This window comes from Pagrus major, chromosome 13, assembly GCF_040436345.1.
Source record: "Pagrus major chromosome 13, Pma_NU_1.0".
NCBI classification, from domain to species: domain Eukaryota; kingdom Metazoa; phylum Chordata; class Actinopteri; order Spariformes; family Sparidae; genus Pagrus; species Pagrus major.
In genome coordinates, this window is record NC_133227.1 from 18,973,072 (window position 1) to 19,034,019 (window position 60,948).

The 60,948-nt window shown below is 40.5% G+C and overlaps 1 protein-coding gene and 2 long non-coding RNA genes across 4 annotated transcripts; all 3 read right to left on the reverse strand.

Annotated features, from left to right (window-relative positions):
* Window positions 1-33,010: 33,010 nt before the first annotated feature.
* On the reverse strand, window positions 33,011-34,318 carry LOC141006650 (general transcription factor II-I repeat domain-containing protein 2-like). Its single transcript, XM_073478877.1, has one exon. The coding sequence runs from the start codon at window positions 34,316-34,318 to the stop codon at window positions 33,011-33,013; it is 1,308 nt and encodes a 435-aa protein (XP_073334978.1).
* Window positions 34,319-47,497: 13,179 nt separating this feature from the next.
* On the reverse strand, window positions 47,498-54,650 carry LOC141006765 (uncharacterized). Its single transcript, XR_012179944.1, has 3 exons — window positions 53,334-54,650; window positions 53,072-53,238; window positions 47,498-50,844 (listed from the first exon to the last, which is right to left on the reverse strand). It is a non-coding gene; the product is annotated as an uncharacterized lncRNA (long non-coding RNA).
* A 1,116-nt stretch (window positions 54,651-55,766) lies between these two features.
* On the reverse strand, window positions 55,767-58,712 carry LOC141006764 (uncharacterized). Of its 2 annotated transcripts, XR_012179943.1 has the most exons (4): window positions 58,664-58,712; window positions 58,513-58,583; window positions 58,361-58,433; window positions 55,767-55,945 (listed from the first exon to the last, which is right to left on the reverse strand). It is a non-coding gene; the product is annotated as an uncharacterized lncRNA (long non-coding RNA). The 2 variants fall into 2 exon arrangements; XR_012179942.1 differs by lacking the exon at window positions 55,767-55,945 and having other exon boundaries at window positions 58,328-58,433.
* Between the last annotated feature and the right edge of the window lie 2,236 nt (window positions 58,713-60,948).

Here is a 60,948-nt window from a genome sequence, read left to right on the forward strand (position 1 = left end):
CACAGTAGAAATACACAGTAGAAATAAACATCACACAGTCAAAATACACAGTAGAAATACACAGTAGAAATAAACATCACACAGTCGAAATACACAGTAGAAATTCACAGCACACAGTCGAAATAAACAGTAGAAATACAGAGCAGACAATAGAAATACACAGTAGAAATACACAGCACACAGTACAAATACACTAGAAATACATAGCACACAGTCGAAATACACAGTAGAAATACTAAGCATACAATAGAAATACACAGTAGAAATAGTAAGCATACAATAGAAACACACTGTAGAAATACACATCACAGTAGAAATACACATCACAATAGAGATACACAGTAGAAATTCACAGTAGAAATAAACATCGCACAGTAGAAAACACATCACAATAGAAATACACAGTAGAAATACACAGCACACTACAAATACACTAGAAATACATAGCACAGTCGAAATACACAGTAGAAATACTAAGCATACAATAGAAATACACTGTAGAAATACACATCACAGTAGAAATACACATCACAATAGAAATACACAGTAGAAATACACAGCACACAGTATAAATACACTAGAAATACATAGCACACAGTCGAAATACACAGTAGAAATACAGAGCAGACAATAGAAATACACAGTACAAATACACATCACAGTAGAAATACACATCACAATAGAGATACACAGTAGAAATACACAGTAGAAATAAACATCGCACAGTAGAAATACACATCACAGTAGAAATACACATCACAATAGAGATACACAGTAGAAATACACAGTAGAAATAAACATCACACAGTAGAAATACACAGTAGAAATAAACATCACACAGTCGAAATACACAGTAGAAATACACAGCACAGAGTCGAAATGTCACAGTAGAAATACACATCACAATAGAAATACACAGTAGAAATACAGAGAAGACAATAGAAATACACAGTAGAAATACACATCACAGTAGAAATACACATCACAATAGAAATACACAGTAGAAATACACATCAAAGTAGAAATACACATCACAATAGAAATACACAGTAGAAATACACAGCACACAGTACACATACACTAGAAATACATAGCACACAGTAGAAATACATTGTAGAAATACACATCACACAGTCCAAATACACTGTAGAAATACACAGTAGCAATACACATCACATTACAAATACACAGTAGAAATACTGCACAGTGCAAAAAGAAGCTTCTATCCCTCTGAAACGCTCAAAATTGACAGTGAGCTTTCACCATAAATGAATTAAAGAGCAAGGGAAACCATGTTTGCCATGATATTTATCCAAATTCAAATATTCCTGGCAAGGCAGCTTCCTTGTAAAAACCTTTTTTCAATGAAGTACCTCATACTGCACAGTGCAAAAAGTGAATTAAAGACCAATGGAAACCATGTTTGCAACAATATTAATCCAACTTCGGCCATCCACAACAAAATAGAACACAACAGAACAGAAGAAATATCCATATTTTATCGTTCATTTCTAGCAGAAGACCAGAAGGTCCTGCAGCATGTGACCTGGTGCTCTCTACAAATGCACCTGTTACACTTGGTGCAGGTGGTAGAAGACCTCTATTTTAGCCTTGTGCACAACCAGCATTCAGCTCTCCTTCTGGTCGAGCTGGTGGCAGCAGTGGCAATGGCGGTGTCGGTGGTTTCTGCTAGGGCAGCAACAGTGGTCTGTAACTTCACCACCATGGCAGCAGCATGTCGGTCATCGAATCGGAGGCTGGCGCTTATCATTTGAAATCGTTTGTGGGACATGGTGGCCCTGACGACTGGTCTCCCACTCTGGTCATCCCACAGACTGCGGGTAGAGTCCCCTTTGGACCGGTACACACCTGCCAGGATGAGAAGTCCCAAGTACGCTCGAATCTTATGGGCATCCACATCACTCCATCCTGACACTGCACGCCTCCGTGTAAGGTTTGTCATTTGCAAAATCAGCTGGATCATGTCAGGAGTGAAAAAAGGGTCAAAAGGGGATGACACATCATGGATTCTTGATATGGCATATCTCGTGGGCCCTGGCATCATGCCGGTTGATGCCTGAATGTAGCGCAGTGTCTCGGCATGAGATGGAGACTAGACTTGCCTGTTATTCGCTGTCCACTCACTGTAAGGATCGGCAGGATCCCCAGTGTCCTCTCCACTTTCAGAGGACGGGTCAGAGGCACTCACAGAAGTGGGCTCCAGTGAGCATTCTGTGTCAGACTCCCCCTCGAGATTGTGTCTTCTTCAGATGAGTCCTGCAGCTCGCTGTCGAAATACACAGTAGAAATGCAGAGCACACAATAGTAATACAAAGTAGAAATACACATCACACAGTAGAAATACATAGCACACAATAGAAATACAAAGTAGAAATACATAGCATACAATAGAAATACAAAGTAGAAATACAAATCACTCTGTAGAAATACACATCACACAGTCGAAATACACAAGACACAGTAGAAATACACAGTAGAAATACACATCATACAGTAGAAAGAGAGAGTAGAAATGCAAAGCACACAATAGAAATATAAAGTAGAAATACACAGAACACAGTAAATACACATTGCACAGGAATAATACACAGCACACAGTAGAAATACACTATAGAAATACACAGCACTCAGAAGAAATACACAGCAGAAATACACAGTAGAAATATACAGCACTGAGTATTAATACACCGCAGAAATACACATCACACATTAGAAATAGACAGTAGAAACACACAGCACACATTAGAAATACACAGTAGTAACACACAGCACACAGTAGAAATACACAGTAGAAATACACAGGACACAGTAGAAATACACAGCACACAGTCGAAATACACAGTAGAAATACAGAGCACACAATAGAAATACACATCACACAGTAGAAATACACTGTAGACATACAGAGCACACAGTAGAAATACACATCACACAGTAGAAATACACTGTAGAAATACAGAGCACACAGTTGAAATACACAGTAGAAATACAGAGCACACAATAGAAATACACATCACACAGTAGAAATACACTGTAGAAATACAGAGCACACAGTAGAAATACACATCACACAGTCGAAATACACAGTAGAAATACACATCACACAGTTGAAATAAACAGTAGAAATACAGAGCACACAATAGAAATACACAGTAGAAATACACAACACAGTAAAAATACACAGCACACAGTAGAAATACATAGGACACAGTAGACATACACATCAGAGAGTAGAAATACACAGGACACAGTAGAAATACACATCAGAGAGTAGAATTACACAGTACATAGAAATACACAGTAGCAATTCACAGCACAGAGTCGAAATACACAGAAGAAATACAGAGCACACAACAGATAGACACAGTAGAAATACAGAGCACACAACAGATAGACACAGTAGAAATACACATCACTGTAGAGATACAGAGCACACAGTAGAAATACACTGTAGAAATACAGAGCACACAGTAGAAATACACATCACACAGCAGAAATACACTGTAGAAATACAGAGCACACATCACACAGTAGGAATACACATCACAAAGTCGAAATACACAGAAGAAATACACATCACACAGAAATACACAGTAGAAATACAGAGCACATAATAGAAATACACATCACACAGTAGAAATACACAGTCGAAATGAACATCACACAGTAGAAATACACAGCAGAAATACATCTCACACAGTAGAAATACACATCACACAGTAGAAATACACAGCAGAAATACATCTCACACAGTAGAAATACACATCACACAGTAGAAATACACAGTTGAAATGCACAGCACACAGTAAAAATACACAGTAGAAATACACAGCAGAAATACACAGCACACAGTAGAAATACACAGTCGAAGAAAACATCACAGTAGAAATGTACAGTAGAAATACACAGCACATAGTAGAAATACATAGCAGAAATACACGTCACACAGTAGAAATACACATCACACAGTTGGAATACACAGTCGAAATACACATCACACGGTAGAATACACAGTTGAAAAACACATCACACAGTCAAAATACACAGCACACATATACATACACAGTACACAGTATAAATACACAAGAAACAGTATAAATAAACTGTACAAAGTATAAATACACACTTTAAATTCACATTGCACAGTATAAATACAGAGTACACAGTATAAATACACAGTACGCAGTATGAATACACATTACAAGGTATACATACACAGTACACAGTATGAATACCCAGTACACAGTACAGAGTATAAATATACATCACACAGTAGAAATACACAGTAGAAATACACTTCACACAGTAGAAATACACTGTAGAAATACACAGTACATAGTAGAAATACACTGTAGAAATACACATCACACAGTAGAAATACACTGTAGAAATACAGAGCACACAGTAGTAATACACTATAGAAATACACATCACACAGTAGAAATACACTAGAAATACAGAGCATACAGTAGAAGTACACAGTAGAAATACACTGTAGAAATACACGTCACACAGTAGAAATACACTGTAGAAATACATGTCACACAGTGGAAATACACAGTAGAAATACACAGCACACAGTAGAAATAGACAACAGAAACAGGATTTGCTTAATTTCTGGACGTATCCTACCTGCACTCCAAGACAAAATAATGAAACGCAATCTGAGGGCATCTTTAAAAGGCTTGTTTTGGGGTGCAAGTGTGGCTCACGCCCATGCCAATTTGAACACGCCGAATCTCGGAAGCTAAGAAGTGTTGGTCCTGGTGAGAGTTTGGATGGGAGATCGCTTGGGAATGCCAGGTGCTAAGCTTTTTGACTTTGCTCTACAGACACCAGAGGGCGCTGCAGCTTCTTCAGTGGAGACAGGGTTGAAAAAAAACAGCAGCCTGTTTCTTGTTTTCCGGTTATGCAGGCTGTCTGTTTAGGTGGAGAAATGTAAATGACTAGTCCTTCACTTCCTATTTCCACTTTATGCTGTTTTATACTACTACTTCATTCCATTTCAGAGGGAAATATGGTACATTTCCCTCCTCTAAACATGTAATTATTTGATCAAATTGAATACATCAATGGAAATGCTGCTGAGACAATAATGTGTCAGTGCTTACCAATCCACTGATAGCTGTTTTTCATACAGCGAAAGCCTTAGAAATGTAAAAACAGGTGACAGCAGAGCTTGTTATGAAGGCTCATTTTTCATCCTGGTAACAGGATTTGCCTTATTTCTGGACGTATCCTACCTGCACTACCGGCCTTTTTTGGGGTGTAAGTGTGGCTTACGGCCATACCACTCTGAACACGCCCCCTTTGGTGAAGTAGTAAGTGTGTGTATTGGTGAGAAGAAAAAAAATCAAAAAAATCATGGACGGACTAAAAATCAAAAACAATATAATCATGGCGAGGGAATTGGGCATAGACAAAATGGTGGTCTCTTTTATTAATTTGCCCACTTATATTGAGGACATGGCAATACTGGAGAAATTAAGAGACTGGGGAGTCAAGCCTGGTTCCGGAATCAGGAGACGGATGTGGCCAGGGACGGAGATCACGGACGGAACTTTGCATTCGGCCTGGACATATTGTTAGACACATGTTTTAAATGTGGAAAACAGGGCCATTATGCCCTGGAGTGCACGGAGCAGCAGACGGGAGGAGGAGGCTGGAGTAAGGAGAGGTCTAAAGACAAGTGAGAGTACCGGGGGTGAGAATGACTGGGTTAGAGTGGACGGTGTCTGATGTTACGGGCAGTGAGGGAGGTACCATGGAGAAGGTGGGAGAAGTGAGGAAAAGACCCATGACAAGACGGCAAGTGAAAAGAACTCATGGAGACACTCTTTTCAATTTTGCTTATCATGCTCCATATTTCCTCCTTCGATGGGAATGGGCTCCGAGACAGAGACAGAAGACAGCAAACCTTGCTGGTGTGTGAGGCTGACATCATTTGCCTACAAGAGACTCACTGGGATGATGAGTGTGTGAGAGAGACTGAGAGAGAATGGATGGGTGAGATGTATGTTAACAATGGGGGAACTAAATCAAGAGGGGTGGCAATTTTGGTGAAGAGGGGAGTGATTGAGGATGTAAGAAAGAGTGTGGATGATGAGTGATTGGGATAACATTTGAACACATGGAGGAAAAGTTTTAACTAATGAATGTATATGCACCGAATGAGGAAAGAGAGAGAAGGTGGGAGTGGGAGGAATGTGTGGTGACAACTGTATGATTGTGGGTGATTTTAATGTGTGGTGGGATGGTTGGATGCTTCATCAATTGTGTGTTTCAGGAGTGATTCATCCAGAGGTGTGCTGAGACAGGTGATGAAAGAGAAGAGACTGATTGATATGTGGAGAGATAGAAATCCAGAGGGGAGGGTTTTTTCTAGACAGACAAGAGGTGGGGGGTGTTAAAACAGAGTATAAAAAACAGGATAGATTTAGTTTTGGGAGCAAAGGGCATAGCAGACAGGATAGGTAGGGCAGAATATAAAGCCACAGCGCCCAGACAAATTGAAAGGAGGGGAGTGGTGTGTGGTGTTTGAATGGTGGTTTAGCAAAGGATGAAAGGTATAAAAAGAAAGTGAGAGAATGTATAAACAGGAGAATGAATGAGAGTATGAAAATAAAACACAACTACGTCAGTTCAGGGTCCAATATAAAAATATATATTTGCAAAATAATAGCCCATTAAATGATTGATCAATGAATGATTTCTTTCACCTGGTTAATGTGATTTCTGCTCCCGAACTTCACTGCACAGCTTATCAATATCAGGGCTGTAAGACGTCACTTTGATCTTCACACAGGATTGCAAGCTGTCATCTGTGAGGCGGGAGCTATGTTTGCTATTTATGTAGTTCATGCTGGGTAAAACCTGCTCACATAAGTATGTGGATCCAAAGATTGACAGGACTCCAAATGCATATTTTTTCATGTTCATATAAGTGTCAGGAATGGCATTCCATGTTTCGAACACAAGTTTGTCTGGTTTGGGGAGGTTTTCAATATCATTCCATTTGTTCTTCTGAGCAAGAGTGGCCTTCTGATGAGCAACATCCTCAAGATCAGCTGTCAAGCTTCTTAACTTAGACACCCTTACGTCTTTGTCAGCTATGACGGCCAGTTCGATCTCAAGATCGGGTTGACTTACAACTGTAAATGCAGTCATATTCAACGGGGATGGATCGGTGTTCAGGGGGGTGACGGGAAAGGATAATGTGTTTTTTTCCTGTCTGAAATCTCAGAATCTTTTTCCAAACGCAGTTTGCATTGCGATGATTGCATGCTGCAAATGGTCATAATTTATCTCATTGTGTGCTTCTTTGAACTTGAAAGAGGAAAAGTGAGACAGCGTACCTAGCATATTGCTTATTTGGAATACCAATCCTAATCGGTAATTGTAATAGAGCTAATTTTCATATTCCCCTTTTGGAATTACATCAGTATGAAAGATCACTTATGTGATCCAATAGTCATTTGCAGATTGTGTTCTTGGAATTAGGTATCATGCAAAATATCACCCATTAGGATTTTTTTACTCATTACTTTAATTATGAATTAATGCTCATTGCATATTGCATATTATATTGCATATTGCATATTGGATTGTTGGACTTACAGATAGTGTAAAATATAACTCGATTGGAATGAGACTGTTACTTGCAGAAAACATATTACATCAGAATCAGAATCAGAATCAGAATACTTTATTAATCCCGGGGGGAAATTGTTTTTGTTCTGGATGCTCCGTGCAAAGTAGAAATAGAAATATAGCATGAATGGAAACAAGAGATAAAGATAAAGATATAAATAAAATAGTAAAGTAGACAATAAAATAAAATATAATAAAATAAAATAATAAAGTAGACAATCTCAAGTGTTCAATGACCACTCCAAGTATTTACATATATACAGTGCAAAATATATATATGGTATGGGAAATATACATAGATAGATACTGTCTCCTCCATTGACTCTCTCACCCATGTTAAATCCTCTGTCAGCCCTGGTGCTGGTGCTGGTGGTGATGGTGGTGATTGTTTTATCAAGTCACTTATTCCTGTTAGGATTCCTGTTAGGATCACTGAAAGGCAGTGTGCACTACCATCTTCCACTCAAAGTCCACACAGAAACAACCTCATCACAGTTAAAACCACTTCTTTAACCCCTGCTTTTAAATCAGCTAATTTCTGCTTACTCAATGTAAGGTCCCTTGCAAATAAGTCTTTTATCTGCCAGGATTTTATCATGTCAAACAATATTGACTTTTTTATCATCACAGAGTCCTGGATTAATCCTGATGAATGTGCCCCTCTCATTGAGTCTTCCCCCCCAGATTATTTATTTTTCCACCAGCCGAGAATGACAGGCCGAGGGGGGGGCCTTGCTGTAATTCACAGAAATGATTTTAACTGTTGTCAAGTCCCGCTTGGCTGCTTCTCTACTTTTGAGAGTCTTACCTTTATTTTAAAGAATAAATTGCCTATTTTATGTGTTTTAATTTACCGACCCCCTAAGCTCATTTCTGGTTTTATTAAGGAATTTTCAGACCTTTTATCAGTCATCATGTTACAATATGACAGAGTTCTCATTCTTGGTGATTTTAATATCCATGTCTGTTGCCCTTCCTCCTCCTCGTTTACCTCTGATTTTATGAAACTTTTAGATTCTTTTAGTTTGACCCAATATGTGAAGCAGCCCAGCCATGACAAAGGGCACGCACTTGACCTTGTGCTCGCCCATGGTTTCTGTGTGGATGAAGTGAACTTGGTTGATTTTGCCGTCTCTGATCACAAGGCAGTGCTTTTCCAGGTTCCGCTCCTCTCTCCTGACCCCAAACCCCCCACACTGATTCACTCCCGCCCCCTAAATTCACTGTCTGTTCCTCGTTTCAGCCAAGCTTTTATGTCCTCAAGCACGGTTCTTAATACAGGTGAACAACATGGCCTCACCGTAGATGAACTTGTCAGTGGTTTTAACAGCTCTTGCACAAACATCTTAAACTCTATAGCTCCAGTCAGACTTAAAAAGCTGAAACCTCATTCTCTGCCATGGCTAAAGGAAGAACTAAAGATTTTAAAGAGACGATGCAGGATGGCAGAGAGAAAATGGAAAAAGGATCAACTCAGTGTCTCCCTTGCTTCTCTAAAAGAGCTTATGTTGCATTATCAGTGTTCAATCAGAGAAGCAAGAAACAACTATTTTTCTGAGTTGATTTCCAAACAGGGTCATAATCCCAGAATTATTTTTAAAACTATTAATTCTGTGGTTGGTCCCCCTCCCAGCCAGCCAGTTGAATCCTCCCCAGACAAAAGTGAAGAATTTCTTAATCACTTTTTAAACAAAATAGTGGAGATCCGGCAGCATTTTAACAATGATTCCAGAGACTTGGTAGTTGACTCCTGCCCACTTTCAACGTTAACCCACTTCAGTGAAATCTCTCTGTCTACCCTGGAACGTACTATTGCACTTTCAAAATCATCCACCTGCCTTTCAGACTGCATTCCCACTTGGTTTTTAAAAGCTGTATTTCAGACGGTTGGTCCAGACATCTTGGCCATTATTAACAGCTCATTGTCTACTGGTACTTTCCCCTCCTATTTTAAACATGCCACTGTTTACCCTCTTTTAAAGAAACCCTCTCTAGATCCCTCTATTTTAAGTAATTTTAGACCAATTTCAAAGCTGCCTTATTTATCCAAGATTTTAGAAAAAATTGTCTCTACTCAACTGATTTCTTTTATGAACAACAATCATATCTTTGAAAAATTTCAATCTGGTTTCCGCTCCCTTCACAGCACCGAGACTGCACTGGTCAAGGTTGCCAATGACTTACTGCTTGCAGCAGACACAGGCCTGTATTCAATATTAATTCTCCTTGACCTGAGCTCAGCTTTTGATACAGTGGACCATAATGTCCTAATCAGCCGTCTGAGGAATTATGTTGGTATCAGTGATGTGGCTCTGGATTGGTTCATCTCCTATTTGTCCAACAGGTCTTTCTTTGTAATGTGTGGAGAAGCCTCCTCTTCTTGTGCTCCTCTCTTCTGTGGGGTCCCTCAGGGGTCTATTTTGGGTCCCCTCCTTTTCACTGTTTACATGTTACCCCTGGGGCAAATCATGCGTAGACATAATATTGATTTTCATTGCTATGCAGATGATACGCAGTTGTATGTCCCACTACAGCCTGGTAAAACTGATGTGTCTTGTATATTGTCCTGCCTTGCTGAGATAAAAAATTGGATGTCGGCAAATTTTCTGCAGTTGAATGACTCCAAATCAGACATTGTTATAATAAGCCCCTCTGGCCCCAACACTAGTAGCATTACCAATCTCTCCTCTAGTCTGGGTGCCTTATCTAACAATGTTCGAAAAGAGGCCCGCAATCTCGGTGTCATCTTTGACTCAGAGTTATCTTTTGACACTCAGGTGACTAAAGTGGTGCAGTCCTGCTTTGCCCAACTGAGACAGCTAACGAAGATCAGGTCATTCTTGTCCTCTGCAGACTTAGAAAAGGTTATCCATGCTTTTATCTCCTCCAGACTGGACTACTGCAACGCACTTTATTCTGGTATCAGCAGGCGAAACATCCAACGACTGCAGCTGATACAAAATGCTGCTGCTAGGTTTTTAACACGTACTAAGAGATGTGACCACATTACACCAATCCTTGCTGCCCTTCACTGGTTACCTGTGAGTTTTAGAATTGATTTTAAGATTTTACTGCTTGTTTTTAAAGCCTTGAATGGTCAAGGTCCTGCCTATATTTATGATCTGCTGACTCCTTATGAGCCTGATCGCCGCCTGAGATCCTCCAGCAGGGCCCTCCTAATGGTTCCAAAATCTCGACTTGTCACTAAAGGTGACCGGGCCTTTGCTGTTCGGGCCCCTCGGCTATGGAACTCCCTGCCTGGAGATCTCAGGCAGGCAAACTCAGTATCCTCTTTTAAATCTCTTCTTAAAACTCACTTTTATACTATGGCCTTTTCTTAATTGATGGTAATTGCTGTAACTATTTAAATTGTTTTAAATATTATATCTCTGTTTGGATTTTAACTAATTATTTTATCTGTTTTATTGTAAAGCACTTTGTAACTTGTTTTTGAAAAGTGCTATATAAATAAAGTTATTATTATTATTATTATTATACACGTATACATATATAAATATATATAGCCATTTGAGTCCGATCATCAGAGGGAGGAGTTGTAAAGTTTAATGGCCACAGGTAGGAATGACAAGTAATTAGTGGGCTGTGCTACGCAAAGCCCACTATGGACACCCATAAGGAATGAATGGGACGAGGAAAAAAAACTCGAAAAATCTGCAACGTTTTTCAAACATCTCCCACTCTGGCCTACATTCACCTAGAAACACCATTCAAACTTTAAAATGTAGGCACAGGTCTTGTCTATTTAAGTCGTATTTGAACTTTTTTCCTACGATGTTTCGTTTTTGAACGGTGACCCTTGAAAGATGGTGAGTGATTTTTGGAAAAATTCAAGATTTATAATGGGTGTGTATTGCGGAATGTTCGTGCAGAGCCAACTGCCAGAGTGGGAGAGACTAAAAAAAACTCTCAGAAATTCTCTCTTTCTCTGACGACCCCAGCCACAAATTACACAGTAGAAATGTGATTTTTTCATAGAGCTGTAGCCACACTTGTCTTCTTTCTCCCAATGTGTCTAGTTTATCAGTAGGATTTACGGTTTTTGATTTATCTGCCCCTAACCGACAAGAGTAGCTCTCAACTGCTCCATTTACTCCAATGTTAATCGGGAGGAGGATTTTCCAGGATTTTCCAAACTGCACCTGTTTTGAACTCGCTCCTATTACCACATTTTAGAAGCTAGGACCACAAAAAATTATGGCTGTGTTCTTTAAGGCCTTTCTGGCTTGATGGTGAAGAAATTTTGCCCATATCATGTTTGGTTTTGAAGATATAGCAGTAGTTTGAAGTCCTGCTTCTGAGCCAAAAGTCACTCTCAAATCAGCTGTCACAGGCCGTTGCTAGGGGGTTCCGACAACCATCACCGTAGCAACCGAGATCAACTGGGCCACCAGAGACACACAATTCATATTCACCCTGTCTAATCTTTGGCGCTTAACTCGTCCCGCACCGTTGAGAGCACACAAACAAAAAATATATCAGCACGTGCGGCTCGATCTGACTCGGTATGCTATTATTTATATCTCCAGAATATTAATTTTTCGCGTCGTGAGACGCGAAAAACTTTTCCATAAGCAATGAATGGGACGAGGTCAAAAACCTTGCAAATCTGCCACTTTTTCAAACATCTCCTGCTCTGGCCTACGTTCACCTACAAACACCATTCAAACTTTAAAATGTAGGCACGGGTCTTGTGTACTTAAGTTGTATTTGAACTTTTTTCCTACGATGTTTTGTTTTTGAACCCTGACCCTTTAATGATGGTGAGTGATTTTGGAAAAATTCAGGATTTTCAATGATTGTGTTTGGCAGAATGTTGGTGCAGCAGGCTCTCAACTCCTCCATTCACTTCAATGTAAATCACACGCACGCAGACAGGCAGACAGACAGACAGACAGACAGACAGGCAGGCAGGCAGGCAGGCAGGCAGACAGGCAGGCAGACAGACAGACAGACAGACAGACAGGCAGGCAGGCAGGCAGGCAGACAGGCAGGCAGACAGACAGACACACACGCAGAGACACACACATGCACACAAACACACACATACACACAGAGAGACAGAGAGACAGACACAGAGACACACACACACAGAGACAGACAGACAGAGACAGACACACAGACAGACGACAGACACACACACACAGAGACAGACAGACGACAGACACACACAGAGACAAACAGACGGACAGACGACAGACACACACATGCACACAAACACACACATACACACAGACAGACAGACAGACAGACAGACAACAGACAGACGACAGACACACACAGACACACATGCACACACACACACAGTATCTCAACATTTCAACTATACTTAATGATTATCTTTTCATTCATTCAAGCCAGGAACTCACACAGAGACAGACAGACGACAGACACACACAGAGACAGACAGACAGACAGACGACAGACACACACATGCACACAAACACACACATACACACAGACAGACAGACAGACAGACACAGAGACACATACACAGAGACAGACACACAGACAGACGATAGACACACACACACAAACACAGACAGACAGACAGACAGACAGACAGACACACACACACAAGCAATGAATGGGACGAGGTCAAAAACCTTGCAAATCTGCCACTTTTTTCAAACATCTCCTGCTCTGGCCTACGTTCACCTACAAACACCGTTCAAACTTTAAAATGTAGGCACGGGTCTTGTGTACTTAAGTTGTATTTGAACTTTTTTCCTACGATGTTTTGTTTTTGAACCCTGACCCTTTAATGATGGTGAGTGATTTTGGAAAAATTCAGGATTTTCAATGATTGTGTATGGCAGAATGTTGATGCAGCAGGCTGCAAGAGCCAAATGACAGAGTGGTAGAGACTCAAAAAAACTCTCAGAAATTCTCTCTCTCTTTCTGTGACGACCCCAGCCACAAATTACACAGTAGAAATGTGATTTTTCACAGAGTAGTAGCCACTCTTGTCTTCTTTCTCCCAATGTGTCTCCTTTATCAGTAGGATTTACGTTTTTTGATTTATTTGCCTCGAACCGACAAGAGCAGCTCTCAACTGCTCCATTCACTCCAATGTAAATCACACACACGCAGGTAGGCAGGCAGGCAGGCAGGCAGGCAGGCAAACAGTCAGGCAGGCAGGCAGGCAGGCAGGCAGGCAGACAAACAGACAGACAGACAGGCAGGCAGACGACACAAACACACACAGAGACAGACACACACAGACAGACAGACAGGCAGGCAGGCGACACACACACAGACATGCAGCGCAGCACAGCCCACTCTCGCGATTTCCCAACGGGGAATTGTCTAGTTAAACTATATTCTTGGAATTTCTGATTAAGTCTTTGGAATTGCTTATCCAATTTTCATATTGTTAACCCTTACCTTCAAAAATATCAACACAGGACTTTTCACACATATCCGTGTTGCACAGTCCACAGCAGCCCTAAGAACTACTGCGGTGATACTGCAGTTCGTTTTCCAATTATCTTTTTATTGTCTTATATATAGAACAAACATAACACAAGTTACACACATAAAAAGCAAATCATTAAACATAAATGAAAAGTAGGAATAAGTTAAAAAAAATAATATAGAAAATTATAGCATTTGTGGTCAACATATTACACATACAGTAATTGAAATAAGTACACAGTATAGAAGTTGTCAGAGGTCCATAAGAGGTTTCCAAGTCTTCAGAAAAATATCCTCTTTATTTTTCAAGGAGTAAGTATGCTGTTCCAATCGTAATGTCTCGTTGAGAATTCTTATAAACAAATCAAAGGTTGGAGGTTGTTGTTTGTTCCAGTACAGCAGAATACATTTCTTTGCTATGTATGATATTATGCTAATCTGTTTGGCTGAAATGGGGTCTAGTGTCTTGTCCAATTCTGTTCCGAAGAGGTACCGTATTGGAGAGATGTCCAGTGGGATTTGGAGGACCTTAACAGTCAGATCACGTACCTCTGACCAGAAGCGTTTTATTTGTCTACACTAGGGCTGGGCGATATGGCCTCAAATCAATATCACGATATATTGAGCAACTCACCTCGATAACGATAGATGAACGATAAGTAAGTATTTGTACAGTCAAACTAACCAAAAGCTTCTTATTGATCATTATAAAGTTTCAGGGCGTTCCTGTAACCATGGTAACTCACGGTGCCAGAGGGGAGGGAGAGACGCTGAATGAAGCTGTTTACACAGATACACTGCAGACAAAGTCCAGACTACAGTTGTTATTTCACACATGTAGCACACAACAGGAGACTCTCCGTGTCAGACGGGTTCTCACGTGCTGACTAAACTCAGCTGATAACGTAGCAGCGCGACGAGTCCTTGCTAGCTAAGCAGCTAAACTTTAGCACCGCTCCATGCTGAGATCCCGCCCTGTGTGGGTCACTACACTGTCATTGGTCAGGCGCGCACACGCTGTTAACGACACCATTGGCTGTAGAGTGTGACAATCTGTCAATAAAAATCAGCCAACAGCTCTCTGATCTGCTTTGATCTCACAAGTCGCCTCTGTGAAGTTTGAATGACCGAAATCCGTCATAGCGACGGAGAACTTTAATCCATGTTCAAAGTATAAAATAACTTAAATTTCCTTCAAACACAAAGTATTAAAAATACAGTCTCTTATAAAGAGATTCGACAGCAGCCGCAGCAGCAGCCGCCTTATCTTTTGACCCCGCGTGCTCCATTTTCTCCGTCTCACGTCTCTTTCCCTTCTTGTAACAGACTGGATGGAGTCACGTGACTACAAGCGCTGTATACTAGTACAGCCGAGCGTCTTGAAGGGACATGAACATACCGGTAGCCTACCGACACACACAGCCAAACAAGACAAAAACGACTTTTCCTTTTTTTTTTAAACACCGAATATACCGACAGGGGCAAAATGACGTCGGTTATCGTCGTAAATTTTGGTATCGGTAAATTTTCGGTTTATCGCCCAGGCCTAGTCTACACTCCCAGAAAACGTGAATGACAGATCCTATACATATTTTACAACGATGGCATTTAGAGGAAGAATTAGGATATATCTTGTTTAAACGAACTGGGGTAAGGTACATTCTGTACATTAACTTATAATTCTGTTCAATTATTTTATTACAGAACAGTGATGTAAATACATTTTGACATATAGCGTCCCATTGATCTCTACTTAGGTTGCATCCCAGAACTTTTTTGCTATATATTTCTAAGTGGCGTATAGGAAGAACTATGATGGTCTAGCAGAGTATTGTAAATCAAAGAGATTTTCCCTTCAACGAAGTAGCACTATTCAAAATTTCTTCCAGACTTGTTAGCCCCAAACACAACCGTCCAGATCTTTCTAGAGTAGTAACTAGGTGACAAATTTGTAAATATTTATTAAAGTCTTGTTTAGGGATTTTAAACTCCGACCTTAATTAAGGAAATGACTTAAGGCGGCCTTCATTGAATATGTCTTTAAAATTGTGTAAACCATGATCTTTCCATTTTGTAAGCAAGGACTTTCCGATTGAGGATGGCAAGTCCGGGTTAGAGGACAAAAGAGCTAATAAAGAAATTCTAACATCTAGCCAGGCCTTAAAGGAATAGTTCACTCTAGAACGAAATTCAGTCATTATCGACTCACCCTCATGCTGATGAGAAGTCCGGTGTAGTTTCTTATTCCTCAAAGTGCAGCTGGAGACCCGCGGGGGTACCCTCCAACAGCAATAATCTATGTGAAGAGTGTTGATGGCGTCCGAGACCAGGGCCGGTTTTTGCTATGGACAATGTGGGCGACCGCCAAGGGCGCAATCTATGTGAGGGCGCACGAGCGCCCTCAAAAAAAAAAAAAGACAAAACAAAACTTGCCAGTTTTCTAGACTACCTCATTTCCATGTCAAGTTAGTGGAGTGGGCGCTGGGGCGCCCTCATTGTCATGTCAACTTGCTGCTGAGAGTCACACAGGTTGTGTGTGTCAGAAGAGGTAAGGGGGAGGGGGGCGGGGGATCAACTTGTGATAATGATGAGTGATAATTAAAAAGAACTACAAAAAAACTGCAAAAGAACTACAAAAAGACGGAAGGAGGAACCATTGCACAGTTGCTGGCCGGACCATAAAAAACGGCGCACATCATCGCAGGTGCAGATCATCATCAATCAATCACACGCAAACAGTGACAGGGAAGGAGACAGTTCTCTCGTCGCCTGAACCCTGCAGTGAGCCCATGCAGAAGAGAGCTTCTACAAACACCAGAGAGGCAGCCGGTAAGACGAGTGAACAGAGACTCTTGCTACGGAGGTTCAATTGCTGATTGTTTGTGTTAGCGCTAGCTTAGCCACGGGGTTGGTTGCCCAGTAACGCGTGGCTTATTAAACACTTAATGCCCACGTGTGCTGATTGTTTGTTAACGTCCTGAGTCTAATGAAATGTGTTGAGAATGTACCATACATAGAATGTAAAGATTAACTGGTACTTATGTATTGAGCACATCTGAGGGTTTCACTTTGATTTTGAAACTTGGTAAATTATTAAATGAAAATTGATTGGGTTGTGTTAATCACAAAAGCAATTTAAGTATAGCATGATTTGAGCATTTCATACTTGTGTAAAGACTAATTTCACTTTATTTATTAAAATCTGACCATAAAATGTGATTAAGGTTGAAAAGTAATTCATGTTAAAATACAATTGAAATTGAGACAATTTGTTAAAATGCATTAAAAAATAAAAAAGACTAACAATAAATATTAAAAAGAAGTGAAATTCATACTTACCTGACAACATGCTAAAACAATTGACAGCTGTGGGTAACTTTATTTGCACTTAATTTGCAATGTAATATAAACAGTTTTGGGTTTCACAATATTTATTTATTTAGGTATTTTTCTGGTCTTTTGTATACTTTCCTATTAGTCATTTGAAATATCATTGGCATTATGTACAGAATTTAAACATGTTTTCTTTTTGTGTGTTCTATGTTTGAAAGGTTTTTCACCTAATGCCTGATGGCTAATGGCACTTGGAAAAAAAAAAGGAAAATAAAAAAGGAAGAAAAGGAAAAGCTGCCTGGTCATTAAGTGAATTCCAGTTAAACCTCTGAGTAGATGACTCCATCCCTTTCAAGTGGGAAAATTGCATGGCAAAACTTAAAGAAACTTGACACAAACACAAGAGGGATCTGCCTGCACTAGTGATTTGAAACTTTGAAACTCACAGCAGGATGTAAATACCGGCGTGTATCTATCGCGAGTCTCGTTGATCTTGTCTGGCGCGGCTTCCGTAGTGCAAACGCTGTGAGGGAGACTCGCGTGAACTATATTCCGAACTTGTCAATAAGATCTAACTTCTGGGACTGATCTCTCTGGATCGGCAAGGTACAGAACGATATCATCGGCATATGATATTCTATTATCTGTTGTCCCAAACTGAATACCGGAAATTTCTTCACTTGTCCTTATGACTTCAGCAAGGGGTTCGATCGCTAAATTAAATAAAAACGGGCATAGGGGACATCCCTGTCGACAGCCTCTGCTTAAGTTAAATTTTTCTGAGACAGCACCATTAACACATATTTGAGCTTGTGGATTACTGTACATTGCTTTGACCCAACTGATACATCTATCGCCAAAATTAAACTTCTCCAAAACCCAAAGTAAGTATGACCACTCGACCCTATCAAACACTTTTTCTGCATCAAGGGATATTATCATAGCTGGTTGGTTGCAAAGGGTCGAGTGGTACGCTATGTCTAACAGCCTTCAAATATTATGTCGCATATCGTGCCTTTACAAAACCTGCCTGGTCGGGGTTAATTAGCTGAGGAAGAATGTCTTCTAGTCTATGTGCAATTAATCTAGCAATAATCTTAAAATCAACTGGTAGTAACGAAATTGGACCAAATGATGTACATTCTGCAATGTCTTTATCTTTTTTATGTATCAATGATATGACAGCTGTCTTCATTGATTTGGGAAGGGTCCCATTTTCAAAGAAATCTGTAACCATAGGCATAAGGAGAGGTTCAATCTGTGGCCAAAAGGTCTTATAGAACTCTGCACAGTATCCATCTAATCCTGGAGTTTTCCCAGAAGACAGAGACATAATTGCCTGTAGAACTTCTTTTGAGGTGAATGGAGAGTTCAGGTATTGTTTATCTTCTTCAGAGATGGAGAGGAGAGATACATTTTCTAAAAACAGGTTAATGTCAATCAGAGGGGTTTTCAGATGAGTATAATTGCTTAGAAAAAAAAAGTCTATAAAATAAGACTATTGACTGCAAGTCATATTTTAGCTGTCCCTTTGCATTGCGTATGCGGTTGGCGCTTTCTTTTTTAAGTACGCTAAGAGTCTGCTAGGTTTATTTTCATACTCATGATATTGCTGTTTAGTAAAGAACAGGAGTTTTTTTATATGTTCGGTTTGAGTAAGGTTGAGACGGTTTCTGACGTCATTAAGCTTCTTCAAGTTTTCATCTGTGGGTGACTGAAGTGTCTCCAAGTTGACAAGCTCCTTTGTAAGTAGTTCAGTTTGTTTGGTAATATTTTTCTTTCTTGCAGATGTGTATGACATCAACTGCCCTCTAATCACGGCTTTGGCTGCATCCCATATTACCACAGAAGTGACAGGGGAAGCTGCATTATCTTGCCTGTATTGGTCAAGCCATAGTCTTATTTTGTTACAAGCTTCAACATTTGTGAGAAGTGAAGAGTTAAACTTCCAGTTCTTGTTTGTTGGGGGATAGATAGCTGAAGATAGACTGGTGAGTGGTCCGATATAAGGATGGATCCTATATCACAGGAAACCACAGAGGAAAGATTATGCTTCAGCATTAAAAAAAAGGTCCAGTCGAGAGTATGTTTTGTGGTGATACTGCAGTTTAGAAAATAAAAATACACATTTTGGAATGGTTATCAATGCTTTCAGCTAATCCCTGTAGAAGAAATACTTCTGTCAAACACTGACTTTCCAGAAGTCTTTATTTGAACATATGAACATTATTAATAGAAAAAAAGGTTTTGAATTAATTTAAAGTAAAATAACGTCTTTACATTTTTAACTAAAATAATTTTTAATCTTTTTTAAAAATGTATTAAAATAAAACTCAAATACAATCTTTAACAAAAACTGTTGTGATTTTCAGTTCTTTTTTTTACAATCACTTCTCACTTTAATGTCACTGTAACAAAAACTGTTGTGATTTTAAGTTTTTTTGTACAATCACTGCAACAATTGAACTGTTGACATTTTTTTTGTCCTTTCATTTTTAAAGTTCCTTAAAGAGGTCCAGAAGGTGTTGCAGCACAGGCAGCAGACCAAGGAGGAGATCCAGAAGGTGCCCCCTGAAGTTCCTGGAGATAAAGACCTTTTCTAGCTCTTACTGCTCTCTGCCTCTTCAGGTCCTCCAAAGCCTTGGTATCCAACCTTACCACTACCTGGCACATTTGTGGGCAAAGCCGTCTAGAGCTGATGAGTTTCTTGAGAGGAGAGTCATTTACCTTCTTTTGGAGGTAAATGTACTTTGCTCTTGGGCTTTTGTTTCTCGCCCTAGGAGACTTCACTGGGGAGCAGGAAAGCCTGGTAATTTTTTTGGCCTCGTTATGTTTCCCAGTAGACTTCACTGGGGTGCAAGACAGCTTGGGACGTTTCTTGGCCTTGTGCGGTTTCACTGTCTTTCTTACAGCATCTTCCCAAACCGGTGCCCCTGTTGTCTTTGTTACATCCTCCTCTTCCTCTGAAGATGAGCCAACCTCTACCACATTGTCAGCTGGTCTCTTGGGGTCATTGTCTCTGTCTTTTCTAAGCCTCTTTGTCATCATTTTTTTTACTTTTGGCTGCTGCCTCCTTCTGAGCTTTTGCTGCTGCCACTGTCTCGTATATGTCTCTTCGTCATCTTCTTTCCTTTGCCCTGTGTTATGCTCTTGCTTGTTCCTGCGTCACTGTCACACTGCATTGTGCCCTCCTTGTGTCCTGTCTCCTTCGCAACACATTTCTTGCCCTTGTCTGCTCCCTCTTAAGTCATGGAAAAACTGTTGTCCTTGTCAACTCTTTTTGTGCTCTCACCCTGCATGTTGGTGTAGATCTTGCACCTGTTTTTGTTTGTCTTTGCAAGCGCGATTGGCTGTGTCTTCACGCATCTGGAAAGCTTCGCCAAAGCCCAGGTCAGCCTCATAGGATTTCTCTGCTGTGGCTGTTGAGTGGCACATCAGCCTGTGGATGTTTCCCTTCTTGCTCTCCTCCAAACTTCGCCCAACCTACAGAAAATGAAACAATTACAAATACATTAATAGTTGTGCACAATTACAATTGTGCACACTTGTCATTAATATCTGACAAAAATGTCTTGCACGTGCTGATGCTGATGCCGCTGCAAAGCAGGGAGAGCATTGGCCTCCCTGGAAGGCCAAATGACTCCCAGCAGTTCTGAAAAGCAGTGAGTATTTCATGATATGGGCCACCGTTGTTGTTGGAAAATACCAGTTCAGAGTTGCCGGTTAGGTAGTTGTGTAGGTTGTACATTAGTCGGTAAAACCACATGTACTATCTCTTCGTAAGTGGAATCAGGGCATGACCAAAGCTCTTTGGTTTTGTGGTCTTTAACCTGTGAAGGAAACAAGCAAGCAAGCCCCGACATGTAGTGGAAATGTGGAATAATAGCAAATCATTGCCCATATCCGGAATGTAAAGGAAGTTAGAGGCTAAGTTTGGATTAATTAGCAGTTTTCATTATGTGGAAAGTAGAGCACTTTCATGCTGTATTTGGAAGCATAGCAAATTGTGACCCATACATGGAATATAAAGGAATTTAGAGGATATATTGGAATTCATTGACAGTTGACATTCAATATGTGGAAAGGGAAGTACTCTACACTATGTGCTGTAATTTGGTGCATCCTCTTACTCGAGTTATCCTCCGTTCCAACTCATCCTCCTCTGCCTGGGCAAACTCCTCCACCGCAAGGTTGGTGATGACCACCTTCCTGTGGCCATTGATACATGCAATATACCCACTCAGTAAACCATACACACGCTCGAGTGCCTCCCTGCTCTTGTCTCTCTCAAGGGTGTCTGTAAAGTCAAAGGACATTGTCAAGTCTATTTGATGTTTATAGTGCCAAACCATAACGTAAGTTCTTCATTAATCTTGGGGCATTTTCCATATAAAGCAGGTCAAGGCCATACTCTTTCTAATATTCGAATAGAAGGTTGCTCCCTACATACTTGCGTAGAGCTAGCGGTATGACTCTACAGTCATGAACGCTGTTGTGTATTACCCTCACCCCAGTCCTTACAACCACAACCTGTGCTTGAGGTGGAGGCACATCACCAGTGGGCTGGAAGAGAATGTAGAGTGTTTAAGTTTCAACTGATGTCATGAGTCTAAAATGCAGCACACTTTAACAAGAAAATGAAGAACATGTTGGTCTTACAAGGCAATGAAGGGTGTCTGGGATTTGCGGGGCAGCCACCCTGCCAAGGACTCTTGCTGCCCAGGTTCTTTGCATCGTTGTTTGTGGCATCTGAATATAAGCAGAGACTACATGTAACAAAATAATCAAATAAATTAGACACTACTATCTCCATTTTGGAGTGGGTTAGGGAGCTGGATAGGCTTTTGTAATATGTCTCCATCTCTGGAATCACTAGGAAGCAAAACTACATTTGTGAATTTTACCAACAGTGCTACCGTGTACATATGCAGCAAAGCCGACAACACGCTACATGTTGCAAACCATTTAACACAAAATTCACTTCACAGTCCGTACTTGCATCCCTAAGTAGCGAATTGGGTCGTGAGAAAGACATTCCAACACAGTCCTTGAAATAGAGAAAATATCATATTTTATAACAATAATAATTAATATGTCATTAGAGATTTCTATTCAATATTTGGAATATATGGGTCCTTTCATTGGCGGCTATAATGCCAATATTGGAACAATCACTGCTTTTCATTTTACCCCGGTAATTTGTGTTTTCGATTTAAATCCAAAAATTGAAAGCAGCACTAATTGGGATTTTATCTGTATCATTTCATCTTACTGTTTTCTGACGTGAATCCTGGTGGCCTGTCTACAGTGAACAAGACACTTCCTGAATTTATTTATTTATTTTTAATTTAAACAATTTTATCGAACAATTTGAATGTACAAAACAGCAAGGTACACAATAACAAACAGCACATTGGGGACATAAACAATAAATAAAACAGAGTACAAATATAAAAATAAATACAAAAATAAATAAATACATGGTTCAAGCAGGGGCTTCAGGGAAAAACTTTTCATAATGACTCGGTAAGGTATTACTTTTTTTGTTATTTATCAAAATTAGAGATTTGAGCAAAGAGCTCAGTTCCAGGAGAAAAGGAGCAAATTTAGGTAAGGATTTTGCAAATTTTTGTTTGTGAATAAAACATTTTGCATATAGGATAACAGTTCATCAAGTGTTCAAAAGCATTATCTTCTGGGTTAACATAGTAGCAAATAACATCCTTGAGGGTAAGAGAGTAGACAGTTAGCAGCATCAGAAAAATGAGATTCAAGATCACTCCAAAACCTTTTAGACATATCACAATAAAAAAACAGATGTGAAATTGTTTCTGTATTATGATTACAAAAAGTACAGGAATCATCAACATCTATAAACTTAGCAATAATAGGGATAATGCTGGATATACGAAGTGAGACAAGCCTTCTGCTTAAGAGAGAAGAACTCTACCTAGAACAGACAAGTCCCTTTGAAGCCAAATGTTAAAAATAGATTTGGTTTTTTTAGTCTGTTTGAGAAATTTAAATGTTGCCTAGCTGTAAGATCTTTAGTTATGAATATTCCTAAATATTTAACAGAAGTCTTTACTGGGATATTTTCAATTGTAGAATCACTGGAATTATGCAAAGACAAAATTTCACATTTGGACATATTAAGTTTTAGACCTGAGGCGTTAGAAAATTGGTTAATTAGAGTAATAGCATTAGAGAGTTGATTCTTGTCTTTCAAAAAAAGTGTAGTGTCATCTGCCAGTTGGGAGATTTTTAATTTCATTAACTTCATTAGCATAGTCTAATAAATTTAAAATGAGTCTAATGTTACTGCTAATATGTCGATTTTTCATAAAACCTGTTTGAGTTTCTGCAATAATCATGTCTAGCCCTACTTTTAACCTGTTGGCATACACTAAGGCCAATATTTTATAATCAATTGTTAGGAGAGTAATAGGATGCCAATTCTCTATTATTATGGGGTCTTTATCCGGCTTGGGAATAAGAGATATAATACCCTGCTTCATTGTAACCATCATCTCTCCTTGACTGATGCATTCCTTGTACATAAATAATAATGAGTTTTGAATAGATTCCCAAAAGTGAGTATAGAATTCGACAGATAAGCCGTCAATACCTGGTGACTTTCCTTTCTTCATTGAGAATAATGCATTTTTGAGTTCAATAGTTGACAGGTCAGAGTCACATATAGATTTGAAATCTTCAGTAATTAAGGGAATATTAGTCTGAATTTTTCCTAGAAAACATGCACAATCCTTTGCATTAAAGTTAGAATTATACAGTTTTCCGTAAAAATCAGAAACAAACTCACTTATCAAATTCGGATCTTTCGAGGGTTAATATTAAGGGCAGTTAATGATTTTCTTTTCACATTTCTTTTTTCTAGAGCAAAAAAGTAATTATTCCTTTCTCCTTCCTCTAGCCATTTAGCCCTCGATCTAACAAATGCACCTTTTGCCAAATCTAGATAAAATTGATCCAGTTGTAACTGGATGTTCTTTACTTCGAGCTCTTCTTCCAAAGAAATGTGTTCTTTATTGAGTAAAAGGCTAAGATTGTACGTCAGATCTGTTTCTAGCTTGTGTTTTTCATTCTTTAATTCTTTACTTCTTTTGATAGCAATATACCTAACTTTATATTTGAAGAACTCCCATTTTTTCCTATAATTATCATTAAGGCCATCACTAAGAGTATCTTGTAAGTTTTTTAACGGCATTATTGAAAGACATCTTTTAGAAGAGAATTATTGAATTTCCAATAACCTCGCATACCAAAGGTTTCCTGATTAGAGGCTAGCTTCAGAATGATTTGCTTATGATCCGATAAGGGGGCATATAGATGGCTAACATCTTTTACATATTGAAGGGAAGAAGATGAAATTAGAAATAAGTCAATTCTAGATTTTAAGGATAGTCCTCTATTACACCAGGTGAAATCTTTTGTAGAGGGATTAAAAAAAACGCCACGCATCAGTCAAGGAGAGGTTGGAACAAAGTAATGAAATGAGGTTATTATTCTGAGAAGTTTGATTTAATCTAGGAGGGTATCTGTCATATCATCTGGACATTCATTAAAGTCACCACACAAAATTATATGTGATCCATTGTATTTCCTGTGGAATTCTGTCAGTTTTGCTATTATTTCATTAAATAAAATCTTGTTGGAAGCATGAGAATTAAACCCATATATATTGCAAACGATGAAGAGAGCATTGTCTTGTTTAATTATTAGTGCAATCCATCTACCATTATCAGAAGGCACTGTTTCAAGAACATCCCCTTTAAACTTGTGTAGAAAAATTAGCACCCCAGCTGAGTGATTAGTGCCATGACTAAAGTGAACTACGTTACCCCATTGTATTTTCCAAAACTTTGTATCTGACTCACAAGAATGTGTTTCTTGAAGTAAAATTAAGTCAGCCTCATTTCTCCTGCAAAGCAAAAAAATCGCTTTCCTCTTAGTAATGTCCCTAATACCCCTGACATTTAACGACATGACATTAAGAGAGTTAAACTTAAAATCCATAAGACAGAAAAATAACGGGCCGCAGAAGGAGGCTTTCTTCCCCTCCTCTCTTGCGTTCTTAACCAGGGGCCACAGTTTCTCTCTCGCTGCCTTGTCTTCTGGAGACAGTGCTTCGGAGATTCTCAGTTTTTTGTTGAGCAGAAACTTGGAGCCTTTCGCCTCTCTCCATATCGCGTCCCGAAGACATCTCAATGCAAATAGGATGATGGTCGATCTACTCCATCTGTCTGCCGCCGCTGCCCAACGCGATGTACGATGTCCAGGCCCTCTTCCAGATTGTTGTGGATTTGGGGAGCCGTATTGCCCAGGATGTTGATAATCTTGTGCCGTATGTCCTCTCCCTCCTCCTCTTTCACACCGTGCACCTTCAGGGACCATCTCCGGCTGTACCGCTGGCGCTCCGCGATGTGCGCTTTCAGTGTTTTGTTCTCAGTTTGCAGTTTTTTAACCACGTTTTTCAAGCCGTCCACTGTTTGTTTTTGTTGGTTAACGTCGAGAGTGAGTTGCTGGACGGTTGCGGATAATTTCTCCAGGTGCTTCAAAGTTAACTCCGTTGTTGTCTTTATGGCGGAGACAGTACGTAAAGTCTCATCATGCTTTCCAGAGAGCACGCGAATTGCTTCCAGTATTTCCGCGTTCTCTCCGCCACCTGTCTTTATCTTCTTTGGTGGAGGTTTAATCGGAGTGTCTGGAAGTGGGACAGCGAGGCAGATATGTTGAGGGTCTTGGTTAGCCTCAAACCAGTTACTGTCCTCCATTAACTCATGTCCACTAGGAACCTTCAAATCCTTGATGGAGACTAGCTTGTTGCTAGCCTCGGCCTCGTTTGATGTACCAAGTATGTCGCCGTTAGCTTCCTCCATCTCTGTGGTTGTGAACGATATTTTCCTGCCTTTCCTTTTTCCCCATTCGACTTAATTTCAGTTTAATGTGTAAAGTAGTTACTTGTGCGTTGGCCAATGCGCATCTTAAACTTCACATTGGTTGTTTAACCACAAACCTCCTAAATTACCTGAGAGAGCTTGAAAAACACGTCTTACTAGAGCGCCGCCATCTTGGCCTCCCTTCCTGAATTTATATCCTAAACCAGCCACTTTCTGATTACTTAATGGGCAACCTATCAGGCCTGTGATTACAGTTTTTGAAAGCTTTTATCATCATCTTTTATTTGAATGGCTGCCAATGCCTCAATGAGAGATTATTATATTCTCCTTTGAAGGCTGTGACCCTTTGATGTCTGAAAGAGTTTACATTCCCCAATAGTGTACCGAGAAGCATTCTGGGAGTGTTGTCAGTAGTCACTCAAGTCTCTTTTTTGAAGTAGTTTGGCATGGAGGATCGCTTGTTGGGAATGCTGATCGCTAATTAGCAAAATTCACCCATTTTTAATTAGAGTTAGCATCTAAGATTTCACTTTTGGAATATGAGTTATCCTTGTAATTACAGTAGTGATTTCTGTGCAATATTTTCAATGAGTAGGAATGCTACATTGGGACTGATTAGGGTTAGGGTTACACCTTGCAATTTAAAGTAAAATTGGTAATGTGAGCTTATTGCATTACGCTATGCCATTTTTTCCCCAACGTACCTCAATTCCAGCTGTCCTTCTGGTAGAAGTCTGGCAAATACAAACAGTTTCCTCAGCCTTCCACGGATGTTGTCCAATGTCAGATTTAGCTCCTTTGCCGCTGTAACCAGCTCCGCAAACTCCTTTAGATCTTCTTTGATCCAAAAGGTGGACAAACAAAAGGGGGAAAATAAACACTGTCATGTGCATTGTTTTGAAGGTAATCCTGCCAAGGCCTCGAAGCTCAGAGGGCAGTTTTCTTTTTTACAGTGGAAAGTAAATAAAATGGAAGGGACACATTTTCAAAGCAGCAAGACAGTGTTGTTAAAGCATACAACAACAAAACTTACCCGTTGGCAACTGAGGTCCTTGCACTTCAGTTCTTTCCCAAACAGGTGTCGCAGTAACTTGTCAAACTCCGGCGGATAGGTCAGTCTTCTGCGTTTTCCCTTTGTGGATAATTACATGTTATGTGTGAGAAAAGAAAGAAAATACTGTTATATAACAATCACTACAAGGATTATTTATTTATCTGTAGTACTTCTAGCCATGATCGCTGTGCTAAAGACATTGTATAAATTTGTGTGTTTCACTCACAGGCAGTGGTGCCAATGTTGGCAAGTCCTCTGAACTGCTGGAACTGTGAGCCTCCTCCTCCTTCAATGAACTACAATTGCAGCAATCTGGCTGACTCTACCATGTCACAGTAAATCAGAATATAGTTGTTAAGAATTTGGACATTGTCACACCATGGTGAGGAATGTCCTGTCCTGGGTTTTGTGTCTCGTGAACTTCCTGTTTTATTTTGAAAAGTAACTCTCCTCTCGTTTCAGGTCACTTGCCCTTCCTCATGTGCCACCAGTCTGATGTCTCCTCTAATCCCTAATTGTTTCCACCTGTGTTCCCTCACCTGATGTGTCTTATAGTCTGCGTCTCCCTTTGTTCTGTACCAGAGTGTTGTATTCGTCACGCACCCCAGCCCTCATTCACAGCCTTGATCACGCCAAGAGTCAAAGTTTGTATTTCTGTTCTTGATCTTCTTAAGTGAGTGACTTTTTGTTTGTAATTTTTCTCAGTGAATTCCAGGTCTAGTTTATAGCCATTTGTTTGCCTCCAGTGGAGTGCCTCATTTGTTTCATTGTTTTTCATAGTCAGTCGAGAGAGTAGTTTTATGTTTATAGCCTTTTCTTCTTCCTCCGATTGGAGTGATTTTTTGTTATAAGTTTTCATAGCCAGTGAGCCAGAGTAGTTTAGTTCTTAGTCCTTTTATTTGCCTCCTCAGGAGTGATTTTCAGTTCCCTTATTCCTTTTTCTTTGAGGTTGTTTTGCCTCATTTTGTTGTAGTGCTGTTGCTTGTTTTTTTTAGCCAGCAGATTAGATATTGTGCTTTATAGCGTATTTGTTTGTCACCTTGCTCAAGAGTTCAAGTGAAGAAAACAAATTTCTCAATAAAAGCCTGCTCTAATTGTCCTAATTCTGCTCCTGAGTCCTCCTTCCTAGCCCAGGCCTGACAGACATTTGATTTAGTATATAATCACATTCTGTTGTATATTTAAGGACTACTGTATATGTCACATCAATTTTAATTTGTGCATGTTAAATACTAAAGTCACTAAAATTGCTTGTGTGGCATTTTACCTCAGCACCCTCACACTCTGACTCCTCCTCGCATGCAGTAAATGTTGACCCAGCTTCAATCTGAACGGTATGAATGGATTTAAGTTGAAGGTTTATCATCTTATACTGTGTTAAGTATGACTGCTTTAATCAGAAATTTGGTGTTTGTGTGAATGTGTACTCACTGGTGAACCATGCTCTTCTTCACCAAAATGTAATGGATTGTTTCTTGGGACATAACCTACCAGTCCTGAAAATTTCACCAAAATCCATCCATAACTTTTTGAGTAATCTTGCTAACAGTCAGACAGACAAACAAACAAATGCTGGCAAAAACATAACCTCCTTGGCAGAGTTAATAATTAGGGCAATAGTCTTTCCATGGAAGCGGGGTTAGGGTTAGGTAGAGGAAATAGTGTTGTTAAGTTACCTGGGGAGGTTTGTTTGCACGGGCAGCAGGGAAGAGCGAAGCCCCGTCCACTCAGCTATAATGCGTGGGTGTGTGTCAATGTGAGCATAAGGAGGAGTGCTCAGAAGGTTGATGTGGGACTCGAACCCGGGTGTCGTTCTGGGAAGAGTGTTCCTCCTTGTGCTGGTCAGGAGGAGCAATATATAAATACAGTAAGGATTATATACATGGTTGAGTGATGGACGTGAACCCGGGTCCCCCTGTGTGATAGGTGGAAAGTTATGTCTTGCACCATCGAGGGATGATGCCATTAAATCTGTGGGGGCATGTAAAATGATTGCTGGATTAAAGTGGAGGAAACAGAAAAAGAGAGGGGGAAAGGGGTAATAGGAGTGGGGGGGTTTTCTATTCATTTGTTAAATAAGAATTCATATAAAATATCTGTAAAAAGAGGAATGGAGCATCGGTAGGGTGGGGGATGGCGTGGGTTGCAGCCCCCTGAGATGAGAAAGGGTTAATGAATAAGAATGCAAATAATTATCGAATAAAACAGGTAGGCACACAAAACCAGTGTGATAAAATGGTGTAATAAGTCAAAGCATGCCAGGTCCAAGGACCGTGAGGAGGAAATCCGGCCAAATAACCATCCCACCGAGCTCCATGTCCTGTCTATGTGAAACCATACTTTCAAAATAAATTAGATAGGGTTAGGCTGAGGGAACTGAGCCTGCCCCCTGAAGGGGACAGGTGGTGCACAGTCGTTCCCCCGGTCGTACTCGACCCCCCGGTCCCAATAGTTCCAATAGGGTTGGTTGGTGCATCGGCGTCTCTTGCTGTATCGGACCACAGTCCACCCTCCATCAAAATTTCCCATCCTTGTGGGTAAATATTTTTCAATTGTTTTTTAATTCTGGTGTAGCCTTTTGGTATATATGTAATAACGTAGATGTTTGTTATTCATTTATGAAATGAACTGTTTTATCTGAATTAATATTTTTAAACTCAAATTTTGATATAAACTAAAGAAATGAAATTGTTTTTAAATGTTTTAAACAAAAAATACGAGTGCCTGGGGCATTGTTTCGACCCTGTCTGGGTTTTCTTCAGGCCTGCAAACAAATGCTAACTGTCTGACTGACTTGTGGAGAGATGGTTCCCTTTCAGTGGTCTGAGCAAAGGTGAGCTCCTTCTCCTGAGCGTATCATTTTATATCCCTCTACTCTTGTGTTTCAATGGTCCCGCCCCCTTTCTACGTTAGGAAGCAATACTATAGTTCCCCTACAGATTTAAACTTTTTTGTACATGAAATAATCTGAATGTAGGTTTTTGAAGAAAGTATGAATTTATGTATTTATGAAATTATCTAATTAAAGACTAACTTTTTAAGGTATTTAGGGCCAATATACCTTGTTTACATAAAAGTATACCATGTTTTTGAGTGAAAATAAAATGAAACAATTATTTTGACTTTATATCATTTTGACTATTTGACTTATCACAGAGTGGTATATGTCAAAGTTTAGTGAGGATTCCATTTTTGAATCATTTGAATTTTTTTTAATGGCAGCACATAATCACACCTGCTGTCCTCTGGGGTCAAAATTGACCCCGTCTGGTTTGACTGTTTATAAAACAAAGTATAAATTATCACCCACCTCTGTGTTTCAACTTTTTAGTCAACTTTATTCCAACTCATTACCTGACATATAAAACATAAACATTCATTTCCAAAACATTTAACTTTTCAAAATTAACTTTTCAGAATAGGGAGAAGAAAGAGCAACAGAAATGTAGCTTAATGCTCACCTTGCGTCGCATGATGTGAGGTATCACCAGCTGTCGCCCGAGCTCCTCCAAGAGCAGTCTCCTCCTGTTGTATGCAGACACGTCAAGAATGTTGTAGAAGACAACGAGGGGCCAACGGGCTGTCAATCTTGTGCACGTATACATACTGGTAACCTGAAACAAACCAAAAAATATTCAGGAAAGGAAGTTTATTTCCCTACACACAAATTCAATGCATTATTCCTTTCTATATATAATATAAATATTATGAATAATAAATGTGCATTACCTTGTCAAGGTTATCGACACTCCCTTTGTTGTGATTGTAATCTACGATGATTTTTGGCCTTTTGTCATCCCTGTTGCTCACAGCAGCATCCCGAAGCAGAGTGCTCATCAGAAGAACATTTTTCTGTTTTTTGGGGCGATAGGACACCAGAGCATGGGTCTCGGTGAAGGCAAACTTCGATGAGAACCGAGCCCTGTCCGTTTTTGACACCAGTGCAGGGGGTAGCTTGGGCTTATTCCTCAGTACTGTTCCCAACATGTACAGCTTTCTTTTCAGCAGCTGCAGGCCAAGGACATGTGAAGTAAAGAAGTTGTCACAGGTGATTGTTTTCCCCTGGAGCCCTTCTGTCATGTTAAGGACAATTCGCATGCCCTGATTTCTGATTGCGCACCAGTAGGTTTGCCAGCAAATACCTGCATGTTCCATGCATAGCTGTACCTGGCATGGCATGCTGCCCATATTTTTATCCCATATTTCCCTGGTTTACTCGGGATGTACTGTTTGAATGGACAACGACCTCTGAAGGGCGACCAGGCGCTCATCCACAGTCACATCAGTGTATGGATCGTACATCAACGGCAAGAGAGACACCCACTTGTCCCATACGTCTCGAATGGGAGCAAGTTTGTCTCGTGCACGGCGATCTTCTCTTGTGTCTTTATCATCAAATCGAATCACTCTTGAGATTTTATGAAACATCTTGAGCAGGGGTCCCCAAACTTTTTTCTCTGGGGGCCACATTGTCGTTCCTGACTGTGATGGGGGGCCGGGATCGGGTCGGCTTACATAGAATTGTATGACCCAGACAAAAATCATCATCAGCAGGCCTCATTGTGTAGCCTAGTACAGATTACTAGCCTGGCACAGCCATGCACACTACTATATCAACACTTGATTCCTGGCACATATCTTTACTACTTTTGCAACCCACTAGTAATCAAGTCTTCACACATTGTTTTAATTTGAAATACCACAGATATTCCATTTATTTTATTTTTAAATAAAAATAACATCAAAGGTAAGAAACAGCTGCCTAGTTGAGGTGATTGACACTGGCAAAGGTGAGTGAAAAAATTATATTTTGTAGGTAGGCCTATTGATATTATTAATATTAACAATAATAACTGTGCAGCACTAGGTCAAATAAAGAGGCCTATAAAATGAATGTACAAAACAGTGAAATCATAATATGAATGATAGATAGCCAGCTCTTATGCCTATCCAGGTGAATATGTTCTGTAAACATTTTTTTAAGTCAAGGTGAAAATTAAATGAGCAGTAGGCCATTCACAAGTCAAAACTAAAGGACAACAATAATACAGAATAATGGGAATCAAAATCAGTAGTAGCCTATAGGTGAGCTGGATTTGTACTTAATGAATTGTGCTGTCTTTGGAAAGGAGTCAGCAACAGCAGTCTCCTCTCACTCCTTCTGCCTTCTGGAGCCCTGGCATGAGCACAAGAAGCACCATATTCAGTAAAAGACAAGACATACTGCTATCAGTTTTTCTCTGACAGAATTTTACAAAATATGTAGCATTCATATTTCATATGTATTATTTATTCAAATTAAAATCAGTAATTATCAAAATCAGTGTGCTTACCTTATCAGTGTGAGCTGTGTGCTTGCTTCTGACTGGTGAGAAGTTCAATGTCTGGTTGCAGTCTAGTGGTAGCCAGTCTCAAGGTCTGATGCAAGTGTTCATCTGTGAGTCTGCTCCTTGTTGGATTCTTTGTTTGCTTCATATGGGAAAAGGTTTGCTCACAGATGTAGGTGCTGCCAAAAACCGTGGACATCTTCATTGCATGTTGTTTGATGTTTGGGTAGTTTTCCTCAGGGAGCGCTCCATAGAACTCAATAAGACGGTCACGCGTCTTTAAGGATATCACAATTCTGCAACTCGGCTAGTTCAAACTGAAGAGAGGGAAGGACATCATTTATGTCGGCAGTAAAAGGGTTCTGGAACAAGCGTATTCCTTTACCGTTGACATGAAGCTCGCAGAACCGCGCTCTGAACTCTCCCTGCAGCATTTCCAGCGCATCCTTGCACTTTTCGACTGGGAACGGGAAAGCTGGTTTCTCAGCGCAGAAGCTTTGGGTGGCAGGGAGATGCGTGAAGTCCAACTTTTGGACCTGTTGCACAAGCAGCACTAGTTTGACCTCGAATGCTTTGATGGGGGAATACATGTCACTAATTAGCTTCCCTTTGCCTTGGAGCTGCACGTTAAGGTGGTTCAGCATCTCGGTCACATCAGTTAAAAATGCGAGATGCCATTTCCATTCCTGATCGGTCAGCTCTTGTACCATTTCACCTTTAGACTGGAGGAAGGTGTTGATTTCAGGTAGCAGGTCGTAGAAACGGCGCAACACTCTGCCTCGACTTAACCATCGGATTTCTGTGTAGTACAGAACATCTCCGTAAGCAGACTCAAGTTCGGAGAGAAAGGCCTGGAACTGTCTGTGTTTCAGCGCATTTTTCCGGATGTAGTTGACACAGTGCACAACCACTTTCATGACAGACGCCCACCTCAGAACTTTGCAGCATAGTGCTTGCTGGTGAATTAGACAGTGGACTTGTAGTGGGGGGGTGAGACCTCGTTCCTTGAATACGCTGTTCAAGCGCCCTACTAGCCCCCTCGTTGTACCAACCATGCTAGGTGCGCCATCAGTGGTGATGCTGGCCAATTTAGACCAGTGTAGATTGAGGTCATCCATCGTTCTGCTCACTTGGACATAAATATCCTCTCCTGTCGTTGTTCCTTTGAGACTTTTTAGTGATGCCAGCTCCTCAGACACTTCGAAGCTCGCGCTAACGCCTCGAATAAAAATTAGAAGTTGTGCTGTGTCCTGCACGTCATTACTCTCGTCGATGGCCAAAGCAAAAAAATCTAATTCTGACGCTTTCTCATGCAGCTGGTCATATACGTTGTCCCCCAAATCTTCTGTTCGCCTGGTCATAGTATTTGCGGAAAGACTCACGAGCGCATCCTTATTGTCGGGACACACCTCTTCGGCCACAGCAAGCATGCATTCTTTAACAAAGTCCCCATCAGTAAATGGCTTTCCGTGGGTAGCTAGTAGGTGAGCTACCTTATAACTAGCTCGGACAGCAGCCTGGTTGATCTGGGTTTGGCGAAGGAATACGTTCTGTTGTGCAGCCAGTCCGCCTTTCATCCTCCGAATCCGGTCTTCTCTTGGCTGCCCTTGCAAACTAGCATACTCTTTATGTCGGCTTTCATAGTGACGACGCAGATTGTATTCTTTGAATACCGACACACTTTCTTTGCATACAAGACAAACTGCACGGTCCTTACACTGAATGAAAAAATAATTGCTGGTCCACTGTTCTTTAAAAACTCTGCACTCTCTGTCTACTTTTCGTTTACCACTAGCCATTTTGCTGAACACTGACAGTTCTCTGCGCATGCGCTGCCTGATCTCGCGAAAATTCGGAAAGTATGAATAGTTCATTTTTATAACTAAGTATCAATTTTAATTAATAAATTCAACACAATACAAGGTGCAGACATATTATCATTTGCCAAAAAGCAATTTTAAACAGTATGCCATAACCACTTTTGGGGATTGCCTCATAGGGCCGGTTCAAATGGTGGGGGGGTGGGGGGTGGGGGGGCCGGTCAGGGGGGGGGGGGGGGGGGGGACCCCTGATCTTGAGTGTCATGGTAGCACGGAAAATTTCCATGCCAGACTCAGTTTGCCATAAACTAGCTGTAGCTTCTTAACTGGATCGGTACACACCAGCGAGCAGAGGTGAGACCAAGTCATTGTTTTGCAAGTCACAAGTTAGTCTAAAGTCTTTGCCTTCAAGTGCCGAGTCAAGTCCCGAGTCAAGACAGGCAAGTCCCGAGTCAAGTCCAAAGTCAAGACCAATAAGTCTCAAGTCAAGTCCCAAGTCCTACCGTTTGAGTTTCGAGTCTTTTCGAGTCCTTTTAACAACAGAGAAACAACAGAGATTTACACAGATCATGTATGCTTTTAAAATCTGTATATATTTATCAAACCTTTTTTTGCAGGAACATTGTTCAAACACATTTGAAATAAACAAATGCAAATGCAATTTCCACAGAAAGCACTGACATTGTATTTCCATAGCTTATTGCACTATAATTAGCTGCACAGCAGTTTCCGCCCTGTATTGTATTGAACGCATATAATTTTGCATAACAGTTTTCACCTTCAACTAGACAGGTGCTTTAAATATAGCCTTAACCTTTTCCAAACATGGCATCACTTAAAAAGAAAAAAAAAAAAAAAAGATTTCCTCAAGATTCAAGTGTCCTGACTTTCCAAAAGTGTTTGTTTCTGTCTCAAAAGACCCTCATTTTTGTAAAACACTCTTCAACTTAAAACTTAAATTTAGCCTTAAACTAAAAACCATGTCTTCACCCTCAAACAGGTATTTGGATGAAGTGAGCATCACAAAAACAGTTAAATGTTACTTTTCCAAATATGTCACCACTTTCTAAAACATATTTTTGACTCATTTCAAAAGCTAAGTGTAACCTTAACCTTTTCAAACATGTCACCACTTTATAAAAGATATCCTCACTCAAAAAAAATGATCTTAATAATCTAGTGAGTGTATGTGTGTGTGTGTATATGTGTGTGAGAGTGAGTGTATTTGTGAGAGTGTGAGTGTGAGTGAGTGAGATTGGAAGGGGACTGGATTGGAAGTGTCATGAACATGGCAATGAACAGAGTTGTGCTTTTCTATGTCAGGGCCCTATGCTGCATTGCATTTGCAGAAGATCAAATTGGCCAAAAGGTTGTCAGTCATTTGTGCACGATGGGGACGTAGTATGATGCCACCGTGGCTGAAAACTCGCTCCACTGGAGCACTAGAGGCAGGCACTGCCAAGACTCTGATGGCCACTCGGAAGAGTGAAGGAAGATTCTTCATGTTCAGTGCCCAGAACAAAAGTGCGTTCTGTCCTTCGGCTATGTCTAGGTAGTGACTTAGCTGTAGTGCTGGAGTGGTCCCAACATCCTTCTTCTGCCTCTTATGGTATGCAGCAAACAGCCCTTCTCCTTCTCCAAGGTCTTCTTGCTCTTCTTCGTCAACCAGAGACACGGGTTGCTCAGTCTCTGCTGCATCTTGCAGGATCAATTCTGCAAAAACATTTAACAACAACAGCAGAAACAAAAGAACCCTTAATACCATTGGTGTTGGTGATACAGTGTTAGACTGAAAAATGCAATTATTGATGCTGTTAATTAGATTAGACTATGAGGAAAAGAGTTGCATTGAAGTCAATAATATTTACCTTTAACTCTTTGTGCCACCTCTGCCTTGATGTCACGATTGACCAGAACATGGGGCTCCACCCACAGCAGAGAAAAGGCTGGATCCAAGGTGGCTGCTTTGAGGTAGACTTGGTCTGAAAAGGGGGCAGGTTGGTCACAGATTCTTTCGGCTGTGTGTGAGCCTTTGAAGTGATTGCAGGCCAAGAGATTCGTTTTTAGCTGTATCCTCGTTGTCTCTCTCTCTATCCAGTGGACAGTGACACCAAGGAATCCCCTCATCTTACGATCAGACCAGATGTCCACAGTGACTGAAACATGCTCAGCGTTGCTCAATTGAGTTTTCAATCTTGAACGTCTCTTCTCAGCGAGGCTCTCGGTTTTTGATGTCAATGTTCTGCGACACACTGGGCTGTACTTACTGTCAACTACTGTCAGAAAGTGCCAAAAGCTCTTGTTTTCCACAATAGACAGGGGAAAGTTGCAATCAATGATTAAGTCGGACAGTATTGCATTGGTAATAGCCTTCTGTTGTGGATGACTCATGCTGTAGTGCCCTACACGAATGTCCAAGAATTGTGAGATTGAAGGCTGTTGTGGTTCATCTATGATGCTTTTATTCATCTGGTATTCTTCAAATCTGTAAATGGTAAGCATATCAAACAGATGTCAGAAAATCCCTTTTAGCCACACATAAATTGCATTGAAACTATCTCCTCATATATCAATTATAACATTGTTTTAACATTACATTGATAAAATAAATTTCATTATCAGTGTACACTTACTATAATAATAATATTTTACTGCTTTACCTTGCCATGAAACAGCCCTTTCCGACAGGAAACTTAAGTATGCTAGTTAATTCACTCTCTACAGCACACCAGATTCCATTGGCAAAAACAGCAATTTTACCTGCATCACACAGAAATGGCTGGTTTACTGCTGGCTATTCTATGTCTTCATGATAGTTCAGCTTAGTTGTGATTTACCTAAATAACATGACCTAATGAGGCAGCAGTAGACTAGCAGCTAGCAACTCCTGTGTGCTGCAAAGTAAAATGGCCATTTTTGTCAATGGAATGAAATGGAGAGAATGAGATATACTTAGTTTTCCTATTGTCTGGCAGCAAGCTAAAATGGTACACATATTCTTAAAATAAAGTACATTAGCAGCTAAACTGACCTTGATTTGATTAGGCTTGCTTAAGTTTTGCTGCTGGCAGCAGTTTACTGTGTATGATCCACTGACTAGCTGCTAAGCACATACAATCTCACTTCAAAAAAATCTTAAACTATCCTTTTACCATATAAGTAAGGAGAAGTTCACTATTTTGCACTTTGAGCCCAATTTCTGGTTTGTATGGGATGAAATAGTATGTTTGACAGACATTTTGACGATTGGTCCAGTCTTGAGCATTTAGTTAATTTAGAATCACCCCCATGCTTCAGATATGGGCATTCAGCGGTCCTTAAATCAACCCTAAACGTTCGTTTTCAAAAGACGTGCAACTCACAGAGTGGTTAACTGCTAATGGTATTCGTTAATGTTCCAAAACGAGTGTCTTTTTAACGAAATACAGTTTCTGTCGTGCCTGTAGCGAAAAATTCTGAAGTAGGGGGTGATTCTAGCCAAACGCTTGAGACTAGACCAATTGTCAACATTTCCGTGTCACTCTATTTCATCCAAGACTAGCAGCTACACAGAAAGGGAGCTCAAAGTGCAAAATAATGAACTTATCCATTAATGAACCCACTGGAGATACAGTTTGCCGTGTTTGTAAGCCAAGGTGACGTTACAGTCTCGTTGAGCTAGCTAGCAAGCAAGATTTTACTTAGCCAATAAGCTAGTGTTGGCTTTCATTCAAAACTTACTGTTCTTTGTGCAACTTCAAATGTCGAACGAAGTTGGAGGTTGTCGCGTCTCCGTCTGTAATCTTCGACCCGCATGTTTTACAGACTGCAATTCGTTTTTGTAGACCACTTCATAGTTTTTAAAGCCAAATGAAACTACAGTTGGTATCATTTTTGCCTACTGGCGCGTTGTAGTATGTTCCCCTTCATGGTTTTCCAGTACTCTGATTGGTTCGATGCTGTCAGCTCGAAACAACGTGGATCTAATTTGATTGGATGTCGTGCCGCACACACATCACGAACACAGGTGCAAAGAGAGAGAGAGCGGTCCATGTCAACATACTTTTTAATCTTTTTTTTCGGGGAAAGTAGCAAGTCTTTTCAAGTCAAGAGGGTCAAGTCCAAGTGAAATCACGAGTCACTGATGTTAAAGTCCAAGTTGAGTTGCAAGTCTTTTTAGATTTTTTCGAGTCGAGTCTAAAGTCATCAAATTCATGACTCGAGTCTGACTCGATTCCAAGTCACGTGACTCGAGTCCACAACTCTGCCAGCGAGAATCAACATACCCACATGCCTGCAGGATCATTCGATCCATCTTTCTCCACTTGTTGCCATACACACGTTGCCCCTCCTTGTTTGTCATGTTCAGCACCACCTTTTCAATAGGCTTGGGCAGAAACAGGTCAAAAGTGGGCTTTATGTCTTCAATACGAGACCTTGCATATGCGGTTGGACCATGGTAGTTTCTCTCTCTCTCTCTCTCTCTCTCTCTCTCTCTCTGCTGTCAACATGCGTCCTCCGTCACTGGGAGGGATGGAAGACCAGATCAATGTTTCATCCTTTGACTGGAAATATTCTTCTATCTCAGCTGGGTCCTCCCCCTCAGATTCTTTCTCATCAGTTGATTTTTCCTCTTCATCATCACAAGTGCAGTCCTCCACTTCTGACACTTCTTCCATTTCAGCTTCAGATTTTACCTCATCATCATGTTCATCATTTCCTTCACTTCATACCCTTCTTCCATTTCTGCAGCAGGCGATGTGGGGGCTTCTTCAGAGGAAGAAGTAGCATGTGTTCCGTATGTTGGATCTATCACCTCATCATTATTTCAAGTTCAAGTTCAAGTTACTTTATTAGTACCCAGAGGTAGATTTTGTTTGCAGTAGAGTCCTCATACACACATATGGAAAAAACAGACACATATCACACATCATCCAACTTAAAAATTAAAAAGTTCTTACACGTCCAGATCATACTAAGATATTGAAGTGAACTACAATACTAATAGTAAAAAGAAAATAAGTAAGTAAATAAAATAAATACAGCAAGGAGTAAATAAAAGCAATAATCATCTGTGCAAAATACAGCTATGCATGGATTAAAGCAAAAAAAAATCTTTTGACTGAAATGTATTTTCGAGCTGTAGCCAAGTCATATTCCCAATTTGTAATTTGTGAAACATGTTACAGGGCACGTTACTTGACACGTGCTAAAAAAATAAGCTAAGATTTACAGCCTCACCCCACACCATGTTCTCTAATGCAGACATAAAGTTTAAATATTTGACCAACAGTGTGTTACAGGAGGATGATCTGAACAGCTGTTCCATTCACACTTAAAATGTTTTTTGTCTTTTCAATGTAATTTTCAATCTATGAAATCAAACTGTCTTTACTCTTCCGAATAATCAACCATCTACAGAGCTTTTCAGTACGCTATTTTTCTACTTCTTCTTCTCATCATCATCATTATCATTAATTATTATTATTATTATTATTATTACTACTACTACTAATAATAATAATATTGTTTAAAGTGAGCCTCTTATTGTTTAACAGAAAAATACATCATACAAGCAGCAACTTTTGCAGCCTTGTCAGTCTGATGGTGAGTTATCACCTTTCTGTCATCACTAACATACTGTTAGTAATCAAAGAAGCTCTGAGGCTTTGTTATATGTTATAATACAAGATTTCAGCATTGAGCTACAATCAGGCAGCGTTCCTGTAACCATGGTAACTCACGGTGCCAGAGGGGAGGGAGAGACGCTGAATGAAGCCGTTTACACAGATACACTGCAGACAAAGTCCAGACTATAGTTGTTATTTCACACATGTAGCACACAACAGGAGACTCTCCATGTCAGACGAGTTCTCACGTGTTGACTAAACTCAAAAACTAATTGATAATTGGTCAGGCGTGCACACACTGTTAACGATACCCACCACTAATGAATTGTTGTTTTAACTTTTTAAGGTAAGTATGAATTGTTGTTTTTAACTTTTATGGTAAGTATGAACAGAGTATGCAAGGTTAAAATCTCATATCGAGCAGGCTCTACATTAACCTGCACAGGCACATTAGAACTGTACATTCATCAGATCAGTTGGAAGTGAATCTGCTACTAATGAAAGTGCCAGTTTGTCTGCTGCATCTATTGCTGCTGCTGCAGTTGTAACCCAGCTGTAGTTTCAGTCAGCTGATGTTTTCAGTTAGTATCGTTTTGTGTAGTGCCCTTTAGACGGTGTCATATTACGACAGTGTTACGACAGCCAATAGTATGGTGCTTCTGGTAGGGATCGCGGGCTCAGAAGATCATTATTGCTGTGTATTGCCGTGTGTCCTGCTCGTCAGTGCTCTGTATTAGCCTGCCTTCATTTCATTTATAAATACGATGTTTCCTTGCTAGTGGGTCGTCATTGGAGCAGAGACTGTGCTTTTCCTGTGGCTACTGGGAGAACAGCTGCCGCCTGCCACCTCTTGGACCCCGTCTGATATTTTCAGGCAAAACATCACACTGCACTTCACATATAGATCTCTATATAACTTTTATTTTTTTGCTGGCCAGTACTAAACATATTTTGTTTTGCTAACGACAATTAAAAGGAAAAACAAAGGCTTCCTTTCATTTTGAATTGAAGACCGTCCGGTATTGAATTATTCTCGTGGGTTGAGAAAGGGACTCCCAATTCAAACAGACAAGGAGCATCTTGTCCGGTGCCTTTGTAAAGAGTAAAAATAATAATTACATTGTTTATAGAGAACGTAAACAATCATTTGTTTTCAGAAAAGAAAGAAAGAGGGAAATATATTTGTGTTTTATTTTAATTTTAATCTATTGATAAAGAGTTAAGGTCATACAGTTGTGGTTGTATGTTGATCGTAATGTATATTTCTATGGTTTCCACTTCTAGCATTTGTAGCATTTCAGTTCAGAAATTGAAAATTGTGAATAAAACTGGATAGGTAGTAAACTGCTACCATAACCCTGGTTAAATTCCACTTAGTGGTTACACAGTGTCTACACTACACCACCACAACCCAGAGCTCTATAAGACAGTTTGTGCAAAAGGCTATGTACTTAAAAAAATATTTTTTGTAGCACTCTGTTCCATGTTGAGTATAATAAGCCATATAAATAATAAATCACCCATTCTTGAGAATTGTGACAAAACCTTATTTTGTTTTTTTTTATTTTTAACCTTCAATCATGCTTGGAAGATATATTTAAAAGATCAAAGTCTTGGCTATTAAACCTTTTAATGGGCCAACCACCCAGTGATTTAATTTTTTCTTAAATAGCATTTTTTGCAGCTGAGGACTTGAACTTTGTCAACTCCGCCAGGCACACAAAAAGTCATAGTATTATAATATAAAACATTAAGGAAATGTTTGATGATTTTTGTTGTATTAAATACAAGATGATTTAATTAGCTGTATAATAAAAATGTTTAATATTTTCTTATTCAAGAAATAAATACCATTATAATGTTGCCAACTTACAATTTTTGTTGATAATGTCATTTGTCTTCGCGATAAACAACATATAATTTTTTAACACAAAGGACACACATTAGGTGTACCAAAGACACTTTTTATTGACATGAACTCATTTTATAAACCATTATGAACATATATTTCATGAATATCACAGAAAAAGTCCGTCTGACGGAGGTGACTTCTCTATGACGGAGTTGACAGCCAACTGACGGAGTTGACGCATATGAAACATAATAGTATACAAACCTTAAAAACTGGAAGCACACAGAAAGCCATTCCAAACATGATTGAGAACATGATTGAGAAACTTTGTAACCAAACTGATCAACTTTCAAACTAAATAACAATAACTGTGAAAGACCTATTTTCCCCTGAATTAAACAGCCACCATTTATTACAACTAGGGATGGGACGACATATCTAAATTCAATATTGCAATACAAAAATGTAAGGACATATATAGGTCAGAAAATTGGATGGGGATAGTATCTGTGATTTTCTGCGCCAGTAACCATAAATGGGACATTTGACTATCATAATTTAAGAAGCCCTCCATGCAAATTATATGATTTATACTTTGTAATGACATTTTGAAATTGTGTACATTGTAGCAAGACAATGCCATTGCTTGAAAGATTTGTGGCTCAGAAATAAAGAAACATATCTGACATTGACATTGGACATTGGCCTGTGTAACAAAACTGTTGCTGTTTAGTCACCAGGAAGCAGATGGCTAATGTGTTCACATTCTATGAAGTCCATTACATCTGGAGAAATGCTATACATTTCCCTTGTTCGACTGAGACGCATAGGAGCTGCATTTCCCACCAGGTTAACAAGAACATCTTTAACTGGGCAAAGGCATTCATCTCCCCTGCCATGTTGAGGTGTGAATTTCTCATTGGGGCCATGGGGATGCAGGAATTCCACTCTCACATCCTGGTTTTCACCATCCACAGAAACAGCTCTGGCCAACCACCAGTGCTCTTCATAAACTACTGCCATCCAGTCCCCAGGTTTAATACTCTCAGCAGTTATTCCTGTGGATGTGCCCTCAGGGCCTGATGGTGGCTCTTCTTCCTCCAGAAAAACATGATTATGCGATTGCATAATTCAACGCATAATCAGCCAAAGTCCGCACATTTATGCAGGGGCCGCATTTTTTTCAAAGACGCCACACTTTGGCCGCATAAATCTCCGATTTCCGCGCAAAATGCGCAAAATATGCAGGGCTTGCATGATTTCATAATCCCCGCATTTTCGTTGCAAAAAAGTCACATATATCTTCGCAGAAAGTTGAAAAATGTTGCGTTTACTTCACACAAGAGCAGCCATTTTCCTCCTGTTGCCTTGGGAACGTTATGAAGTGAAGTCATCAGAAAGCTGAGAACTTAATTACTCCCAGCACTTTCTGTGATGTAGTATGCTTGCTTATCATAGGAAGTCATTAGAAATGACTCTTTACATTAAGGTAGTAGCCTAGTGAGCCTAGTAACAGAGTGTTGGGGGAATCACTTTTTTTCTTCTTCATCAAACCGCAGTTTTTGCAAGTTCCCGCAATTTTTGCAAATTCCCACAATTTCATCGCATAAAATTGCATAAATATCCTGCATATTCCATCGCAAACATGCCGCATAATCAAAGATTTTTGCCCGCAACAATCACAAAAAAACTCCGCATTTTTCTGGAAGGACTGACATTTTCTTTGGGGGCTGCAGAATATCTCTGGTTATTCATGCTGCCTCTCTCAGTGCCTAAAGCAAAACAAACTGGACTGAAACAGTGACACATTCTTGGTTTACTGCAGAAACATGTCAATTCTCTGTACCAGAGACTCTTTTGATTTGGGATGACCTGGTGAATCTTTCTTGTTGCAGGCAAAGGTTTCAGGTTAGGAGGAAGGACTTTGTCGAACCTCTCCATTTCTTGTCCATCAGTGAGGTAGAGTAGTACATTGTTAAGGCTGTTGGAAAACTTGTCATGGAACTGCTTGGCATTGACAATGTCATGTCCTCTTAAAACCAGACTGTCAGCTGCCCTCTTCACTGCCCCTCTAATTCCATCTGGAGCGCCCTTTCCGTGTGAAGTTGGAAAAAAGTTCCACGTTGCCCTTTTAAACCTCAATTTCAGAGGAATGTCACTGAGGAGGATGAAATTTTTCTTATTCTTGTATTGCTTGCTTGGACCATCTGACCAGAAATGTACTGTATCAACTGATGGATGTGCCCTCTGTATCTCTCTCAGTACAGGATCCATGTAGGCCCAAATGGATGCAGCATCTTGGCGTTTAGAGTCAGAGATTGTGCTGAATCCTGACTTTGCTTCCTTTGTGTAATACATACCAGTATGTGAATTTAACAGAGGTAAGTTCTGTCCGAAATGGCATGCCTGGACTTCAGCATGGTACTCGCATTTCCATGCCTCTGAAAAATCAGTGTGTACGATGACTTCGTTCTCTTTGCACATTTGAATCAGGTTGCGGTATTCTTGTGACTGGTTCCGGACAAGACACACGTGTTGTGGTTTTACTTTTGAGTTTTTCCTCATATAATTGTATGAGCTCTGAGAGCTTGCCTTCATGAGTTATCATTATTGTTGAGGTGTATGTTTCATCTGCTGTTGACTGTCGCACTCTTTCCCATTGTCTCCAGTGAACATTAGTTGCTTCATGTTCTGGGAGCAGCAATGTCTGCTTGTTTACACAGCGTGTACATTTTCAAAGGAGGCAGGACTCAGTCGCTGGTGTGCAACACACCAATTTAAAACTATCCTCCAGTTTTGCTGAATCCACAACCCCCGACTATTTCAGCACCTCCAACATTAAAGCTGCATTCTCATGAAGTTTACATAGGCATGTATGAAAGGGCCTTAAGGCACAAAAGGATGAGCAGCTGAGTTTTACTGTAGGGTTGCTTGTGGTGAATTCCTTGTGTAGGTTTATCATGCTGTCCATCAAGATCATCCTCTGATGCTTTACTTTGTTCCTTGTTATGGTGTCTTGTTCGTCTGTTGTAATCCGGGCAGAGTTGTGGAAGAAGTCTTGAACGTCTTTGGTGATGACCTGGAGGTATCTTGCTTGTTTTGCCTTGGTTTGTTTTTTGTTCAGAGATTTACAAGATATTCCAAACTGTTGGATCTTGTGGAAAATGCGATATTTTGTCAGAATTTTTCCTGATAAGGTTAATGCTTGTTTCCTGGGTGGAGTTTTGTGTTTGCTTGCGGAGAACTCATTTACCAAAGCATGGTGGAAAAGAAGGGTACTCTTAATTGAGGGATTTCTCAAGTCACTTCCGCTAATCATCTTCTCAGTCATGGTTTGTGGAGAGTTTATGACACATTCGGATGCATGCTTCGCTCGTAATTTAATTGAAAATAAAGTACTGATTTCAAACACATTATTCAATTATTAAAGAGAACTGAGAGTTATGTCACCTCCGTCAGCACAGATGTCAACTCCATAAGATGCAATATCTGACGGAGTTGACGTCTTACGGTGTTGACGAAATGTCACTTTTTTTCACTTCACAGCATAGTTGTAGTGAGTAGCCATTTTATTTTTGAAAGATGCTAAGAGTTCTCTTAATGCTAATCAAAATACACCTTTTTAAACCACAATTCATATTCTGTTTTGATTTAGAAGGGCAACTGAGTTGACCTGTTATGGTTGAGACACACCTGATAGCAATATTATTTCATGAATTTATCAGAAAATAGTGCCTAAACAGCATTCCCGCCTTTTTTTGAAACCAGGAAGTGAAACAGGGGTCCTTAGGATATAGCTGACCGTTTTTATGCCTGATTAAATTATGCTTTTGTAGAAATCTGGAGTTGACAAAGATCTGAGACACAACTTTAAAGGGCCAACATTTTTTAACAAAAAGTATATTTTTAAACAAAGATGATTATAATAGTACATTTGACATCTATGTTATCAGTAGGTGCTGTTATTTTTAGATTTTGAAGACTTTTATGATTAATATTTTATTGGGATTTTTGAATATCACACATTACAAGTACACATGTGGAAAATGTTGGTTACGAAACAATGTTGAGACTTGTATACAGCAAGTAAACAAATAACTATGTTATACAATGCTTGCACTCCAGGAAAAGGAGAAAAACAACCAAAAAAAGCGAGACGAGCAATCTAACAAAGGATAAAACAGGACAGCACAACAGCAATACAATAAAATTAATTAATTAATTAATTTTTTTTTAAAAAGGGGGGGGGGGGGACTAAGAATAATAACAGATCATAACGTGTAACATGCTCAGCGATGCTAGGTGTCATGTTCAGATTGGCTACCATATCTCCTACACAGGTTCTTTCATATTGGACAAGTATCATTCCCATTTCAAATTGAAGCCTTCCACTCTGTTTATTAGCCTGTATGATAGGCCCTCCAGTGCAGCCAGTCTGGCTAAGTGCAGCATTTCAGCATTTCAAAACCATTAAGTAATACACTGAAGCTTCATGACGTCTACCAAAAATTTTCATTATTTGTGTGAGGAAGCTTACAGTGGGGGCAGGTGTTGAAAGAGACCCGAATGTGTGCAACAGCAGGTGTCTGAGTTGTAAGTACTCGAAAACTGATTCTGGGGTAGGTGGAGTTGTGTCTTGATATCAGAATAGGACTTGAGTTGACCCCAGTATATAGGTCTCCAAGGGCCAGGATTCCCCTGTCGACCCATGACTTCCAGAGAAAAGGTGATTTCCCTATGCAGAGTTTAGGGTTGGTCCACATGGAGGCTGCAGTGTGGAGGTTTGCATCAAAATCGAATATGAACGCCATTCTTTTCCATACCCACTGTAAGTGTGAAATAATAGGATGACTCTGTGCCTCTAATGAAAGCTTAGTGGTGATATAATGCATAGGAGGGAGTGGATTACACAAAGGGCTTTCTAGACCAAACCACGGGGGTGCTCTCTCAGGAGGTAGCGCCAAGTGCGCCAAGTGTCTCAGGCTGAATGCATAATGATAGAAAAGCAAATTCGGGACCCCCAGTCCACCTTGATCCACTGGCCTCGGTAATTTTTTCAAGCTTAATCTGGGTCGCTTATTGTTCCATAGGAATGTGTTGCACAGCCTATTAAACTACTTAAAATATTTTGGGGGATCTTCATTGGTAGTGCCTGTAATAGGTAATTAAATTTGTAGGTGCAGTTCATTTTTATCACATTGACCTTGCCCCAGAGGTAAAAGTAATAGTCGAGACCACTGTTCTATATCAATCTTAAATTTGTTCAGAAGGGGCTCAAAATTAACCTGGACCAAATCATTCAACGACGGGGGGAAAAGGATGCCTAAATATTCAATACCTGATTGGGGCTAAGTGAAATCACCAGGTTGGAATAAGGTCTTGGGGCAGTAGGGAGTCAGAGGAAGAGCCTCTGATTTGGCCCAGTTCACTTTCTATCCAGATAATTTAGAAAACAATTTAATGGTTTTGAACAGAGCAGGGAGAGAGCGTTCTGGCTCTGTTATCAGGACCAAGGCATCATCCGCGTAAAGCATCAGTTTATGACTACTACTGCCTACTTGGATACCTGGAAAGTCAGGGTCTTTACGAATAGCCGCTGCTAGAGGCTCCAACGCCAGTGCAAAAAGTAAAGTGCTCAAAGGGCAGCCCTGCCTAGGGCCTCTATGGAGCTCAAAGGACTGTGAGATTATGCTATTCGTTATCACTGAGGCCTTAGGCTTGGTGTATAGAAGATTTGACCCAGCTAATAAATATCCTGCCAAAACCAAAAGCTTCCAGGGTGGAGAACAAATATTGCCACTCCACCCTGTCAAATGCCTTTTCAGCATCCAAAGAGAGGGCAGCAGCAGGGGAGGCGCATTTTGAGAGGTCCACATGATGTCAATCAAACGTCTAATATTATCAGCTGAGCTCCGAGTGCGAAAAAAGCCTGGTCGGGGTGAATCAGGTTGGTTATCACCTTATCTAACCTTACAGCTAGAATCTTAGCAAGAATTTTACTGTCACAGCCAATCAAACTGATTGGTCTATAGCTTCTACAGTCTAGCGGATCCTTATCCTTCTTTAAAATGAGAGAAATTAGTGCCCTTATCCAGTGCCTCACTATACATTTGCAGAAGTAGAGGGGAGAGTTCCTCAGCATACACCTTAAAAAATTCTGCTGTGAAGCCATCCGGGTCTGGCGCCTTGCTAGATGGAAGGCCTCTAATAACATCCACAATCTCCTCCCTAGTGATTGGCGCGTCAAGCAAATCTACCTGGTCCACTGATAAGGTGGGGAGAGTGAGGGAGGTCAGAAATGCATGCATCTCTTGCTGGTCAACTTGCGTTTCTGACGAGTAAAGCGTTGCATAAAACTCTCTGAATATCTTATTTATCTCTTTGGGATCCCGCGTAACAGCACCACCTTCTGTCCTAATTGCTGCTATTGTGCTCTGAGCCTCTCTCTGTTTAATGTATCTAGCCAGCAATCTTCCTGCTTTGTCGCCCTCTTCTAAGTATTCTTGCCTAGCTCTGAAAAGAGAGAACTCTGCCTTCTGAGTCAGAATGGAGTTAAGTTCATATTTTAGTCTGGTCAGATTAGTGAGATTTGAGGGGGTCATATTTTGCTTAAATACAGCTTCAGCGGCATAAAACTTCTTCTCCAAATTGTTTTATTATGTTAGATTTCTTTTTGAAAGAAGCATGTTGTGTTATATGACCTCTAATAAAGGCCTTGAACGCTTCCCATTCCACACCAGCAGATGGTGCTGACGCCAAATTAGTTTCTATAAAAAGATTAATTTGAGTCCTTAAAGATTCTTTGAAACTTAGGTCAAGCAAAAGGCTGGAATTGAGCCTCCACCTGGGGGATTTAGGGGTATTGCAAAAAGGGGTTACACAAAGAAACACAGGAGCATGATCTGAGAGAAGAATGCTACCGATAGAGCTAGATACTATGGAGGAGATACCAAATCCAGAAACAAAAAAATAATCGGTCCTAGAAAATGTATTGTGACGCGGGGAATAGAAAGTATAATCTCTTGTGGTTAATAACCGCCAGACATCAACTAGACCAGAAGCTTTGTCCATTTTGTGCATAATGGAGGCTGATTTGCATTGACGCTGTGATGGGGTGCTACGATCCAATATGTTATCCATAACCTGATTAAAGTCACCCCCCATCAAAATCGGGTAGTCTCCCATATCGTTGAGTTTACACTTTAGTTGCCCAAAGAATGTGAGATCATCAATATTAGGGGCGTAAACATTAGCTAATATTACTTTATGGCCCTGAATCTCAGCGAGAAGTAACAAAACCCGTCCAGCATCATCAATACTTTCCCTAATACATTTGAATTGCATTTGTTTGTGGACTAGAATTGCTACCCCCCTGCTATGACCATTCCAGCATGAGGCGGAGACATGACCAACCCAATCTCTGCAAAGCTTTCTAGATTCCTGAGTTAATAAGTGAGTCTCCTGCAGAAATGCTATATCACATCTTTTCGACTTAATAAATGTTATGACTTTTTTCCTTTTGATAGGGTGGTTAAGACCTTGCACGTTCCATGTCATTAGTTTCAAGGTCCTTCCTTTATCAGCCAGCATCATTATATTGGAGTAGGTCTAGTAACCGATGCATGTAGGGGATGTAACCTATCATTAGGAACCACCTTCGCTGAGCAACAAGCATCATGTACATGGGCAGGAAAAGAATTGGGGAAAAAGAAAAAAGAAAACAATATGACAGGAAAAAAAGATGTGTATACATATTGATACATGGTGCCCGTGAACTGCCGTCACCTGCAGGTGCTCAAAAAGCACCAAACCGAACACACAAAAAACTTGGTCCGTGACTTTGAACAGTCTAACAGCTCGCGAAGAGGGCAGTCATGCAGCTATAATTATGTAGCTAAAAATTAGTAAGGGCTACATCAGTACAAGAGCTGTGTAAGGGTCATAAGCAATAAACAGTCAAATATAACCAAAATACTTGAACAAGTTAGTTTTAAGTATCTCTCCACTCATCTAGTAATGTCTATCTGAGGCATATGTCTCCCCATTAAGCCCTTATCAGCTCTGGGTTGGTCTATAGTGCTAATGGAAATGGTGGGAAGGAACGGAAGAAGACAAAACAAAACAAATGTATTTCTCCACCCCAAAAACAGGTGAAATAATAAGTGGGTGAGTAATAAAATAAAGGTACACCAGTAAGTTCAGGGAGTGACATACATTACAGATATGCTCCCCCTACTATAGCAACTCTAATGCCAACAGTATAGACAAATAACAATCTGAATCAGAGCACAACCAAAAATGATAGGTATAATAAAAGCCATAATGCCTCCATCCAAAATAGTAAATGAAATATCTCTTTCATATTCAGATGTGTTTAACAGTGTAAATGAGAGACGTGTACAGTTCAACTGGATGGTTCTAGGTAACTTAAGGGCAGAATATGAATATGCTTTCACGGGAGCAGAGAGCGAATGAATTCCAGTGCTTTTTTGGGGTCTGTGAACTCACGTCTACCGTCCACCGTCCACCGTCCTCGGGGAGAGCACAGCTGGATACATCACGGAGAACTTGATCCGACGCTCGTGAAGCAGGCATTTGCATTGATTAAAAGCAGCCTGTTTCTCGGTGACAAGTTTGGAGTAGTCAGGAAAGACCATGATGTGATGCTTGTCCCAGTGCACCTTTCCCATCTTCCGCGCAGCTTCAGCGATCCGTTCCCTGTCCTGGAATCTCAGGAAACGAGCAAGGATCGGTCTAGGGGGCTGGCCGTCAGGTCTGCATCTGGCAAGGGCGACGTTTCAATCACATTTACGTGTCAGGATCTGGTTATTATAGACAAAGATTCAATATTTAACCGTCATGTATCATCACAGTAGCAGCGTTACATACGTTGGCAGCTGTAAACACTAATAAAAACATTATAAAAGTACATCCGGTGGTTTGGTGCCTACCTGTATACTGAACATGTAAGGAGTAGTTAACGTTTATAATCATCAGAGAACGTTACAGATGTTGTTTTTGGTTCCTATCTGTTTCCTGAATATATTCGTACGTGTGTGAATGTGTAAATGAGAGACATTAACTTATAGCACATTGTGGAAGGAGCTTTCTAAAGTTCACTCCATTCACTTGTATTAGTTCACGGGGCAGATCTGCCTCCTCCAATATGGCGGCGACGTCGACGTACGGTCCAGCGCTCAATGAGGCGTCTATGTATATATGTCTATGGCTCTGCTGCTCAGCTCTGCCAGGAGCATGCGTAAACACAGGGCAACGAGTGCCTTAAAGGGGAAGCATCATCACATTTCTTAAAGGCATTTTTTAAATCATTTCCATTAAATTATTGCCAAATCTGTGTTAAGTGGCTCTTAATGAAATGTATGCATTTTAATCCAAAAACACATTTATGCTTCTTAACAAAATAACCATATTTATGCTCTTAAAATAAATATTTATGTTGTATCTATTTTCCTTCTCTGGGCTGTGGACCATCTTGGATTACACTACTGTGGCGGTAAGTGAAGACCAGTTGTGTTCTACAAAGTGTTTTACCAAAAGAGTGTGTGCGTTTTTCTTTTTAGAAATATTATATCTGTGTTGGATGAACCTGGTAAGCATTGTATTACCTGTTTCACCAACATATTGCATTCCGCACTGTTTATGTAACCAATAAGTGGATTTACCAGGGTTATGGTAGCAGTATACTACCTATCCAGTTTATTCACAACTATTAATTTCTGGACTGAAATGCATCAACTTCATCTTCACAACACTTCATCAACACACAACCACAACTGCATGACCTTAACTCTTTATCACTAGATTGAAAAAACAAATAAAAACACAAAATATAGTTCCCTCTTTCTTTCTTTGTGGAAACAAATGATTGTTTACATTTCTGAACAATTCAACACCGGACGGTCTTCAACTCAAAATGAAAGGAATCATCAGTATTTTCACGATCCGCTTCCAAGATTGTAGGTAAGAACCCACAGGGAAGGAGCATGTCACGATGCAGGACCCGTTCTCTGCCCTCTCCATCCTCAGGCTTGACCACATAGACAGGGATACTCTCATCTGGCTGTTTGACAACAACATGAACAGTGGACTCCCACTTGTCTGAGATTTTGTGCTTCTTTCTGAGACTCAGGGTCCTTACAAGGACCCTGTCCCCCACTTCCAAAGGCAGAGCGGTCACTTTAGCATCCCAGTGCCATTTGTTCAACAGCTGCCTTTTCTCAGCATTTCTTGAAGCTAGCTCATATGCATGTCTCAGTCTTTTCTTCAGGTCACGCACATATTGTGAGTGCGTTTTGGGGTTGTGGCCTTGAGGGCTGATGCCCAAACATAGGTCAATGGGAAGACGCGGCTCTCTGCCGAACATGAGAAGAAAAGGAGCTTCCCCAGTCACATCATTTCTTGTACAATTATACGCGTGTACTAGGCGCCTAACATATTTCCTCCATTCCCCCTTCTTTTTCCCATCCAGAGTTCCAAAGAGATCAATCGTTCTGTTGAATCGTTCTACCGGATTCCCTCTTGGGTGGTAGGGTGTTGTGCGAGACTTGGAGATTCCAGCATGCCTACAAAGTTTTGCTACAACTTCTGACTCAAAACAGGCTCCTTGATCACTATGTAGTCTGCAGGGAAAACCATAGTGACTGATGAAGTTCTCCCATAACACTGTGGCAACAGTTTTGGATGTCTGGTCTCTTGTTGGATATGCCTGTGCATATTTTGTATAGTGATCAGTTATGACCAGTACATTTCTAGTGTCTCTTGAGTCAGGTTCTATTGACAGAAAATCTATACAAATCAACTCGAGGGGACCACTGACTTTGATGTTAACCAGTTTTGATGCCTTTTGCACTAGCTTTCCGTCTAACACATCTTTCACAGCTTTTACATTTTGTCTCAATGTACCTAGCCATTATCGGCCAATAGAATCTAGCTCTGGCTAGTTCCAAAGTTCTTTCAATGCCCATATGCCCCACTTCATCATGAACACCTTGTGACTGCTAGGTATGACAAGTTGATGAAAAGCTTCACCTCTTTGGTTGAGAACCCTGCGGCACAACACGCCATCCATCAAGGGTAGTTTTGATCGCTCTCGTAAGAGTAGGGCTACCTCCGGCCTCTCAGTTCTCATATCCATTGTCTCAGTGTCGATCCCACTTTCAAACATGTGAATAATTTGTGCTAAGGCAGCATCCTCTCTGCAAACAATGAGTGAGTGCAATCAAAGTAAGACACTAAGCATTTTTTACAGACAGCATACAGTACCTGTACCAAAGACAATGCCGGTGCCTACCTGAGACATGTAGCACACGCTGTTCAAGTTGCATACACCTCCACTTGAAATAAAATGGGGAGGGCTCCGGTTGTTAAGGGGAAGTATTTGATGAAAGCTTCCCATTGGTCCTTAGGTGGGACTTTCACAGATGGAGAACTGCAAGAAAAGAAAAGCACGTGTCGCCATCAGGTAGTTGTGATGTCGGACTGGCACCAATGAATGTCTTTAATATGGAACCATCCAAAGGATATGTGTCGAATCACAAACATGGCATTTTGGCTGAAGAGCTGCCTGATGTTGCATGCAAGGCCACTATTACTATTCCAGCTGATTTATATAACCCTACTGCAGCAGTCTTCATCCATCACAATATTTAAACATTCCACCAAAGAATCACGTATATAAATTCTTGATAGGAATGGCAGTGTTAGCTCTCTGAACAAGTTGGAAACTCTGTTGAAGGTGCCCAGCATAGTCATATCCATCAACGGGCAATACTGGATAATGGGTGACAGGACGCGCAAAGGCAAATTAGGGCTAGCAATGAAGGGAGTGTCAGGGTCAGCATGAAAGATATGTTTTGGCACTGTAGGACATGCAGAAGGAACAATATCAGGGTCAGTGTGACGGACGGTGTTGGGGTCACCATGTGGGACATCACTGGGGTCACCATAAGGGACATCACATGAGTCACCATGAAAGACATCACTGGAATCACCATGAGGGTCATTGTTGGGGTCAGAGTGATGGTCAGAGTCAGGGTTTGAATGGTGGTCAGAGTCAGGGATAGCATCAGAGCCAGTATTATAAAGAAGCACCCTCTGCTTCAAAGGTCCTTGATGTACCTCTAAGTGTTGCTGGTTGATGGCAGATGGCAAACTGAAAAGGTAGAGCAGAGAAAACTTGCTTCATGATAAGGTGTATGCCCACCATTGGCCCCGACCAATCCGCCTATCCCAGACTTTTGGCTCTTTATACTACAAAAATGGCTGAAAACATTTTGTGTTGACACACGAAAAATATAAATAATATAGGTGATGGAGCTTAGCCGCTAGCTAAAACATACAACATTATCCCAACAAACATCTTAATACACAGAATATTTAAACAGATAAGGTGGATGGCTTGGTTTAACAAAGATATTAATTGAACTTTAAAGGTCACAAATAGTGCTGCTTACCTGCAATAGTCACAGTAGAAGTGAGCACGGCATTCTCAAAGGCCCAAAATAACTCTCATGGGTGCCACCTAGTGGCTCAACTTTATACATCAATAAAATGTCAGAATGCAATTACTATTAAATACTTGGTTTCACTAATTTAGTTTACTAATGCACTGAAGCCCATGCCTTTTGCTTTACTTGCAGCTTTATTTGAGAGGTAAAATGATGATAATACAACACTTTTCTCACTATATGAGCTATTATTACAGTATGAGCTGTTATTACATTATGAGCGGTATCAATAAGGCTCTTAATGTAATAAGTTATTACATTATTACATTATGCGCAAAGCCCTTATTACGTTATACGGGTTAGGGTTAGGGTTTCATTACATTATGAGCCGATTATTACATTATGAACTTTTATTACATTTAAATTATTACATTATGAGCCGTTATTACATTATGAGTTGCTACAGCACCGAAACTGGCAATGTTTACCTTTGGTCTCTGGAGGACGTCCCCGCGGCCTGGCATGTACCAGACGGCAGATTTCGGCCCGCTTACTCCCTGATTTTCTTACAGCTGTGTCGTAGAAGAGAGGGGGAAAAGGAAAACAGAGAGAGAGGGAGAGAAAAGGAAGTTTTAAGTCAGAGTTGTTCATGTTCAATGGTTGCAATATGCCTTGTCTGACGTGTAAGAACAAGTTAACTAACAATACTAGGACTAATAATTACCAGTTACAGGTTACATAAGCAACCTGCTAGTTCCGGTCACTTAATGAGTGAAATTGCCTCAACCCGGTTTAAGAAATGTACACTCACTGATTCCAGAGGTGGTCCAAGTTGGACCTGGCATTGGCCACGGGACCTCCCTTCTTACCAATGAAAAAGCAGCCCTTGTCACCCTGCGCTTGAGCTTGCCTCTTCAGGCAGAGTGGCCTGATGCCCGTGAAGTAGGCATCAAACCACTGTTGGTGGGAAAGGAAATGCCAAGCTGGTTTTTCAAGTCTGCCATCTTGTGGAAATGTTTTTTTGACTCTAATGTTAAAATAAAAACGCTCAACTCACCCTATCCTCTTCTGCACTGATTACCACTGTGTCTTTCCTTGAACTGGAGCAACACCCCGGCACCGACGCCCACCTGCCTGTCGTTCCAGTCAGTCACCTGTGATGGGGGATTATTTTTGTAGGCACACAAACAACTTTCAATGTACGGGAGTCAAAGGTGCAGGGAAACTGAGCCAACATTAGAATAAGCGCACGCTTACCTTGAAATCCACAACTGTGTGTTCCGATTTCCGGTGCGTAATCATCAGGGTCGCCATGCAAAAGTACCGGTAAATCGTCATGCGCTTCTCCGATAACTGCTCGCTACTTTGCAGCTTACGGCAAGCTTCCTCGATCCATTCTTTGGCCTCCTCCAGCAGACCCTGGTGCTCAGACCAGGACTCCTCCTTCCTCTGAGAGCTGACATGCATCACAGGTTCATATAGGAAATGTAGATTTAACACATCAAAAAAGAGTCAGCTTAAATGTCAAATAAATCATAAGCATAACCACCTCCCCTCTGAACCCTGCGGTGTCTCCTCTTCTTCACTGAGCACAAAGAGTCCTTTGCTCCTCATTCATTGCAATCAAGCCTATTCAACACACCTGACTTGGCAGAAACTCACTTGATAGCTACTTCACTTCAATGGTCTCACAACAACTAACACAAAAAGTATCTAGACAAGATTAAATATTTCAACTAACTTTCTTCACAGAATGCCTAAACACCAAGGCTGTGTCCAAATTCAGGGGCTGCATCCTTCAAGGACGCAGCCTTTGCGGCCCACGAAGGCCGGGTCCTTCGGAGAGACCTTGAAGGCCGCGTCCACCATTGTTAAATGGGACGGTCTAGCCTTCGGAGTATTTCCTGGTTGCATCACCAGGTGTTCATGCATTAAAGTCTGTTTTGGTTCAAATCTATCAAACGTGTACATTTATTTGTGTGTGTACAATGTGTCAAATCTAAATTGAATTATCAACATTACAAAATAAACATTAACCCATTGGTGAATAACAACTATATTTACCTTAGCATTACCAGTGTCACGTATTTTAACTGAAAGTTGAAATTTGGAGGTTTTATAGTCCCTTGAAGTTTAACATATCTGGCGTTGGATGTTCAAATGACTAAAAGCCGAGTATAAACCCATTACTTAAATTTGAATGTCATGTCTGCGCCACTTGATGTCGCCATTTTCTCTTGCTTCCTCTTCTGTTTCGGGACTGAGCAGCGGTGCACAAAGGATCTTGGGATATAGCAGGCCGCGAAGGATAGTAGCGGTGCGTCCTCCAAAAAGAGGGAAGGGCAGGCTGCATTTGTGGGCCGCATTTGAAGGAGCCTTCGAATTTGGACAGCCTTCACGCAGTGTTGTGACGTAATTGGCCTTCAAACAGGGCCGCCCCTGGCCAAATTGGGGCCCTAAGCAGAATTTTATTTTGAGTCCCCCCCCCCCCCCCCCCCATTACAAAATGACTGTATCATGAAAGGCCATTTAGGTTTACAACCTTTATTAGTAGGAACAAATCAAATGAACAGCCTCTTTCAACAATGGAACAAGCCTTTTACAGATGCAGGCTGCTTCAGTAGACATGGTGCTTGATGGCCCTTGTGACGTACTGGGCGCTGGCTCCGTGTCACCCTTAGTAACAAACTTAAGCATTGACCCTGTTATGACAAGAAATCCATCATACAAGCAGATTATTAAGATTTGTTTTGGTCTTAATGGTAAATTACACAATGAAATTAATGTAAACACTAGCCTCACAAAGATTAAAATTAATGCAAATAATAATTATATTCATTATGATTTTATTTTATTATACTATTTTAATCCCACAAGGCGGCGCCCAATGAGCATTGTTAGGGGTCGGTGCCTTGCTCAAGGGTACCTCGGCAATGCCCAGGATGTGAACTAGTATTCTCCATTACTAGTTCACATCATACTTTTTTTTTTTTTGTCCGAGCGGGACTTGAACCGGCCACATCTGAGCCCCCAAGCCAAGTCCCTACGGACTGAGCTATTGCCGCTATTTGATACCTCTATATTTAAATATTTTTATATACTTATTTTTACATTTTGTACTTAGGTTCTATATTCCTATACTGCTGTTTGCTGCTGCAACGCTTTAAATTTCTCCATTGTGGGTCAAATAAAGGATTATCTTAAATTCACCAAGAGATGGCGACATTTTACCTCCATAAAAATAGCCCAAAACTTCTATTGATAGCATAGATTGATAGGCTATAAACCTGAGCCAACATACGACCACCAACTGGTCAATTAACCACTCCTTTTTCAACAGAGGTGAATGTATATGCAGTTAACAAGACATTCAATAAATGATAATCAGGGCCGCTGGAAAATTTTATGTCCAGTCCAGAATTATCCTCTCTTCTGTCTCATGATTAGCAGGCTAGCAGCTGGGGTGTTCCTCCTCTTGTTTTGACTTTGTCTTTCTTTTGCTTTCTCCCGATTCATATTGCCGTTTGGAGGCCATCTCTCCACCTGCATCCAACTGCCTGTCGGCGCATCTGACCGCTGATTGGTCAGATGCTGCGTGCTGTCAATCATTGCGCCAACGTGTGCGGTGTCAGATTACTCGTTTTTTTTTTTTTTCTCTCCTGCCTCGGGCTGACTTGGTGCTCTACGCGCGCCTCACGGCAGCGATGCGCATCCTTTGCGCATTTGCAGAGAATGTGTCCCCTTGCGCAAAATGGGGCCCCCCATGGATCGTGGGGCCCTACGCACAGCGCGTGTTCTGCGTGTAGGGAGGGGCGGCGCTGCACAAATAAATATTAAAACCAACATTTTTGGAAAATGAACTCATACATACCACTCCGCAAAGCTACGGTGAAGGCCAAGAGAGGCGGCGGAACAACGGCCTGCGCCGCGATTTAATCACCCAGCTACATCAGACACACAAAGAAATAATCAGCTGGGAACTGAGTGACAGAGCCGCGGGACGGCAGACAATTGTGGACTTACTGAAAGGGACAGGCAAGCGCATCCAGGAAGGGCTTCTGGCGGAGCGATGCGTCCCCCCACAGCCGATTGCGCTACAAATAGCGGAGATCGCGTCACCAAAGTGCCCGTGTTACGCACACATGAACAATGGAAGACTAGCAGAGAGCATTACCTGAATGAAGAGGATTGTACACCCGCAACGGCCACGCCGAACCACCGCGATAGACAAGCCACAGCCACCAGAGAGAAGCGGAGGAAAAGGATGAGACAGGTGTGTCTGCACCTCTATATGTAAGGGCGCATTGTGCCGCCCCTCGATCAGGATGCCCAATAAGTTGGCACAGTGCCATATAGTGGCAGGGAGGGAGACGACCTGTCACACGTCTCAGTTATAAAGACATATGCTTTTTTATATACATATATTTTTGTGTGTAAAGTGTATTTAATTTAAAGGGAAACTATAATTTCTTCATGTTTTTTATAAGACTGTTATATGTCAGCCAATTAAAATGACCATATCAGTATAAAAAGCATATACTTTTTATATATGAATATATACAATTATATATAGCTTTTTGTATGTTAATGTTATGTAAACTATGCTTTTTTTGTTTTTTTTAAATAAGATTCTTATATGTCAGCCAATGCAAATTACCATTACAGTTTAAAAAATATATGCTTTTTATGTATTAATTTATAACGTTTAACACAAGTTTCTATAGTCAAAAACATATGAATCACATATTAAAATGACATGACTTCATTTGTTCCTATACTGATACTGTCTTGGATCAAACAAGTTTAAAACTGTCAAGACATGGTTTGCCTGGTCATCGCCCAGAACAACTAATTTCACCATACAGTGATATAAATGCAGTCTGTATAGATCTGTTATGTTGAAAACATGGCTGCAAACTTTCAAGTCAGTAGTCTTTATTAACAGTGGAACATTGCTGGGATTACAGTGCCGACAGCAGTAAACAAACAGCAGTAAACTCTAATCTTAGAGAAGATCGTGTTTTCAAAGATATCCTTTGAATGAACTAGTGGCAAGATAGGAATATGTTTCACAATTTCTTTTGATATTTTCACACACGTGTCATGCCTGGATATAGACATGAAGAGCAAATGCTTATTCTACTCCTTCTCTAATATGGGAACGGCGTCACCATCAACTAATTGTTGTCATTACAAACTGGTGTACACACCTAACTGATTTGCCTCTTCACATCCAAAGAAAGGAAATTAAAGGCTTAAAGGGAAATTTTGTTGATTTTCAAACTTTCCCTCTATCTATCCGAGTTAGGGATATAATGTGAAAAACATCTGCAGTTGTTGACGATGTTCTCCGTGTCTCTGGTGCGCAGCTGCAAAATCTGTTGTTCTTCCGCCTCCAGTGACGTCAAATGACGGCGCTGGCCCCAGAGACAGAGAACATTTGCAACAACTGCAGGCATTTTTCACACTATACCCCTAACTCAGATAGATAGAGGTAAGGTTGAAAATCGGCAAAGATCTCTGAGCAAATGCTAGTACTGCCTACTGTGTAGCATGCTTCACTGATGTAATCTACCAGCACATCTACAGTACGCATTACGAGTTTGGTGATTTTTTTTTTCCTGCACACTGCATATCTCACAATAAACAGGCACTAAGCAGTGCATAGTATGGTTAAAATGCTGTACATACTTCCAGCAGACAGTAGTCAGTACAAGTATTTGCTCAGGGCCAAGGACTGTGTGATACACTTGTGTAAAACTTAGAGCAAACAAAACAGTTTAATGGAGGGCTGTGGACACAGTAACGTTTTTACTTTTTGACCAGAGCTCAGTAATCTTGGCGTTGATCGTGCTTCCAATGCTGGAGAGCTGGGTCCCTGGCCACCTCTCAAGAGTTGCACCTACATATGAACAAAAATAAACAAAAAACAAAACAGAAAAACAAAAAACAAGAATGCAAAACCTTAGTACAGTAGGCTGAAATCAGGAAATACACAAAAGCGGAGACTATTGAGGAAACACCTATTGAATCCGAGGTGTATACGTGTATATGTAGATATAGGCTATATAATTAACTGTATATATTGTTTTAATTTATTTTCATTCCAAATTCAATTATCTGTATATTTGTACTATGTATGAAGGGGCTACAACTCATTTTGTTTTGCAACCCTGTGTTGTAAAATGACAAATAAATGACCTTGAAAAGCTGAAAACGTACTGTAAATGGCATCCAATTTATTTTTGTCCAGTGGTAGACGAGCATCTGTCTTACAAATACTGTGGCCAAATTTGCATTGAGGGCATAGGCCCATGCAGTTTCTCAACCATGACTCCAGTCCCAGGATGGATCTCAACCTGTTTAGACAAGGACTCAAGGTGAACATTTAAAGTTAGAATATATATGATTTGTTCAGCCCAACAGATTTTAGACATTAAAGCACATTAGATCTGCCAT

Bases quoted from the DNA above. Each gene is read 5' to 3' on its own strand.
- LOC141006650 (XM_073478877.1), bottom strand. From the start codon at position 34,318: ATGAAAGGCGGACTGGCTGCACAACAGAACGTATTCCTTCGCCAAACC.